At 46.2% G+C, this 72,089-nt stretch overlaps 1 protein-coding gene, 1 long non-coding RNA gene and 1 other non-coding gene across 5 annotated transcripts; 1 reads left to right on the plus strand and 2 right to left on the minus strand.

The window, feature by feature from the left end:
- Positions 1-9,384: 9,384 nt before the first annotated feature.
- Positions 9,385-34,722, minus strand: LOC144100812 (uncharacterized). Of its 3 annotated transcripts, none has more exons than XM_077633689.1 (6): positions 34,638-34,722; positions 32,933-33,143; positions 32,045-32,211; positions 23,937-24,248; positions 16,366-16,599; positions 9,385-9,471 (listed from the first exon to the last, which is right to left on the minus strand). In XM_077633689.1, exons 2-4 carry the CDS (start codon positions 33,019-33,021, stop codon positions 23,938-23,940), a joined length of 567 nt encoding a protein of 188 aa, XP_077489815.1. In that variant the 5' UTR covers positions 33,022-33,143; positions 34,638-34,722; the 3' UTR covers positions 9,385-9,471; positions 16,366-16,599; position 23,937. The 3 variants fall into 3 exon arrangements, 2 of the variants coding, with proteins under 2 accessions (XP_077489815.1, XP_077489807.1); XR_013307857.1 differs by lacking the exon at positions 9,385-9,471 and adding an exon at positions 15,507-15,576 and having other exon boundaries at positions 32,045-32,225; XM_077633681.1 differs by lacking the exon at positions 9,385-9,471 and adding an exon at positions 15,507-15,576.
- A 5,540-nt stretch (positions 34,723-40,262) lies between these two features.
- Positions 40,263-56,113, minus strand: LOC144100828 (uncharacterized). Its single transcript, XR_013307858.1, has 3 exons — positions 55,703-56,113; positions 49,531-49,780; positions 40,263-40,351 (listed from the first exon to the last, which is right to left on the minus strand). It is a non-coding gene; the product is annotated as an uncharacterized LOC144100828 (long non-coding RNA).
- Positions 40,866-40,939, plus strand: TRNAS-CGA (transfer RNA serine (anticodon CGA)). The gene has a single exon. It is a non-coding gene; the product is annotated as a tRNA-Ser (tRNA).
- Positions 56,114-72,089: the final 15,976 nt, after the last annotated feature.

Below are 72,089 nucleotides of genomic sequence, written 5' to 3' on the forward strand. Positions count from 1 at the left end.
GGCTCAGTGTTTAGGGCGCTCGACTACTGATCCGGAGTTCCCGGGTTCGAACCCGACCGCGGCGGCTGCGTTTTTATGGAGGAAAAACGCTAAGGCGCCCGTGTGCTGTGCGATGTCAGTGTACGTTAAAGATCCCCAGGTGGTCGAAATTATTCAGGAGTCCTCCACTACGGCACCTATCTGTTCCTTTCTTCCTTTCACTCCCTCCTTTATCCCTTCCCTTACGGCGCGGTTCAGGTGTCCAACGATATATGAGAACAGATACTGCGCCATTTCCTTTCCCCCTAAAACCAATTATTATTATTATTATATTCAAAGCATCCAAATACAAGAGGCAAAATAGCTCACGTTTCCTTGCAAGCTATCCGCTGATTACAAGCAAGTTCAGGAACTATTAATTCTACTATTAAATTTCAGCTGTAGCTCTGGTTAAACTACATTACTCATTTCAAGCTCTTATGGCACTCGAAAGGCTGTTTGCACTGCTACTTTGAAATTCAAGGTAGAGAATTGCAACAAAAAAACTCACACTCTTCAGCGAAACGCTGGGTGCGACTGTTGTAGAAATTCGTTCTCACCGATTGTCTGTTGCAGTTATTGTCAGCCTCATTAAATGGAACTACCCACAAGGGGGACTGGCCATGGCCAGGCGGTGGACTACGAGTTTTTGTAAATTGCAGACGGCAAGCATGAGAAGATATCAAGAATTTCAGCAACTCATTTTCTTTGTCAGAGGCTGTTCAGGATGATAAAGGGTCCTAATAAGCTCAAATTGGTGAGAGCTAGGTAACGAAAACACAAAAATCCCCATTCGTAAACTGTAAAAAAAAAACCATGGCCTACCGAGGCTGTTGTTGTTAGCCTATCAAAAGATGGCACATACTCACACGGGGGATCGGCCAAGAATCGGGTGACTATCTATCTGCTTTTCTTAATGCAATACTGCTTTTTTTCTCCTTTCTATTCTTACAAGCGGATGATGATAACATGGCTATCCTATACTCCAACCAATGGAAAAAACCCATTCTCTCACCATGAGTCTAAGCTCAGCTGATGCAATCGTACAGCCTCCCAATCTTTTTTTTTTAATCTCAAGCGAGCGTCGACTTCCCGGCACTACTACGCTGTAAGAAGAGGAGAGAGCATGATAAGACAAGGGCATGCCCATTATTATTATTATTACTTATTTATCTATTTTGAAATGAAATCTCTTATCCTTTTTCTGTTCATCAGGTTGAATCCACCGGTGCCGCGTTCCCGCGTGCTTTTCTTTTATTTAACTGAGTTCAGGTGAATAGCCATCCGAATATTGGCCGAATTCCCAGTGTGGGTATGTGCCATCTTTTGATAGGCTAACAACAACAACAATTCCTGCTGCTGGAGGGAGTGTCGTCCGCTAGGCTGTTCTGATCAGTGCGAAGCAACCCCTGCGCATCATCGGCTGTTATGCATAGGAGTTATGCATCACCATATAGCTGCATACAGCTATATGGTGATTCTGAAAAGAGCACACGATTGCGTTAAACGGCGTAGCCTGCCCAAGAAACCAGTTGCAATGCGGTCGTTCTTTTCGAACAACTATTGTAGAGAACCCTGGATATCGGCGCATTAACGCCCTCGAGACGCTACTCAAGGTATATGAAGTGGTAGCGAAAGTCCCTTAGGATACCAGAGAGATGACAGAGCAACGCACAAGTTTTGTGGCGTCACTTCAGAGTTGAGGCGAATCAACAAATAAAGGAGAAGCTGACATCATGGCGACAATCTGTCGCGCAGTTTGAACCTTTTTTTTCTGTATATAAAAGACACCAGACACGGCTAGGAGAAACGACGGTAGAACTGTGCTGGCGCAAGTCGGCACATATACGCCGCAGTTACTCCTAAGCCGACATAAGACAAATATTTACTGCAAAAGCTTCTTATAGTAATAGTAGCGAACTGGGGTTTCAGCCGACTGATTAGAGCACCGTTCTAACTTATCGTCGTTGATCTCATCTTTAGTCGCAAGTCATTTAACATGATGCGTTTTACTTTCTGGAGGAAACCTAATTAAATATGGCCTGAAACGGTACTTGAAAGCGTGCTTGATATTGGCTATAATGTGCTTGCTTTATGTAGAGTATACTTGAATGACATGTGTTACCGAGCTATTTGGTTTTGTATTTTTGAAAAGATACGGCGCTGCAAGTACAATCGCAAGAAGACGAGGAGACCAGACAGGCGCCGACAGGAAGGATGACAAAAAGCTAGAATTAATCAACATGAATATACTAATTTGGTCTTACATGATTGCACATGTGAGTGCGAGCCTTGACTGGAAAGAACGAAGATGCAAGGAGAAGCAACAGTATGCAGGCGAGGATTGATTTAGACCCCTTTCATATAAGGAAAAAAGCAGCACTGTGTGTGAGCAATGCCTAGACCAGATTGTACACGTGAGAGTTGGGCTTTCTATAGCGGCGCTTAAGGCCGTTGTGCGATTGCTTTTGAGTCGCATGCGGGCGCATCCTTGCGCCCATTGGCAAGGACGCGGGGCGGATGAGGTGGTGTACGATCAAGTTTGCTGCATGCGACTGAGCGGACGACTCCAGCGTTCTGATTGGCGCTCCCGTCACGGCCGCCCGTACGACGGCACAGACATGTGCCGCAGCAAAGCATGAACATATCTTGCGGTACGAACACCAGTACTGATTGGGGCGCACTCGATACATCGAGGCATGTTTAGCTGTGAGACTTTTCGTAGCAGGTAAAACCGCGATCGCTGTGATAGCAATGGATCTGAGCGCGGCTGACCCTGACGTCTGCGAAAGAAGTCACAACAGACTTTGGAACACCGCAGGTGAGCTTTACCTGAAACACCGTCGAAGGAAACGATGCGTCACACCGCAGTCGTGACACAACTCGTTCAATCGCTAGTCAGCTATGGTCTCGGCTAAAAACCACTCATGTAAACAACCGCTCTCACAACAGTCTGAGATTTTTGCTCCCTAATATTTAAGGAGTGCCCCCATTGAAATTTGCGCTATACCCATACCTGCAATAGCCAATTAAGAACAACGATGTGATTCATATCGCGAATTCTCGGAGCCAAGGACACGGGTCTAGAACAAGATAGGTTAGCAGTACATATTTAATCCTTTGTAATTGTAACCAGGAAATTCACATGAATGAGATCAGGTACATACGAAATCATCAATTATTCTAACTAGTACACTGTTGTCTTTTTACATGTATTTAATTGCCTTTATTTTGTAGCTTTTTCATTAGTTCATGCACACTATAGTTGTCATCTGTAAACGTTCGTTGTCACTGTCATGTAGACAAGCCTCCTTGCTGTTTTTCTGCTTAACTGCTATTGCAAAATACGCTTATTTATTCACTGATATAAAAATGTGTGCCTGAATTAAGCATGCGGTAAAAATTGCGTAGTTAAAGGCACTGATTTAGAATGCGAATACAAATATACAAGAAAATTATGGCATTCCCAGTAATTTGCAATATTTAAAACCAGTTCTGCAGCAGTTCTGCATTTCACAGAACAGTGGCCGTACAACAATGCTGATTTCTTTCTGTCATGTTGTTCAGTTCATTATAAAGCCAAAATTTAAATCGCATATTTTGGTGATAATAAAAGAGGCCAAGCCATGTACCACTGTACTGAAGTGGGCGGCTTTGTTTTTGGCATAGTTGCAGTGGGCCACCAGCTTCAGTTCAGCAGTGATTACTGCGCTCAAACTGCAAAGAGAATTGCGGAAGCCGGAATGCAGCAGTACAAACAAGCCAGGAGAGTTGTACTGAAAGCCAGTGTTGACACATGCAGAAATAATCTGACATGTCTGTACAACTCAAAAAAATTTCTAAATGTGCCCTTGTGAATGAAAACAAAGTGGTTGCTTAGTTCTTAGTAAAAGTCCATGCATGCCATATTCAGATCAAATGTGTGAGAGTGTATAAACATCATGTGAGAGTGTGTAAACTCGCTTGCCTCCACTGAACGTCTCTTGGCTGAGGTTGCGAAAGAATACTTGATCTATTCATGGAAACAGGACACCTTGGTCATGCGTGGTGGTTATCTCGAGCAGAATTTGCAGAAATATTTGTGCAGGGTGAAAGCAATATTGTCGCAAAATACAATGAAATAAAAAAGTAAGCATTCGAGCATGTGTGGGGCATACATGCCTATGTTCTCGCGTATAGCTTTACAATGATATTTAAGACTTCTTTCTGACCAAGGAAAAAATGAGAGATCCCAACAGTGATTCGGGTTCCCTAAACAGCAGATAAAAGTTAGCATTGGCTGCATCGCTTGTTACATACAAAATTTTGAAACGTGTTATTTTTTTTATTAGCAACATCTTCAGCAAAGTAAAGCTTCACTTTAAGCATACCTAGCGTTAAAATGCTTTTGTCGTTGCCTAAGCTGCTTGAAGACCTTTTTCTAGGCTATGCCTACTTTTCCGCTTCATACAGGAAGTCTAAGTGAATTTAAACCGTGCTAGAACGACTACATGTAGTTAGGCAGACAGATATATATATTGTTTTGTTGCCTTCGCTTACAAAATAATGCACCAAAATGATAATCCTTAATAGGGCCTTAGATAAAAACTCGTGTTACGGAGAACAGCAATTCTATGAATAAATTAGTACTGAGTACAGGTTTGTGCTTTTGTATGTGTTTCACAGCCGTCGATGTAAGAAAATCACTGCAGCTGCAATCTGACACTAATCAGGACTATAGAACTGTACCTGGAATTTGACTTTATTATAGAGGAGAATGAGGCACTCTTTTATAAACGCTGGAAACGCTGGCTCCATGCATGCCTGGCTGGTCATTTCAAATGAGGATAAGGATCAGATGACATACGCGCGAAAAATTCACATATATAAAAATGAGCACCTAGCATTTTAACCGCATCAGATAATTGCAGTCTCTGCGGAAGTCTCTGCAGGCTAGGATACAAGCACAGAGGAAGTACTGACACATATGGGCTCGTAATGGAGGCGGGTATGGCTGGCAGTATAAACTAGGAGTGTAGTCCTATTAACAATGGCAAATAGGCCATTCTTCAGCACGCAGACGGTTGTTCTTGAGGGTTGGAATGTTGGTATTGATAGTCGGATGCCAGACCACATTAGCCATCACTGAAGCTAAATGAAGCTAGCCAAATGAAACTCTGAAAGGAAGGTCATTAATGAAGGTAACAAAAAAAGGAAGGTCCAAGTAGAATACCTTTGGGGTTGCCTGATATTTCAAAAATGAAGGGCAGGATGAGTGAGAGTTAGCATAGGCCAACTGTCGACAGCCAGCTAGGATCACTTAAATAAGCTCAGAGCAGTAGGATTCAAGGCGTAACTCTATAAGGAATCTTGTCGCATGCCTTCTCATAGAGACCAAGGTGCAAGTGTATGTAACGAAGAATGAAAAGTTGGCTATCACAGAAATGCTTTTAAGAAAGCATGCCGATTTGGAACAAACAATATACATATTAGATCATATGGCTGTTGTACACTGGAATTGCCATCAAACCAGTTGTGGCATAGGGTGCACTTTTTGAAAACCTTGAACGTCACGCCGACTCTCTCCGCACCTACTTTCTGACTAACAAAACATTTTTCTTTCTAGTACCAAAACAATTAGCACTGAAAGGATCCGCGACTCATTTCCTGGCGCACTATGTCTACAGTACAAATTGAATAAAGCCGCTCGCTTGCAGTCCAAACTTTTCTTTTTCAAACATCATTTATTGCCTCAGGGCATTAATGGACGAAGGTGTGATAAAGGACGCATTGATGATTAAAGTAATGGAAAATGTTAGCTGATTTCATGAATTCCAGTAGTGAGCGATAGTATGGTCCCTGCGTCTCGGCACTATATGAAGAAGGGTTGCTCAGAGGAAGACGGGCTACCTTCTGGTGCCGGATCTTTGAAGGCTTGAGAGCAGGGCAGTCCCACAGTAAGTGGTGAATGCCGCGCTGAGTGTCTTCGCGTTAACAAAACGGATACCCAGGCCGAGGAACGAAATCTTGATACTGAGGCCACTTACGAATGACGGCAGGTGTGAGGGCAACCCCGTCTCGGATCCTCTGAAGCGCAACCTCCTCTGCACGGTTAACGCCGCAAGGGAGGGTTACCGTACACGGAGGGATTAGAGTATGTGTGCGACGCCGGAGGTGTTTCTTTCTTGATAAAAATGGCTGTGGTTTAGCTCTGGTTAAACCTGGAGTGACGCGATAGCTACAGCTGGCGGAGTGGAACTAGATCAGTCGAATTGCAGTTAGTCTTTCGCCGCTCCGTTTCGCTGGGCGTACCTTCATCTTCGTTACTGTACCTGGATTCACTCTCGCCCCCTCTCCAAATATCCACTCTTCGGCAGCTGCTCCGCACCATGTGACCAGCCACGGCGCCGCTACGATGAAGGCTCGAAATGCTAGCGTAATGTTGGCGCACGGCGCGCACACCAGCTGCGTGCTCTGACGTCACTCCGCAGCATGCACACAACTCACGAGGCGAGTGGCGTCTGCTCCGCCGTCGGCTCAATGGCGAGGCGCGCGGTGTACACACGATCTGCGGGCTAAGATACCACTCCGCGCATGCGCACAACTGGCGGAACGGTGGTACCACGGCTCAGCACGCTGCCACGCTGACCTCGCGAAGCGGCTGGCGTAGCGTAGCTCTCGATACAAAAGGAGAGTAAAGTTATCCAAATGAAGGAGCCAAGGCAGTGATGAGCCTGGAGTCAGGAGGCGGGTCGCTAAATCTGCCTGCACTTGAGAGGTGAGGAGATCCCGTGGGACCCACTCAATACGTATTGGCTGCGGGATGTGTGCCGCGAGCCGGCCGATGTCCGGACATATTACAGGACAGCGACTAAGTTGTCATAGCAACCGCACTGCATTAAGGGCCTCAGTGTTGATGACAACGCGGGCCGCACAGAGCATATCTGTGGCGGACATGGAGCAGACTGCCTATGGAACTGCAGCGAAATCAGCCCAGAACGACGTTGGGGGTCAAGTTTAAATCTAGAGTTTTGATTTAGTGCTGGTCTGTACGGGTAGTAGATTGCTGTTGTTGCTTCACGGGCTTAGATGTTTGTGTCTACGTAGACAACAATGGACCATTTCGACATGCAAGACCCTTGCTCTTTAAATGTCTGGCGAAGCAACGATGCCGAATTAGCATATCCCGGCCGGCGATTATTTGTTGGCTTGTTGTCGCTCAGCTGTACCAACTTCCATTGTGGGAAGAACTGGCGTTGGCGGCTGAAGAATGGAGTGTGACGTTGCTTAAGCCCTCAGTGCGTGCGTGGGGTGCGATAGACTGGCCTTAAAGGGGCTCTGAAACGCCTTGCGAGGAGAGCACATTAACTCACTTATTCACTGCACACTGTTGCAATTGAAAACCAGAACCAAATAATACTCTTCTACACGCTGCGGACGATCCACAATCGCGCGTCAAAGTCGGGGAGCCCTTCCCGGCGACTTTTTCATGCTCGCGCCCTCCTTCGTCCCCCGCATCTGCGTAGACAAGGTGAGAGGTGGCCACTGGCGAGATTCTTTCAGACGTCAGGCCGCTACCGTGGCCGCGGCCAATAAGCCGCTTAGCACCGGTGGGTCGGGATGCTCCGCTTCCAGATGGGGGTCGGCGAAGGAGCGCCTACCTTCCAGCGTACAAAAAGGGACGAGACGAGAGAGAAAGGCGCGAAGAAGTTGAAATTCAAATCTAAACTACAGATAACACAGCTTCTACAAAGAGCATTTAAAAAATCCTTGCTGAATACTATTCTTGAAGCGGCGTGCTTCAATATCCTAGGCATGCCGCAAATTTATTGAAGTCCTCTTCACAGCCCCTTTAAGGCTGCGAGCATCTCAGCGCTTGTGCACCAGCTCATCAATAGTGTTGAGCTGCGCATTCTCTTGCAAAGCTATGAGAGGTGTGATGCATGGAAGCCATGTAATGACTCTCAATGCCTCTCGATTCACAGCTTCAAGGAGATGTCATTGGGTTCTTGTCAGATGTTGAAACTGGGATTGATAAACAATACGTGGCTCCAGAACAGCCCTCATCAAGTTCAATGCAAGAACAAAGCCAGCACTACCCGTTTTAGGAAGTATTCTTCTATTGAAACCCAAAGTCTGGAAAGCTTGCCTTTTGCCTGAGAAAGCCAAGCAGTCGCTGATCCTTATTGGTGAATCGTTAAGCACAGCAATTTTACACTCGGACTTTCTTTTAGTGGAGTACCTGATCGACAACGACAGATTAGAGTAGCAGCAAGTTTACTTCGTCGCCAGCGGTTGGCGACCGACGTGTATGTAGTTTCATGCAGTATGTAGTTTTATGTAGTTTTAGGGCGGATAGATGATGCGTATTTAGAGGTAACATGAAAGGCTGTTCGAAGGAGAGCCTCACAGATGTCTCCTTGTAACACTAAGTTTAGGCTTTCTTAAACAGATCATGGGGCAAGAAAAAACTTCTCGAGGACAAAGCATGTCGGGCAGGAGGAGACCTCACACAGGTGGAAAGCAGGGATTCGGCAAATAAAATCCAAGCATTAGGAAAATGGTTTCAGCTGCCATGGAGTCTTCAAACATAGACCTTGGAAATACTAAAATGGTCTGACATGAATGTATTTAAATGAATGGTGGGCAGAATATGAAAGGGTCACACTCAAGAGGAATAAATGTATCGTCAACGTCAAAAGGAAAGCCAACAAGACAACGCCATCGCAAAAGCGGAGAAATATTAGCTCCTCGATCACAAATTCAGACCGGGTTTGTTACTACATTTTAAGAGCTGTTATCGTGTCTTAGAAGTGAAACACAACTGCGGTACTTTTCAGTTCCTTTGAACCAAGAACACGTCATGCTTTGTCGATTGAATTTTCTGCTCTCGTTTCATCTGAAGCTGACAGTAGTCTGTCTAAGCAAAAACGCTAAAGCTTTAGTGGGAAAGAGCAAAAAGCTCATTGCTTACAAAATATAGTGAGGTCTACCACGCCCTTATGCATATGCGTGCTGAAATTTATAGCAGCACTGACTGCAGCGTCGGTGACGGCGATCAGTGAAGCATTACATACAGACCGCTATATATAACTCTCTCTCTAATAGACCCATTAAAAACGAGTCCGTTATATACATAAGACCGACTTCAGGGTTTATTAGAACTGCGTAAAACTACCGTAAACTTGTGCACCAGCGAATAATAACTTCTTCAGCAAATTCACCCAACGCTGCTGCGTTATAATGCGACGCAAAAATTGGAAAGAGCCGGGAAGAGAATGGACAGAAATTTTAATTGCGGAATGCGACGCGCGACCAAAGAGCAATAAAGGCTCAGTTTCACGGTTCAACGCCTGAGCGACGCAGCGAGACGCCGGCCAGGCAGGTGTGCATCGACAGAACACGCCGCCGCTGGCCGCACCGTCCACGGGAGGAGCAGGATCCAGGGATCACCCTAGAAGGTGGAGTTTGAGCCTGCGCGCGCCGCGTTTGCCTTGTTGTCAATACGAGCTGAGACACTGGCAGTGCAACGAAATGCAAAACGGCTTAACACCGACAACACACGTTTTTCGCAGACTTGCAAAAAAGCCACACGAGGCGAAAGCGGCAAAGCTAAACCACTTACCCTGCCTCAATGCCTCATCGCCTGTAAAAAGGTTTCTGCATGGGCGGGGCAACAAGACGATGAGACGGAGCTAAAAACAAGCTGAAATATTAGTGCTAGAACTAAACGTCACACATACTTTTTTCAGCCAAGAAATAACAATCAAATTTATTTATATACACGATAATAATACTTTATTTTCGTTTTTTCACCTCTAAAGCAGTTTTCAGTTGCGCTTATTTCGCTTTAATTCAACTGAATTCCCAGGGGTCACTCAAGAAGTTGATGCCTCTGGCAGTAGGTTCTGGCACACGTTTGGTCCCTTATAACGGACATGTTTTATGAGGGCTCTTTGGTCATCGATACGATCGCTGGTGAGCTGGGGTGCCCTGAAATGAGGACCCCACAAACAACCCTCATGAAACATTCTTCTGATTTTATTAAAGTTTACCTATATACTTTCAAGCGCGACCAGTTGAGCGAACTTGGGATACTCGCAAAATTGACCAGGACCACGGAACGTTAAACGTTTGAACCAGCCCAGAGCTATAAACGCGCAGCAGAGAGAACACGAAACAAACGTTATCTGACCTCGCAATCAAACGATCCTTTCAAGGTTTGCTTCGCACAAAGCAGAACAGGAAAGCAGACGGCGCTAGTACCACCGGCATGATCGGTGTGGATTTCGTTCGCTCTCCCAATTTCCGCTCCACTTTGCCAAGGCGCAACTGTGCCTGGAAATCGACGCTCGCGCGATATTAATAATTTGACAAGGGGGCCCACCTGCAACCTAAATTGCCCCGTAGGGGGTCGGCGGGCAACATATATCACGTGACCTACTGACGTCATCACAACATGTCCCCCGGATTGTGAGCAAATTGCCCCTCCGTGGCTGGTGGTAGTTCAATTATTGATTGGTCGTGACCGATTGCTCGGGAAGAGCAACCTGGGTCTCACAAGTGCCATCAGTGGCAGCACCTGCCATCGACGGTGCCATGAGTGGTCTGATGGCTTCCTGTTATCCATAAATGTAGACTAGAGAATGAACAATTCCGCACATATGGACATTCACCTATTAACGCTCTCACGTCATACTCCTAAGGCAGAGTTTAAGTTTTTTTTCGCCGATTGTTGTCTGAAGGCTGCTTCATATGGAAAACGCAGCCTCCAAAGAAAAACCAAGTGCCAGTGCATAATAATAATTGGTTTTGGAGGGAAAGGAAATGGCGCAGTATCTGTCTCATATATCGTTGGACACCTGAACCGCGCCGTAAGGGAAGGGTAAAGGTGGGAGTGAAAGAAGAAAGGAAGAGAGAGGTGCCGTAGTGGAGGGCTCCGGAATAATTTCGACCACCTGGGGATCTTTAACGTGCACTGACATCGCACAGCACACGGGCGCCTTAGCGTTTTTCCTCCATAAAAACGCAGCCGCCGCGGTCGGGTTCGAACCCGGGAACTCCGGATCAGTAGTCGAGCGCCCTAACCACTGAGCCACCGCGGCGGGGAAGAGTGCCAGTGCACCTAATTCGATTTTAGCCTAACCACGCTAAATGGTCTGCCTTTTTTTTACCGGAGTAAAGTTGGACAAAGCAAACACGGAAGGGAGAAAGGGGGAGGGGGGTGCTTAGCCAACGTTTCGAGAAGGGGACTTGTTTCCGACAAGCGGATGACCACGCCCTCTACTATTACACCTCGGTATATATTGAGGTGTAACGTGCCAAGACTGCGTGACTTTGGGACCACTAGCTTTGGGGAATATGCTGCAAGAGGTCTGGCCTACCTTCCGCGTAACGAGGCGACGACCTCGTGGCCGACGCGGTGTTAAAAATAACGGAGAGCGTGCTTTCCTCGGACGCTTATGATCTTTATAAGAGTGGGGAAAACGCGGCTTTTGGGTTGATAGGCCTTGCTCTGGCCCCAATTGAGCTAGCTTCTTGAAACCAGACGCTGAGTCATACTTTTTGAGGCTTTCGGTAAAGTGGCGAGATATATGCCACCACATACGAAAAAAACTATCTTCAATGCCGAAACCCAACACCATCTAACGTTGTATTTCCGATACCGATGCAAGATATCCAACCTAAATTGTTTTCCAATACTGGTATGTTCCGTCGACACTTCGATACACCCCAGTAACCGCCAATATTAATAAAGGTGGTGATATGAGGCGATAGATTAAGAAGTTTTTCATTGGTTTCTTGGAATGTACGTATTTGATACAGCACATTGTATTTGAACAGTCTTAAACAAATCAGGCCGCATTTCTTTAAGTTCCAATTTTGTTCAGCTGCGCTGTCGATACAGCTACTTACATTAGAACTTTTGCATTTGAAGGAACCCATGGTCACTTGCATAAGCAGGCTTAGAAAACCTTTTTTTAATGCTAATGCTCTTAATGCGAACCGGTCTGTGAGCAGTCAACATCATACGAATAAACATTGAAACTGTTTCTGGTGCTAATCGTTTGTTATTGCTGTATTTACCGGTTGCCCCTACTCTTGCACTGTGGTAAAAGGTGAAAGCTCAGTGCGTTTAGGAAAGCTAGAAAGCAATTACTCAAGGCTTTGATTAACACAAAAGGTAAGTTGTTGGGCGACTTGGCAACGATATGATATGACTACAGCGCGCCGAACGGGACATAGAAAGAAGAAACAGCGCTGTTTTGTATTCCTGAGTGTTTCCTTCTTCTATGTCCCGTTCGTCGCGTTGTAGTCATGGAATTTTAAGAGACGGTTGAAGTTCAACATTCTTCATTAAAGGCTACAAGGAAAACAGCACAGAAAAAAGGGCCTCAGTTTTTATTAGGCAAAACTTTTCTTGCTAATGACTGTTATTTAGATGTTTTTCTCCTAACTGAAATTAGTAGCAGCATTTCCACAAACCAATTATCCCAAACAGCCCAGTGGTGAGGCAGTGCATTAAGTGAAGTAAATGAAGAAATCATTCCTAAAAGAGGTACACCTGCACAAGATGTCTCGTGTTTTGTGAAGGTGCCTTTCATCAATCGATAAAAATGAAGCATAGGCACACCGACTCAAGGATTATCGAGATATAGTTAAGAAACTTTAGTTTCACTATAGCCCCTTGAGAACTGCGGCTTGTAACAATGCTCCTTTGAACGTAAAGAATGCGTCAGAGGATGATTTGACGCCGGCGGCGCTGATGAACCCATAGACACGCATATGGAAGAGTGCGTGACGTTTATCTATACTTGGAAAGTAAGCAGCAAATGTTCTGTAGGCTCCTGAGCATGAACGCGGAAGTCTCTCATATCTGTTGGCAACCATCGCATCTTGAAATAGGGGTGAAGTGCAAACTGCCTCTACTATAAAGGTGACCGCGTCCCCTAGTCCCTCTGTTACCGAGTATGCAGACGCGCAGCATATATGTCGTCCATCTTCCAGACAAAGAACTCATGAAGAAAGACGACTCACCAGGATAGCGGCATCGGGATCGTCCGTTTCCGGTTCTTTCCATTTTACAGTGCGCTACCGCCTAAGCGACCGCTGCCTGCCCATAGTCTGAGTAATAGCAGTCTCAAAGTCTGCGGCCTATATTTTTGTTTCCATACCGAGTATCATTACAGTGCGCGATAAACAAAACATATATTTGGATCCCCATTCTGAGATACTTTTATTTTGGGCAAGCGATACATTACACCGATACACAAAATGAATCCAAAGATAGCTTCGAAAATACGTGTATCTTCGATAGTGCCAATTCGTGGTAGGCGAATAAAGCAGATGCAGCAGAAAACAGCCAGGACCATCCTAGGGTCCGGGGTAGACATTTTTTTTCGCTTTTCCCTGTATCGCATGCTCCAAATATCGACCAGTTTTTAATCTCCACGCCTCCTGACTCTAAAGCGCGTAACGCGAAACGCAGGTATAAACTCTGCTGTGCTGTTGCAAAAATTAAGATATGACGTGCAAGCGATATCAATCAATTAAATACTACTAAACCAAGAACTCTGTGACTCCATCTCTATTTTGTAACGCCACTTTTGTTTACGACCTAGGAAGCTACACTTGGTTTGGGCTTGACGCGAATATAGACCATCTTCGAACATAACGACGTACGTATTGAAATTTACGACTCAATTTACAAAGCACTCCACATATTTCAAGGGCGTAGTGGCGCCTTTTTGACCCAGTTATGGGAAGATGCACTTTTGTAGCATCAGGACTCTACACTTGACTGTTATTGTGGGAAATTTCAATCTGCCGAACGATTTTCACGCAGTTTTTGCAAGTTTCACAGATTGGATGGCAATAACTCATGCTCATGTATTGAAAGGGCATGTCAAATGTTTCTATGCCATAGGGCCTACATCTCAGTAGTATATCCTACCACTTGAGGCGCCTATGAAGATACGGGGATTCTCATATGCGAAAATGACATTCCTCGTTCTTCCTACAAAGATTTTGATCTTCGGGGTTCTCGTATGTGCCCCACTACGCGGCTCAATAGGGGACACTGTGGCCTTTGAACTTGTGACGCACCTTGTACATCGCCCTCCAGAAACATGGTGACGACTTCTTCGCGCAATGGCCGTCATCGTATATGGTTAGTACCTTGCGTTGTGAAAATATATTAACAAATTTAAAAATCTCTCAAGTCGACAAACGTATTGCCCATCAACTTTGAACAATACAGACCATTCATTGACGCTTTCAGATGGGCTCAGTTGGCTTTTACTGAACATTTCTCAATAAAAGGAATCAACCACAGCGCCGACTTATTCGGTGCCACTTTAATAACCCTTCTGAAGTGCGAAGGAAGGTCAGTGGTTACAAATCATACGCCATGGTTAGCAGAGAGAGAGAGGAGGCTGAAGCCGAAGATTAAACGCACATTCCCAGCAATCCTGTAGTCCGAAAAAAGGTTTTTTTTTGCGAACAAAATATCTTTGAAACAATGAATATAGCTTTAGTGGTAATTCTGCACAATATTTCGCCAAAAAAATTAATATCGCGCACAGCTCAAGATGTGGAAGGTACTGCGCCGACGGCGTGCTCGGTGAGCGGCATATGAAGCTGTGCTGCTGAAAAAGGTGCAATGGCCTTCAATTTTCCGACACAACAGACGAATTTCGACTGCGGTCCAATAGAGACACTCAAATTTCAAGTGCATGGTAAAAAAATGCACGAAAGGTAATTTTCGCTCGTCCACTACAAGAAACATGGTGAAATTATATTCAGCATGCCTCGCCCCCCCCCCCCCCCCCGTCTAGACCTGGGGCCAACTGTAGATCGAGGTGCCGGCAAAAGGTAAAGCGTAGGGAACAACACACGCCCTCTATTCAGCTAGGACAAACTGAAAACAACGCTGTGTTAAGCCGGACCGCAAGTGTTATGTGCAACTGCATTTCTCCACTCGTTCACTTTTATGTATTTTGCTTAGCGTTTGAGTTTTGTTCCCCACGACTTGCGCTTTTCCAGTTTCAATCAGTGGCTCAGTAGTGGGGCAGAAATTTGGCAGAATCGGAGAATGGCTCACAGGTCTCAGTGTTATGAGTTCCAGTGAGTGACATCTTTCAAGTGATTAATGAAATGATGTAAAAAAAGATTTTTCACGAAGTGAATGTTAGAGCTCCACTTTTGCATATCAGGGAGACAGCTTAATAGAAAGAAATTTTCGGGACGACAGATTGTTAGCAGCATGGGAACTGTTTCTGTTTAGTGTAACAGAGTTGCTAGGGAGGAAAACAAATTAAAATGCATGAAAGCTTTTGAATTCCACGACTGTTGGTTCTTACTCGCAAAATGCTGCTAAGGCGTTGTATAAAAGTCGCAAAAGACCGAGTTGCTCTTGAATTCAAATTTAATTGGTTTGGCAATCATTTGAATAGCGTATTGTTTCGTTGTGTATGAAAAGTTCGTAAAACAAAAAACCCAAACAACAGCCTTCACCCAAACGCTCATCCAAGTGCCGTAGTGAGGGTCCAGAGCAGTTAGGATGTTCGCTCCGTCACACTGCGTAGAAGAAAGGGAGTGCATATATCATGCAGGCGGTATGAAATTAGTTTGTTGAAAGCAATATTCCCTTATTACAGATTTAAGTATGAATCCCAGCATATTGGTGCTGATATCCACTGATGGTTGTGAGAAGCCAGGAAGTTCGAACTCAATTAAACTGATCATCGGTAACAAAACATGGAGAGTACTGGCTAAAGAAGCACCTCAATGGTGAACTGCGAAAGCATTCAAGAAAAATTAAGATGGAGAAAAAAAAGGCGCTTGAAAGAAATACAAATAAAAAACAACTTTTCTGGTCATGCCAAAATTTGGAAACAATGATATTATATAAAAACACGTCTCGGTTCAAGTTTCTGTTCATTTGCAATAAAATATAAATTAAATTATAAACAAACACTCCGTTTCGTGTTCGCCAACATTCCAAGTCGGCTCCAGACCTCCAATGAAGCCAGACGAAAGAACTTGGCACATATGGCATCGCATACTCAGTCGATGGAAATACGAAATGGAATATACACATTGAATTGCACTCCTTGCCTACGGCGCAGGCTACAGAACCATGGGCGCAGTATAGCAAGCGTGCTGCGGGGGCATTTTATTTTCCCAGTTTGCCAGCGATCCCCCTCACACCGTAGTCCCCTCGGCGCGCATAGCGCCGTCTTGGGTTCGCAAGCCTGTGCAGGCTTCAATAAGTTGTCTACAGCAATCCCTACCGTAATTCCTGCGACTGTAAGATCAAATTCCCTGTGCTGAGGAGTATGGTGGCGCCTGAGATATGCCACTCACGCTGCTCGACGGGGAAAAGCAGCCGAGATCCGTGTTCCGCGATGAGCCTGCTCAGTTCAACCCACGCACCTCGCGGGTGCACATCCGGCGAGTTTGCTGTGGCGGTGGTGACTGCGCTGGCTCTCGGTGCTGCAGACGTGTTCCGGGCTAAAACCTCTGCGCAGGTGAATATCCGTGGAAGAGAAGAACGACTCATGCTCCACGTACGCAGGGCAGTCGAGCCTGGGCTGATGGCTGCAGAAGAAAGGTGCGCAGATGATATCTACTGGAGGGCTTGCGAAAAAAAGCAATATCTGTAGATGCCAACCCTAGCTCGTCAAGAGCGACATCAGTTACATGTACTGAAAATAAAAATACTGGCGAGCTTAATTAGTATTATGCAGTGAAAAATGCAGCAGAATTAGGTGTCCTCCTTTGCTTGAGGAGCTAAGGTTGCTGGCTTAGCGGATTAATCAACGAAACATAATTGGCATGGGCTGATTGGCTTTCAGACTGCCACGGTAGCTACCCTCCGGGGTGACAACCACCCTCATGTTGTGTGCTGCTCCAACCATGTAAGAATATCCGTCCACAGGAGACACCGCAGCTACTGCCTTCAGGCGTCTCCCCTCCCTCCCTCACAGAAAGAGAGGGTGTGCCACCTGCCAGCCGTGCCTGGGGACAGGCGGAAGGCAGGTGGGAGATGGCAGGTGGCACACGACATGCCACGAAAAATGTTGTCGCGTTGTCAGCTCTGATAGGGACACTGTGTTCTGTACTTTCACCGATCATACCTTTTGTCCCCAATGGCTGCCAGTCTCAATGTAAATAAACTTTTTCTAACACGCTGCCTAGGGGCACTGTACACCCGGGGTCCAATCAGGGGCGGTCATTGCCTAGGCACGGTTAAGCAGGCATCGCTGGCCAGCGGCCGTGTCATCGGTTAACCGCTCCTCGTCGGGGTTAGGAAGAAAATGGGGGACATTGCAAGTGTGGCCTGGCACCATCCCGAGCACGCATAGCGCGTTGACGGCACACGGATCTTCTTATGCACACCATTCTTTAACGTTTTCAGCATGCAAAGACACGCCGTTAACGGGGCAAGGGATAAATGGTGAATGCTTTCTTCAAGAACATGTATTAATAGAGGGCTTCAAGTTATACAACGGAAAATACGCTTGAGAGATAGCACCGACGCAATGCTTGATGCAGCAACACGAGAGTTCCACGTTCACGCCGGTTTCCCTGCGAGCTGGGCTCGTTTAGTCAGCAAGGCGAGCTTGCTGTCAAGGTCCTTGCTATTTACAACAATATCTGTTCCATGCCGCTCGTTTTTTCTTTGCAATTATGCACCTTCAAGTATTTAAAAGCCGTGCAGTTGAAAGTGTTGACCACAGCGCTGTGCCCTCCGCCCGAGGAACCGCCGCAGCATAGTGCGCCATTTTCTTTCATCGCTACACGAAGCCAGTTTCTGACTGCGAGCAAAACATATCAGCATTGCTTAACATTTTTGCCCATTGAAGGGGTGTATCCAGTGATTTGAACAGCGGTGGTGAGGGAAATAAAAATAAGAGAGAGTGGGTTGCTGGCGGCCTTTTTCACACATCTTTGTACATAAAGAAAAATCGAAAATGAAAACTCCTTTTTGGGGAATGAAAATGGCGCAGTATCTGTCTCACATATCGGCACACACCTGAACCACGCCGTCAGAGAAGGGATAAAGGAGCGAGTGAAAGAAGAAAGGAAGAAAGAGGTCCCGTATTGGAGGACTCTGGAATAATTTCGATCACCGGGGGATCTTTAACGTGCCCTGATATTGCGCAGCATACGGGCGCCTTAGCGTTTCGCCTCCGTCGAGAGGCAGCCGCCGCGGTCGGAGAGGAGTGATTTTTGAAAGTCGTTGCTTCCTGGTTTTATCACACAGACCTAAAAGAAACGACTCCCAGGCTATACCAGTGCGCTCGTGGTTGTGTATTGGTCATGAGTAGCCTGGAGCTGGGTGACCAGCTGTGGACTGACTCGCTATGTGAGGGCATGGATTTCGCTTTTGAGGTGAAAAGCTTCACTACGCTAGTCAACACCGCGCTTCGCGTAAAGAAACGCAGCCGCCGTGGTCGGAGAGGAGTGATTTTAAAGTAACGGCTTCACTGGCCGCGAACTTGCAATTTTGTTGTGCCGGTACTCCTAGGAAGCACATGACGTCCGAACGCGCGCCCCGCCGCGGATATTTTTTCTCTTGTTCTCTAGTCACTACTGCGCATGCACCGCTAGCAGCACCGATCCACAGGTGTTCCGCCGCTGCGCAGCGCCACGCTTTTCCTCAAAATCCAACTTTCATTTTTCTCTTTCTACTTTCTCTCCCTCCTTTATACATTCCTTTACGGCGAAGTTGGGGTGTCCGCCCAGATATGTGAGAACGTTACTGTGTCATCTCCTTTCCTCAATCACCAAACAAAACAAGTGAGCCGACGGCGTTTATAGAGTTCATTGGCGTTCAAAACTTTGCAAAGGCTGTTCATTTTCATAAAAGGAAAGACGCACAGCCGTCTTCGTGGGTCAGTGGATACCCCAATCTCGCTTTCATTTACGTGGCGTTGTTGTCCATCTGCAAAAGCCTGCTTTTCGTTCCGCACACAGGATAGGCAGCGCGCCCTCCCTGCCATCCTGGGAGGTGGCATGCAGTTAATGGTTCATTCCGAGAGATTTATCTCCAAATGAACGCTGCGGCTTCGCTATTTTTGCAGTGCCGCATCTCAGCCACAACGCTGTCAGCTCTAATGCATTCAGGCCTCATTTATCTCCCACCACCGCGACATGTATCAAAGCACGAGTGAGTCGTCCCCATATCCAGGGAGCCACTAATGCGCCCTTCCATTCCTAAAAGCCATCGCCGTCTAGAGTAATGTCAACGCCAAAAAGTCCATTTTCCGTCACCAACTACTACTAATACCACTCGTGGTGAGACAGGGGAGTCCACTAGAAATCGGCGCCGTAGCTCGCGGTTAGACCACTGGGCTGCTGAGCCCAATGATCCGGATACGAATCCAGCTGCGGCGGCCGTGTTTAAATAAAGGAGAAAAGGAAGACGTGCCTGGGTGCTGTTCGATGTTGGAGAAATTATTCCTGGGCCCTCCACTACTGCACCTCTTTCCCTCTTTAAACCTGTTACTCCCACCTTCTTCCCTTCCCCACCGCGGGGTTGATGTGTCCACCAAGAATTGAGGAAGTTACTGCTTGTTTCGTTTATTCAAAAAAGAAAAAAAGGCACAAATGAAGTGTCCAGTGCTAGTGAGAGTGTGACTGTTTTTTCCATCTTTTACAGAAAAAATATATTTTTTATTGGTCACTACACTGCGCTATTGCACGTGCCGCCTTGAGGCGAGAAATAGTGAGTGCGTTTAAAGGGCATTGGAACGCCCAAGAGCTGTCGAACACTAGGTGGACACCACACCGATGGAGGGATTGAAGAAGATAGTAGTGAAAACAGGCAGAAATTAAGTTTATTCGTTAGGGAAATGTGATAAAAAATATTGGGGTAAAACAATTTTGAAATACAGCGCAATAATTGTAGGCTACATGTATGCGGTATGCGCAGAGATCTCACTGAAATTGTGCAGATTGTGAATCAAAAGCTTTAAAAGCCAGTGCTTGTGCGACCGCCCGGCAGTATAACATGAAAGTAAGGGATGAGTAGCTCCTTTGGCGTTAGTGAACAATGCGATTCCAACTTTTCCTGGTCGTAAAATATGGTGGCACTTCCGAGTTACATTGTTGCTGCAATCTTTGTCTCATATATCTTGGTTGACACCCGAAGCGCGCCTGTAAGGGAAAATTTGATTTAAAGGAAAGAAAATGGAGCAGTATCTGTATTGCATATCGGCGGACACCTGAATCACGCCTTAAGCGAATGAATAAAGGAATAATTACGAGAACAAAAGAAGAAAGACGTGCCGTAGTGGAGGGCTGCGGAATAATTTTGACCAACTGGGGATCTTTAACGAGCACTGAGATCACACAGCCCACGGGCGCCTTAGCGTTTCGCCTCCATAGAACCCGGCCGCCATGGTCAGGATCTAACCCGGGTAGCGCCTGGGATCAGTAGTCGAGAGGCCTAACCATTGAGCCACCGCGGTGGGTAAGGCAAAAAAAAATGACATGGAAATTTATGTTAAGGAAACAAAATTACGCCTGTGCCACATATATCGATGGACAGCATAATCGCGAGGTTAGGGAAAGAAAGTGAAATAAAGTTGGTTTTAAGGAAATGACGCCTGTGTCCCATATCTCGGTGGACACCTGAACAGCGCCTGGAGCGGAGGAAAACGAAATTTGATTTTAAGAAAGGAAATGACGCCTGTCTCTCATTGTGCCATTACCTTCCCCCAAAAAACCTATTTCTCTTTCAATTCGGCTTTCTGCAAATATCTGCAGTGCTTGCGCGTCGCTTGGAGCAGGATTTGGTTCCAGATCTCCGGATGCAACGAGCAATAACACAATTGAAAATTTTACCGATGCTGTATTGAAATATATGCTATCGTGTTTGAGCGCCTTTAATGTCGTTTCGAAGAACGTAAGATATTTAACACAAAAATTCGAGATCACTGTGGTAACCCGCATTAAATTAATACGAAATCATTGGTGCCTCACCGGCACTCGTAGTCTATATTTGCTCCTCTTTGCCTCAATTTGCTCGTTTGCCTGTGTTGCCCCTATTTGCCTGAAAATTTGTCCAATTCTTCTAATTCCCACCACGCTTCGTTGCACACATTCAAATTTTACGCAATGCGTTGGCTTCGCCGACGCTTCCGGTCACGTGGTACTACGCTTCCGGCTTTTCAAATTTGGCGTCAATTTGGCGTGGCCACGGACACTTTTTGCACATTTTTGGCTCTAAATAATTGACCATTTATCCGATCGTCACGAAATATTTTCCGCCACATCCTCACATCATCCTCCTTCGCTTCTTTTTCGCTCTCTCTGTTCTCTCCTTCTAGTTCCCCACAATGGCTGCGGACATGTTTTGATGACTCAAAACCCTATAGAAGAATGTGTACAGGTTTGAATAGCTCGACAAGTAGGATTATGGCACATTTCGTTTAACAGTAAAGGATGAAGATCCAAAGCGATTCAGCCTTTGAGACACTCCTTAGTGGAGGGCTCCGTGTAACTTCGATTAACCGTGGTTAATTACCGTGCACTTACATCCCACAGTGCAAGCAAGTCGTGGGTCCGTACCCGCTCGCAACGGTAGCACTTCGATGAAGGAAAAATATGAAAGGTCCGTGTACTGTGCGTTGCTAGGGCTCGTTAAGAACTACAGGTGGTGGAAATTTTTCGGAGCCCTCCACTGTGCGTGTGTTAGCATGGCTATCTAAGAAAAACGCCAGGGGGATGCAGCTTTTCGTTTTAGACGAGGATCAAATAGAGCTAAACCACCAGCAATGCTTTGTTGCGAGTTGCGTGGCTCTTCCCGACAACTTCTTGCGTCTGCAGATAGTACCTGGTGCATTTGTGATTTTGCGTAATCGCTCTGAGGCTATTGCGTGAGAACACCGTCGTCATACCCTGTTTTCTTCTCATATGGCGTCTTGACGGGCAGCTATTAAGCTTTCTTTCCGAAGGGCTGTTTTTTCTTGGGCAGCTATTGATCTTAAGCGAGTGGTCCTGCCCTTTCCTGTCCCCTTCGAATGGGCGCGTAAGGGTCGTCGTTTGACCCGCCTAGTTGGTGCAGTTAAATGACACTTCTTGTGCATTTTCTCTTATTACGATCACACAGTGCACGTTTCGTCGTTCAAGGCCCATTTCCCACAACATGTCTGCCACTTCCTTTAGTGTGTATAATTTTCCGACGTCTACAACACATGCATTCACATTTATTCACTGTATGTATATATGTATTCTCCTAAGCACATTGCATAAGCGTTTGGTGTCAATCACTCTTCATGTGACCACTGCCCTACTGAGGCTACTTTGTCTACTCACTGCTGACTACATCGTGTTGTTTACATGTGATTTTCACGAAAAGCGACTATCATGTAAAGCGCGGCACATTCTGAGCTGTACTTGCGCGATGTGTTCGCATTGTCAGTTGTGATAGGGACACTGTGTTTTGAAATCTCACCGCTCATACCTTTCGTCCCCAATGGCTGCCAGTGTCAATGTAAATAAACTTTTTCTAAAACGCTGCCTAGGGGCACTGTACACCCGGGGTCCAATAAGGGGCGGTCATTGCCTAGGCACGATTAGGCAGCCATCGCTGGCCAGTGGCCGTTTAGTCGGTTTTTCGCTCCTCGTCGGGGTTGTGGAGAAAATGGGTGACATTGCAGGAGTGGCCTGGCGCTATCCCGACCACGCATAACGCGTTAACGACACACGGATCTTCTTATGCACACCATGCGTTAGCGTTTTCTGCATGCAAATACATGCCTTAAAGGGGCAAAGTGTACGAGGTGAATGTTTTCTTCAAGAACAACCTTTTATAGTGGGCTTCCAGTTATATAACAGAAAATGCGCTTGATTTGTAGCACCAACTTGATGCCACAACGCGAGAGCTCCACGTGGACGCCAGTTCACCTGCGAGCTGGGCTGGTTTAGCCAGCAAGACGAGCTTGCTCTCAAGGTCCATGATATTTTCCTCTTGCAATTTTTCATGAAATTAGACACCGTTAAGTATTTGAAAGCTTTGCAGTTGAAAGTGTTCACCACTGCACTGTGCCGTCCGCGCGAGGAGGCGCCGCAGCATAGTGCGCGATTTTCTGCCATGTCTACTCGAAGCCTGCTTCTGACTGCGAGCAAAACATATAAGCAGTGCAAAAAGTTTGGCCCCATTGAAGGGGTGTCTCCAGTGTTTTAACAGCGGTGGTGAGAGAAAGAAAAGTAAGAGATAGCGGTGGTTGGCGGCCTTTTTCACACATCATTTTACACAAAGAAAAATTGGAAATGAAAATTGGTTTTTTGGGAAACAAATGGCGCAGTATCTGTCTCACATATCGGCCGACACCCGAAGCGCGCCGTAAGGGAGGGGATAAAGGAGGAAGTGAACGAAGAAAGGAAAGAAGAGGTGTCGCACTGGAGGGCTCCGGAATAATTTCAACCACCTGGAGATCTTTAACGTGCAGTGACATCTCACAGCCCACGGGCGCCTTAGCGTTTCGCCTCCGCCGAAACGCAGCCGCCGCGGTCGGGAGGAGTGATTTTTGAAAGTCGTTGCTTCCTGGTTTTATGACACAGACCTAAAAGAAACTATTATCAGGCTAGACCAGTGCGCTCGGGGTTGTGTATTGTTCATGACTAGCTTGGAGCTGAGTGAGCAGCTGTGGACTGACTCGCTATGTGAGGGCATGGATTTCGCTTTTGAGGTGAAAAGCTTCACTACGCTAGTCAACACCGCGCTTCGCGTGTGTGAATAGCCCGGTTTTTCTATTAAGTGCGCGTGCCCTCTGATTTTTACGCAGCTTCCGAATGTTTCCGGGGCGCGTTGACGACAACTACTACTTCTACTACGACGCAGACGGGTTTTCGTCCCAATGAGCTCTATTAGCGTTCGTGTAAAATAAAGAATTCCTCGATGCTGGTGTCATCACAAAACTCACCCTAGAAGCGGTCGATGTGAAGGGACGTGGGTGCTTGCGGCTGAAGGCTCCGCAATGCTGGGCATTCTTCAGTGCATGCAGCCTCGGTGGCCACTGATGTCGAGCGAGGTGGCAGCGGCCATAGCCCCATCCTCGTCATTCCTGTTTGCTGTCTCCTCGTTGGAGCAAGACGATGAGGCCCTGGTGGAGCTCCGAGATTGGTGGCCGGCAAGGTGAGCACATTGCAGAGCCCGCACTGTGGCCAGAGTTTCCGAGCCAGCAGGCGATTTCTTTCTCGATGGCACCACGCCAACAGGCTGCAGTTAGGAGCCCCTGCAATGGAGTCGACGACACGAGAGGAGGGCCAGGCGGAGTGACAAACAGACTCTGTGGCTAATGCTCATATAGGAAGGAGCTCTGGCCGTAGTGTCTACGTTCGAACAATCGAATGTTTGAGGATGGAGGCAGATCGCGTGCGCACGAGCGATGTTCTTTTTTTCTTATTCCTCTTAAACCATGGCACATACTCAAATGGGGGATTGGCCAAGGTGTAGTGGCATAAGCAAGCAAATTTCCAAAGGAGATATTGACAAAATTTTAGCACCATGCGTAGATTTTGAAAAATGTACCAATAAAAAACGACAGAAGTATAATAAAAGTAAAATAGCAGAAAGCATTTTGGTGAAGAAAGAGGAGCTCGAAGAATTTTAAAACAATTAGCAAAAAATCCTACCATATGCAATTATGTATTCATGGAGAATCGCTCAAGTTGAACCCAATGCAAATCCTTTGGCGCTCGCACCGAGCGATAATAACACTGGCAGATATAAGGGGAACCCGGACCTGGAGAGAGGGACCTCCCGGAAAATCTTTCTGTGAAGTGTGAACTTCGGACAGTAGAGGAGAAAATGGTGTACACATTCAACTTTCCCGCATGTGGAACATTGGTTTGTCGGTGTCGACCCGCACCTGCATTGATATTAATTCAAACTTGGAATCCTGCACCGCAACCGCGTCATTCATGCATCACACATGCTGGTTTTACACGAATGAACGTTCCACTTATATGCTAAGTACTGGTAATCAGCGGTATTTAGTATGAGATCACTCAACCTGGCTGATATGTGTTAGAACCGCCGAAACCTGGAAATCACCAGCAGGTTGAAGTTCGGGACGGGATGTGTCACTTACCTGTCCAGAGCTGACCTTGCTAAGTAATCAGCCACCTAATTTGAATGAATACCTGCATGGCCAGGGATCGACCCAGACAAAACGGACCTCCTTCAAAGTGCATAGGACAAAAATCACAGGAATCGGCTCAAAAAAATATTTTGTGAAGTTTCAAGGGAGACTAAAACTGACAAACAATCAGCGACTATAATAACATGAGACACATGATCTGAAACTTTGTGGAGGGCCATTCCAAGAGCCAGAAATTCCTAAAAGAATATAAGAATATAATTTGGGGTGCGGACAGAATAGCTCCATGCCAAATCCTGCGAAAAGATGCCAATTCAAGCTTTTTGACAGCTCAGGTAGGCATCGATTGAAAGCGCCGTATGATGGTGGTATTCCTCTAAGAGATCAGAGAAGACCGTTTAATATGTTTGCGGGCATGTGTTTCGCATGAAATGGGAACATGTGGTCAAAATGGAATTTTACTGCTGTTGGCGTGTCATGAACCCACTGGAAACAATTGAGATCAACACCAATCGGAGTTAAAATGATCTGCGTTAACATAATTTGTGGCATTTGATACAGTGGCCAATGATGAGAGAAGGATAAGGCCGGCTGAGACAGAAAAATGGGAGTATTGACAATAGTCACTGGGTCCATCGACTAAAGGAAGGTTCGGACCATGAGTATCTGAAAGCGGGAATTTAGTGCAGGGATATGGGCTTGCAGATAAAGCAGGGAGCTTGAAACTGATTTTGGGAGACCAAGGCAGAGACGTAGAAGACGCCTTTCCAGTGAGATTATGGGTTGCATCTTGTGGTTAGCGCTACCAGAGAACAGAATGCACCCAAATTCAAGTATAGGTCTTAGAAAGCCTTTGTATAATAACAATAATGTGTAGTGGTGCATCCCAAACTTTTTTTTGGCGATTTTGTCAGCCGATCTATAGCGTGTTCTCCTTTAAGCACATTGTTCTTTATATGAAGGCTCCAATCTAATGCTGGGAGATAAGTAACGCCTAGATATTTAACGGATTCCACTTGCGAAATCAAGTTAGAGCGATGGACTAATGAAATGTGCTAAGGCGAGTCAGGCGGAAATACTAAAACACCACATTTGCCAACATTCACAGATGAATTATTACCGTGCAACCATACTCCAAGAGCATACAAATTTACCTAAAGAATCTAGTAAAGGAAAAGGATATACCTGGCCGAGGGGAAAAAAGCTGTGTCACCTGCATGCACAAAAACTGTTATATCAGGACCAATGGGGATGCCAATTAATGACCAAAATATTAAAAAGCAGCGGGGATAACACCGATCTTTGCGGCACAACTCTTGATTGATATCATGTATCAGAACATAGGGTTCTCTCTGTGCAGTAAAAGTATCTGTCCTTCAGAAATTCAGATATCCACGCGTAAATGTAGCGTGGAGGATGTAACTGAGCAAGTCTGTTAAGCAAAATAGTATGTTCTACACTGTCATAGGCCTTTGCTACATGAAAAGTCATCAAAGTTGAAGCTTCCTTAAACACTTTTTTGAGGCGTTGGCGATTCTGTTTTGTACTCTGCCTCCTCTTCTACGGGTTGCACGACTTCGGTGCAGCGTTATTACTCGCGTGACACAATTGACGCGTCCACAGCATGGAGCATGCAGTGGAACGGGAGAGGTTTTAGAGGTAGTACTGGGAAATCCAAATCAACCTGCCTCCTTGGAGAATTTTTCAGCCAGTAGTTTTTACTTTTAGCCACGGTGTACGAGGTATAGGAGGGACTCAGTGGCCCACGCCAAATGAAAGTTGTCCAGTAGTTGCAATAGGCAACACGTTATGACTCTTCACTAAACGGCCCATTCTCGCCTGACTTTTCAATATGTTCCAACGATAAGAACAATCGCCTTGATGGAAAAGCAGTAACGCTCGCCCGGTGTTTTTTTGTTTTTTCACACGATCGTTGCCTGCTGGCTCTGTATGCAACGTTGCGTGGAACCGAAAAGGAAGGCGATCAGCCATTTCTATTTCCATTGTCAGTGCTGTTAAGAAATAATGGATATAACAAATGTTTCGACCACTTGGAACGGTATTATTGCACAGTTACAGTTATGCTGCCTAAACTAGGTAGCACGTACTGCATTTTAATAGCAACGTATACCTCTCGGATTATGACAAAGCGAAATTCCTCAGTTCTGCTGCGTTTACTGTTGGTTCTTGCATAGTATTAAGAAGCATGTAGCTTATAATTGAGCTAAAAACATCATTATTAGAATCGAAGCAAGTTTTCACCAAAAATCAGTAGCGATGAGCGGGAGCGAGCGAATATGTGGCTTAGCTCATCCCATCATTAAATGGATGCGTAACGACCTACAAGCGTAGAGAGCAGAGAGCCATCGCAAGGGTGCAATCGATCAGTATTTATACACTGCCTTCTGGGCTTTCATGAAAGGCAAGGAGGAAAGTGCATATATTTTTGATGACATATGCAGTGCTTGGAGATTCGAGAGAGTACATCGAATGAACAAAAAGCACCAAAGGCGTGTCCTGGTCAGACCTTTGTTAATGTCAGTTTTTACAGCATAGATGCCGAATTATGCCAGGCAGAGAAGGAATTAGGGTGCATATGTGCAAAGTGTTAAGCAGAAAGATATTTTAATATTAAAAGCCGGCGCGGTGGCTGAATGGTTATGGCGCTCGGCTGCTGGCCTGAAAAACTCGGGCTCGATCCCGGCCGCGGCGGTCGAATTTCGATGGAGGCGAAATTCTAGAGGCGGGTGTGCTGTGCTCTATCAGTGCACGTTAAAGAACACCAGCTGGTCGAAATTCCCTGAGCCCTTCACTACGGCGTCTCTCATAGCCTGAGTCGCTTTGGGACGTTAAACCCCTATAAACCATAAAAAATGTATTGTTAAAAAATTTGCAAAACAGCAAGTGTGAAATAGAGTAACTTGCCAGCGGACTGCACGGCGGTGTTCTTGCATTTGTCTACACACACTGCGATGCTGTGCAAATGCATTGCACGCGAGTTGCAAATATTGACTCCACATTATCAGAAGGAGCAGACATTAAGACGTGAAGTTTACACCCAATCACGGTCGTACGACATCGCTGCACAATTCGTTACCAAATGAAATGATGAAGGTTCTCACAAAGTGTACTGCACTCTTATGAAATTTCGGCACCGACGATATTCGATAATTCCGAATGGCTGCGAAGAACAGCCCTGGAAAGGGCGTGGTACAAAATAACGATTTCGTCTAATATAATCCTCCTCCGGGCGATAGTTCTTGAATACACGAAAAATAAACGGAGAGTTCAGCAGAGCGTATAGTGCAGAGCCACGCGTTATCCAGATTTGGCGCGTACATTCAGGTTCGGTTGTTTTCAGCATAGTTCGACATCGAATTTTCGGAATTCTAGCTCCGTCTGCAAAGGTCTTTTTTGCCTCTATGCGACCTATTGCGCGTGTGCAAGCCGTAGTAGTGCCTCAGGGGTTATGGCGCAAGACTTCTGACCCGAAAGACGCGGGCTCGATCCCGACCGCGGCTGTCGCAATTCGATGGAGACTAAATGCTAGTGCCCTGTATACTCTGCGATGTCACTGCACATTAATCAAACCCAGTTGGTCTGAATTTCCGGAGCCCTTCACTACGGTGTCCGACATAGCCTGAGTCGCTTCGGGACATTAAACCTCCTAAACCAAACCATTGTGTGCGTACACGAAAGAAACGAACTAGCAATTTTCTGTAATATTCAGTCGAGTCCACCTATAACCGCCGGATTTATAACGAACGTTCGCTTGTTACGAATGAGAACGGCGCTACCATCAACATATGTATTAGGGGAATGACATCACTAAAACCAGGTTAAAACTAAAAAGGAGGCGCTGTAAACTGAGCCTAGTAGTCGACTGCCAGCGCTTCCTTTCCGGAGGGGAAAGCGACGACTGTCTCAAAATCACCGCGTCAGTCCCTCCCCCGTTCCTACGAAAATAATGCGGTGACCTAAAAAACATAAGCAATAAAAAGAATTTACAAACAAGAAATGCGGAACGTGTGAAATGGCGCCAATCTTTTTTCCAGATGCGGCCGCGAAAGACCCATGCCTTCAAAGCCGATAGTTTAAACGCTGGCGGAAAGTGCACTAAACTTCGCGCAAGCGGCTTTCTGTGCAGGAGGTGGAACGGAGCCACAGCAACCGGCGGACGCCGTTTGTCATGAAAAATACACAAAAGACGCAGTGCTTTGGAAGCTATATAATATACGTTACATGCACGACACAAACGCCTCAATTATGCACGACCTTTTTTTATTCCATGTGTGCCAATATGAATTAGCTTAGAGGGGACACGCGGACGACTGGCGACTTGCTCGCAAAGAGCATTGTCGAGCTTGCCGATGACATTGCGAAATGCGTTCCCACTCGTGCTCGACAACTGTGCGGTACTCCAATTGCTGTATTCCCTCACTGCGGTGGCCACGCTCGTCTGCCAGCGAACAGGACTAGCAAGACTAATCAAACTACATGGGCGTAATTCACGTGTTCAAGGTGTCCTGCCGGCGGGGCGTTATCGGCAAATAATCATAGCAATTTACAGGTCCAAGTGCCACGACGTCCCAGGCAAAATATCTCTGCTCCCTGCCATGTAGTGATAAGGTCCCGTTGGTGGAACTGACTGCGCAGGGCATCAAGAATTTCTTCCGTAAGGCAGCGTTTGAGGATCCAAGAATGATAGAGGGCGCTGTCGAAAACCGCGTTGTCGGACACATTTGGTTTGTGGCCACGACATGTCGATGCGCAGCTGGCCCGACCACCATTGGTGTCTCAAGCTGATGCTTTATTGGTGCGCATCACAACGCCGTCGTTGAAAAGTTATACAATGAAGAAAATAGTACGTGAGCTACGACAAATCTCACACTTCCAGGAATCTGATTAGGACAATGACGAGGAGGCCGACAAATCTCCTGCTATACTGAGGTTCTTACGCGCTTATATAGTTATATCAAGTACTGGCTGTTGATTTTGTTGGTTCATAATAAATTTGAGAGGCGCAATGGAACGAACACCGTAATACAGAGATAGAAAGAGCGCGTATGCTACCAACTGAGCACGCTGCTCACACTGCTCTCTTGACGAAGCTGTTGCTGATGTTCTCAACGGTTTTAGAGACAATTCTCAAGGCCTCACTTTCACTTAGGAACTGCAGGAAGCGAGCAAGATCCAGTTTCTGGGCTTTCAGTTTTATTTCACCGGTGTAGATGTTTGCTGGGTGTATAACCCCTGGTCTAGGAAAAGTCTCAAGCTGTTCAGCAGTGCCCATTCCAAACTGGTGAAACGAAGCATCGCCATAAACTGCTTACAAGCCGCTCTCTTAAAATCACGCTATCAATGTGTGTAGGCTGTCTTTGGAAACCAGCTTCAAAAATTGAACAACGCTAGCTATTCGTGCCTTTTGGTAGCCGCTGTTTGCGAAACATTGCTGCAGAAGATCAAACTTGCTTCGAGCGGTGATCTACTAGGCAAGCAGCGGGATCCAATATATGTGTTGGTAATTCCGTATATAGAGAAAATGGCGCACCAAATCAAGCAGATAGGCGGTCGTCACTGAGTTAATGTGGTGTTTTCAGCACCATGCAACCTTGCAAAGATTTGCTTCATGATGGACAAACGACCCCCAAGGTGCGCTATCTAGCATAGGCTGGAATACACGAAATGCATGTCTGAAGTCTTATACGTGATATCGCTCAAGTGTGGACGTGTCTACATTGACCAGACCGGGCCTTCTTTCAACGAAAGTGCAAGCAAGCACAAACGAATAATGCAAAACAATGAAAGGCGAAACTCCCCGATCACTGCAGAGATTGTGAAGATTGCGAACCGGTGCTGGAAGGGGCAATGTTTATCGGCAATGGGAGAGAGGGAGTCGAAAGGAAAGTTATCGAGGCATTTTATGGACAGAAATGTGGGCGCACGTTCACAAACACTTCATCGGGTAAACTCTGCGGCCTTGAACGGAGTTTTAGCTGTGTAGATCGTATTATTCGGTTATGTTCTCAGGCTTCCGAATTATATCATAACTTGTTTTTGGAGCACTAATGCAATGGAGATTTTGTAGAAACATGATCTTGATTCTGTACATTTTTCTCCTTTGGATTGTTCTCGCTGTGATAATGGATTGATAATAACAATGTACTGACGTATAAAAGTGGTGTTTTCCTCAGTAAACTCAGTTGCTAGTGGGCGCTTTTTCTTTCTCACTGTCTTCCTGCGTCCGTTCCTTTGCCAAATTCAAATATCGTGATACCACGTTGATAAGCCACCTTGATGGTACCAAGGATATCGGCGAGGAGCAGGCGACTGTCCTTGGGGGCTTGGAAAGCGCCGTAATAGGGTCTAGGTTGGAATAGCAGACATGCGTAGAGAGCTTACACTGTGCGACTTTGTATTTTTGCCTGTCACATGAGAAGTATGCATACTAGGAGCCCTAGATATAAAAAAGCATTGCGCGTGACCGTCAGATTTCTTATAAGAAGCCTCGACCGTAATTAACTGTCCGTCGGTATAACCACACAGCTACTCTGATGGAATTAGCACTGGCTTATGACTTCGCAAGCCCGCGACTTTAGTGCTAATAATGGCTACCAGCCGATTGTTTTCCTGCGCCGAAAAGTTCGTACATGGCGGTTAGGTAAGTAGCTTCACAGAACCAGATGCACTCCTTGGTGCAGCTTATACAAGGTCAGCGCATGTTTCAAAATCTATTCAACGGGTTGAATGCGATGCATTCCGCTCCTTCGTGGCCATTTTGGCCTGCACACCTATGGTGTTGTACGTGTACTGTAAAGTAGTCACAAAGCCTTTTGCACCTATAGAAAAACCTTAACTCTCGGACCTTATCTGCTTCGTGGGCGACAATAGTGACAATGGTAAAGTCCCTTTTTAGGCTTTGCACTTACTTGTAGCAGTGAAGGGAAAGTGCCTCAGCGCGCCACGGGTACAAGCCATGGCACTGGAGACGGCTGGCGTCGCGGTAGCTGTTTCAGCTGCCGAATCTTTTGGAGGTCGGGATGCAGAGGTGGTTGCCCCCAGAAACAGTTGAAGTGGCTTTCCCTTGTGTTTGGCCCTGGAAGGAGTGCGCTGAAAGGGTGCAGTACACTGGATACTGGCCGTAAAGGCAGTCTCGCTCCTTCCCAAGCTTAAAGGAAGATGGGAAGGGGGCACGAAAAGGTTTGTTTCCGAAATTGATGCAATTATAACGTTATATATCAGAAAACTCGAAAATATAAAGCAATAAGCTTGAGAGCTTAACGCAAGTGTGGATATCGATGGCTACCGTTTTTTAGCCATCGCATTCGACAGCTTCGGTTTGAGTGAGAATTCCATTTTGTAATAGCTAGAGGGCATCCTGCCGAAGGAACCGTGCAAAAAGAACGTAATTGACAGAACGGCGGACGCCTGTTCTCGCAGCTCGTAAATTTTGCCTTACGTATGAAATGCCTGAAAATGGCCGAAAAGAAAATAGCTGACGCGCGAAAAATGCACGAAAAATTCACTAAAGGAGCTTTTTGGCGCTCCTGGATTTCTCCTAAACCTATCTTTCTTTGTTTTCCCCCCACTTTTGTCGTCCACGTTCGTTTGAAAGAATGGAACGAGTGAACAATAATGGTTTGTCAACTACTCTTTTTCTTATATATTCTCATCGAAAGAACAAGCTGTGGGCATGACGCGCTAGCCAATGGCACTTTCAAAGAGATGAGGAAATCTCGTACAAAGCACATTAAAGATTAAGTGCAAATTCGAGTGCTCTTCTCGCAGGCTGCCCCAAAGTTTCCTTACGGACTCACCTGGTGGCAGCTCCCGGAGTGATTTTCGCTGGCGTCAAGGAGTAGGCGGAGGAGTGAAGGAAACACAGCGGCAGCTCTCTTGTGCGCATCTCGTGGGCGGTGGTGGCCTTCCGCTCGCTGCTTGTGGTGCTGCCAGTCTTACTGTAGTACGTGGTTCGGTTCCAGCACCTGTCCCCTAGCCGATCCTCCAAACATTCAGAGGTGCAAGCTCCTGCGGATTGTGCGGAACAGGCTTGGAACGCCAAACCGCACCCATGTTGAGGTTGTTTTCCTCAACTGATTGAAGTTTGAGATGCACACGAATCAACAGCAAAAGTAACCACTAAAACACTAAACTAATCAATGATTGTGCTTAAAAAGAGCGCGTCAGCGTGAAAATGAAGCAGAAGCTAAAGACGGATGGTGTAATGCAAATTTGTAAATAGTGGGCGTTTATATCTCCAAGCGACGAGTAGGCTGCAAAAGACGCCGTAATGCAGGGCTCTAGATTAATTTAGTCCTTCTGCAGCACTTTAGTGCGCAGATGTTGCCCAGCACACGGGCACATTTTGTTTTTCTACATCGAAATGCGGCCTCCGCGTTCCGGATTTCAACCATAATATTAGTTTGAGCAGTCGAACACCGAAACCTCTGTGCCCCCGCGGAGGGTAGATGGTGCAATGCGTAAGGAAGATTTATTGATCAATGTGCAATCAATGCACTCGTCACTCGTTTGTTATTAGAAAATCATCGCTTTCTCGCTGGGTATATCGGTCAGTCGCGCACATAGGGTTTAATGTACAGCCATTGTCGAAACAAGCGAAAAGAGAAAAGGGGGGAAGTCATCTCTGGTTCTATTTTTAATATCAGAGCTTGACAAGAAGAACTTCAGAAGGCTTGATATTGCGATTTCGCAGTTGCGTTTTGAGGCTTGGAGTTGAGGTTTTAAAGGTATATAGTAGGTAAAATGTAGGATATGGAGCAAGAGAAAAAAAATGTAGTCAACTGGTGACGAAGCCCCCATTTTTTTCGTACTCCACAGAATAACCTTTGGTTCTTTACTTTCGTCACCAAAACATTGCCGTATGGCTTCATTTGTTCTTTGGTGGCGGTATAGCACAACAGCGCCCATATTGTAGAACGCATCATTGAACATGTTCCCCATTTTATAGCTGTCACCGGTGAACTTCATATGTGTACTGCGACGGGATAAACAGCGGCCTCAAAGTATATGGTAAATCTGACAGAAACTGAATGCGAAGAATAGGCGGAGGAAAGGGTAGGGTGGGCTTTTGCCTATCTTGGATCCAAGGCACGTTGTTCCTACAGTGGCGAGTGGTTGTTGAGTGCTACCCACGAAGCCATGCCATCATTTTGAGGTATTCCTTGTCGCGCCTTCTTAACTAAGGGAAGGAGAGCGAATCCGATAACAAAATATCGCTCGACGTCTAGCACCACCGAGAGCAGCGATACATGTTGGGCTGCTCGTCAGAGGCAGTTTCGTGTCATGGGAAAAGAAGCAAAAATAAATAAAATGGCGCTTCCTCCTATGCGCTCAGGCCAATTGGCTACAATTCATTCTGACACGTAGCTAAGGGTGACAGTCGATGTCAGTTCTGAGAACAGTGGTTATTATTCGATAATTCGCTCAGTAACACCGCCTGTGGAGTGCTGCGAAGCGAACAGCAACACTTCGAAGGTCGTTGAACTGGAAAATGAGGCTCACCTCAGAGCAGGCTCCTCGTAGTCGCAGTAAAAGGAACAGAGGCATCAGCGAAGGACTCGAAGAGCCGACAACGTGGAGGTGGTCACGGCGGTTCACGCGCTGAGTGTCGCGTGAAATTTTTCCTCTTCACAAAAATGTGGTTGTGTTTTGCGAATGAAACACCCGAATAGAATACAAATTGGGGATGAGGTCGATGAGCATGGGCGCAAACAAAATAAAAAGTAGTTGAATAAAGCTTCAAAAGCTCGGCCAGGAATAGAAACCCAAATTAACTCAAAAATAGCTAGCAGGTGTAGGATTGCCTCGGCGCTGCCGGAAGAGGATGACGGACGAAGAAAAGGACGGGGAAGCGTCAAAGCAGACTAATAATTAGAATAAACTGATTAGACGAATGCGCAATTTTAGAGTAAAAGGCAGCATATGGAGACTGATGCTGAGCCGTAAAAATCTGGAGGAAAAATATCACTGGGTATGTTCATAACAAAATTTCTTCTACGAAAATCCTTAAAAAAACTCTGGGCGTTATCAATCGCCAGCCATGAATGCTTATATTCTACCAGGCAGGACAGAAATATTTAAAAGTGCTGATTTTAGTTACCGGCTTACAGCTGTATCGCCTGTTTCGTGACCTCTGCCACCCCTAGCCATGCTGTCTGGCCAAAACTATATTTATGCCTATAAAAATATTATCTTAAAATATTAGTGAAAGTTTGCGATAAAGCACCATATATAATCAACTTAGCAATGGGGTCTTAGTAACAAAAATTTTGTCGATAAAACAAAAAATTTGTTCTTTGCGCCTCTCCCTCGAGTTGTATCAACGTGGGAAAACAATTTTCGTTGATGTCAGGTAATATTTTTTTATAGAATATATACCAAGTTCCGTTGGCACACAGATTTCTTTTTTTAACTGCGCACCTCGCCAACCCGAAATCGTGGCTTTGTCTAACGGCGTTTTTTGTTCGTAGCGCACTTTTTCTGTATTGGCAAAACTGCTGACGGAAATGGCACAGTGCCCCGTCGCGATGGCTCAGTGCTAAGGGCGTACCACTGCTGAGCCCGAGGTAGCTGGTTGGATACCGATCGCGGTGGTCGGGTTTCTATGAACGCGAAAGACAAGGTGCACGGATACTGTGCAATGTCCATGGCCATTAAAAAAACCCCAGGTAGTAGATATTAATCCTGGGCTCCCCACTACGATGTCACTCAAAGCTCTTATCGCTTTGGGACGTGAAGCCCCGTATGTCATACCGTAAATCGTACAGTGATGCAAATACCCGGCCAGTTGTTGCTCACGTTCCACGGACAGCGATCTTTTTTTTTCTCCGAAATATGCAGGCGTCATTAAGCGGTTTAATATAGAAGATACGGCCAATCAAAAGCTTGCAACTATCGTGGTTGGGCTGGCTAGCTGATAGTATCACATGTTTTGAAGATACTGAAATCAGTCATCTTCGAAGCTATTGCGCATTTAAGTTTAGTGGTTTTTTATCAGACAAAAGCATATGCACATCAGATTTCTCCCGTTCAGTGCTATCGCAAGCGTGGAATCTTTCGCGATTTCGGTGAATCATGCGATGGGAGTGGCTTAGCAGTTCAAGGAATGAAGCAGATTAGGGAACCAAATGATGAGATTCTCAAGCATTGAGCAAACGGTCTGGTTTCACGATTTAATGTCCAGAAGAATTTTTAAATGTGGCATCTGGATGACCGAGAAATATATAATTATAAAACTCTACGTCTCTAAAAGTTCTGTGTGCATAATCTGCCAAGAAGACCTCAAATTCGGAAGCTTCCCACCAGAAGAATTCAGCACTCGTCATGCAAACAAGGCTTCATTTCACCAATTTGCTCACCACATGAGGCATGAATTCCGTTTTTCACTCATCAGCCTATAAGGCAACCAGTTAAATAGAAGCTTAGGAACTCCCCGCCACCTTAAATATTCTGGGTTGCTGCGCCTGCTGCGAAAATTGTCGCCGTTTTAGGACGACAGTGGACGCCTTACATTCCCTCACTAGGTTTCCAGGGGAAAAAATATTCCTGGTTGAAGCCCGTAGAGACATTGTGCGAACTATGTTTTCTGAATCAGAAATATTCGACGAGAAATGATGGCATTTGAGCGCTTCCACCCAGACAATACTCTATGGGTGACCGGGGAGCCCCTTGAAACAAATGGTTCTTCTTTCTCCATACTTGTCTTGACTTCGCACCATTAGAGACGTGATCTTCGCTTCTCTAACTATTTATTTTAGTGGTTGAACACCCTAAAGCCGCAACATTCTTGCATCTTCAATTTCGTAGTGCCCTGAAAGTTTTGTATCTGCTTCTAACTAGGACATTAGGCTGTCATGACTTTATCAGCAGAGTGGCTATAACGCAAAAGGATGACAGTCGCATATTGCGCTTAGGTATCGCGTTTTGTTGTCTTAAAAAAAATAGCCGCCATTTCGCGTTGTTAGGCAAATATGTGCGCTAGCGCGGTGTGTTTCGCAGTATTTGCTTCATTAAACATTGCCGCGGTTCGCAAACCATAAGTTTTCACACGGTTACCGCTTATGGTTACAACCCCAAGTTGCCACCAGGTTGCCACTTGCTTACCACTCGGTTGCCATCTGAGATTACCTTATGCACATCTCGCAGCGAATATAGCTGAGGCTGAGGATGGGATGTGGATTAGGGAGAGGCTGGATTTTTTAAGTACTTTATTCATTTTAGTACTAGAGTACAGGATGAAGACACGCCAAAGCCACGAAAGGGCTTGTAGTGCGTCGTTAGGCAGCAGCAACAAATTCTCTTTTACAAAGCAGCATTTGTGCAAAAAACTAAAAGAACAGAACAATAAAAAGAAGAAAAGAAGTATCACACTTTTTTCAGTTTCACGATACGGTCAAGTAGTGCTCGGCAGGTGTTAGTCAAAAAGATCAGGCAATTCATTGAATACATGTGGGACATAGAATGATGTGACACATTCTCCAAAATGATTTAGCACTCCGGGAACAATGTACCTACGAATTTTTAGCAATGTAACTGTTTTAACGTTAGCCGCCTTAAAATTATTTTTCCAAAAATATCTAACTACAACAGTTTGTGTGAAAATGGTGTCGAAAGAATGCAATCCCGAGGAAAGAAATACACTTTGTGATTTTTGGGTGTGGAATATAAAACACTTTAACCATGTTCTTAAGAAGACGGTTTATTCTGCTTTTCCATGGGAGAGTTAGAGACAGCACATGTAATACCTAAGCACAGCGTATCCCAGACTCTGGACCATTAGAGAGAGGGAGAGAAAAAGACGAACGGAATGGCAGGGATGTTAACTAGGCGACGCCCGTTATGCTACCCTACTCGTGGGAAGGGGAACGAAGGGAGAGATAGAAAGGGGAGAGACCAAAAGGAGATCACTTTTCCATGTGTCCGTTGGCCATTACTTGCAGGGTACTCAAGGCACACACTGATAGTTCAAAACCTTGCACTCTGTTCTGAGTCCTTTAAGAACTTGAAAAGTGCCTTCAAAGCTATCCTCTTGGATGGAGGCTTACTCCAAGGACCCAGAATCTTGGCTTCAGTATGGGGCCGAGGAATATGTCTATTTGCAAAAGGGTGGTAAGTCGTTAGAGCATACAACATGCATGAAACCCCTCTAAGCTTCTTACTCAGTAAGCCATGTGAGTATTCCAGAATAAATAGCTGTCCAGGTATACACCAAGATATTTTCCCACCGGAGCATAGGTAATGGGATAGCAGGAAGACGAGGTGAATCTGGAACTGGGCAAAAAAATTGATCCACTTTCCTGGAGCAGTTTATGCAGGTTCCTAAAGCAGTCTAGCCGAGTTTTCTGAAAGCTGATCGGAATTAGGTTGCTTTGGAACCAATCATATAGCTTAGTAGCATCGTGTTGAAGTTGCCAAAGTGCGCAAGAAAAGTCGCTTTTAGTTGAAATGAGCAGGGTGTCATCAGCGCATTGATAAATATTCAAAATAGTCTCCTTGAGCCAGCCTCTTGTCGTCTCATATTTTATGGTTACTACCCAGTTGATCTCAATTAGGTTGCATTGGAACCAATCATATAGCTTAGTAGCATTGTGTGTAAGTTGCCAAATTGTGCAAGAAAAGACGCTTTTGGTTGAAATGAGCAGGGTGTCATCCAGCGTATTGATAAATTTTCAAAATAGTCTCCATGAGCCAGCCTCTTGTCGTCTCTTATATTATATGGTTACCACCCAGTTTACCGCTACCATCGCCTACCACCCCAGGTCATGACCTGGTTACCACATCGGTACCTAACCCGGATAGGTTACGACTTAGTTACTACACCATTGATCGAGCTTGGTTAGCTGTAGTTGCTCTTGATTGAGAGTCAGCAGCAGAACACCATAACCATAGAGTCACCATGACGGCTGAAAGGGCAGGATGAGCTTAACCCGAAAACGTCTGGGTCATAATGAAAACGCAGTGAAATGAAAACACGTTGTTAGCGCGTAAAAAAGAACGAGGGTTTGAAGAGAAAAAGATGAGTGCGATAATTGAAGGGGTTGGTTTAGCTAAGCCTCCACCGATGAATTGTGACGTCGTTCGAACGACACACCTGCAAAATGTCATAGCCGCACCAATATATTGGGACGGGAACCAGCGGAAAAATTGGGAAGAGTAAAAGTAGACAAGACATCGCCACTTCATTATCTCACCTTTGCGTTTGTTCGCTGGCTTCACCTATCAAACGTGAACAAACATGCCAAGGTTATCGTTCTTGCAAGATAAATGGGGAAACGCATTAGACATTTTGTTTCGGTGCACAAACGGGCTTGAGAAAAAGAAGCCTAACTAAAAGAACAACTTGATCCGGCATATTGCAGGAGGTTGTTTTAGCAAGGGCCAGCGAAGAGGGGAAGGCTGGGAGGGCCGCTCTCCCGAAAGCAGCACATTGAGCCCTGAGAACATTTATGCATTATGAGTCCAGGCACAGACTGCCTCTTCGGGACCCGCTTCCGGAAGTCAGGACCAGAGAAGTCCATATGCCCTGTGTTTCCAAACTACATGACGAAGAGAGGCATCTGAAGCGTTGCCTTCCTTCGGTGCTACGCCTCAATCAACGGTCTTCACATACGCACATTTTCCTTCTGCACCTGTCTTGTTTTTTTTTCTTCTTTTAAACGGCCATCTACGAACTAATTTCAAAGGTTCTGTACAAAAGTAACGATAAAGCACAGTCAAAAGCGCTGTGGAAATGGCGACGCTATAACGAAAGAACTTTAATAAACCACGAACTGATCCTTTCCAACCGAGCAAGTGAGTTATCTTGCATGGAGCGTATACACCACCTGTTTTTTTCCGTAGCAATTGCACAATACCTTGCGTAATTTCACTCGGAGAACTTTGTTCATTTTGCTCAGCTAGCAACACTCGTAACTATTTTCATTTGCTGTTGAAGCAGAAAATGTTGAAAGAAATCAAACAAATCAAACGCCTTGAAGCATCGTAATTCAAACATGTTTTCTGCTTGATCAAGAAATTCCTTAGAATCACTTTTTAATTGTCAGAACACAGCTAATAGCTTTATGAATCAATTTTATTCACATATGTTTCAACTGCAAACACGCAATTGTTCACTGGTGATAAAAACGTCCTGGTGCGAAATCCTCCAAAGTACCGCGTTCACCCACAAGGCAGGTACAAGCTGTGGCAGAACCTTGTGAAGGGCGTCATATTGCGACCTGCGTAGCAGAAAGGAGTGCACGAGGCGGAATACACGAAATGGTTTGCTTGAGAAAGAACAGCAACTGAAATCTTTCCTCCGGAAGCCGCATTTCGTAATTTCCGACATCTGACGATAGTACATTCCTGAGAACTAAGCTGGAAGAACTAACGTGATGACTGGTGGCAACAGATTTGCATCTATTTGCATCTAGCTATTAGCAGACAAGTTGGTTTCGGTGACTGTTGGCTCCCTTCATAAATTTGTCAAACGGGCCCCTCATTTCATTTAACTTGTCTGCTAATAGCTTAACGAGGGTCTCGGTTCTGGCAGTCTTGATGCCATAGGTAGCATAAGAGGGCTCTCGCACAGTTTCCGCCCTCGCCGTTAGATGACGTTCTACGTCACGCTCGCGGTATTACAGGACGTGCTACGTCCGCCGCTATGGTCGAGGGTGGCGCTGGTGAACACTCTCAAGGCTCGCTTACACACAGTAAACATAAATACCCACGAGAGCAGCAGATTGGACAGCCGTCGCCGTAGCTCAGTTGGTAAGAGCACCGGACGCGATATTCGGAGGTCGTGGGTTCGGATCCCACCGGCGACATGGTTGTTTTTTCTGCTGCTTTAAAGTAATTTTCTTTAAGCGATTTATTAATCTAAGTATTATTATCCCACTGATAAGCATAACACATAAAAAAAAATTAACGTTCCCCTATGCACCTTCGTTTCGGTGACTGTTGGCTCCCTTCATAAATTTGTCAAAAGGGCCCCTCATTTTATTTAACTTGTCTGCTAATAGCTTAACGAGGGTCTCGGTTCTGGCAGTCTTGATGCCATAGGTAGCATAAGAGGGCTCTCGCACAGTTTCCGCCCTCGCCGTTAGATGACGTTCTACGTCACGCTCGCGGTATTACAGGACGTGCTACGTCCGCCGCTATGGTCGAGGGTGGCGCTGGTGAACACTCTCAAGGCTCGCTTACACCAAGTAAACATAAATACACACGAGAGCAGCAGATTGGACAGCCGTCGCCGTAGCTCAGTTGGTAAGAGCACCGGACGCGATATTCGGAGGTCGTGGGTTCAGATCCCACCGGCGGCATGGTTGTTTTTTCTGCTGCTTTATAAGTAATTTTCTTTAAGCGTTTTATTATTCTAAGTATTATTATCCCACTGATAAGCATAACACATAAAAAAAATTAACGTTCCCCTATGCACCTTGGTTTCGGTGACTGTTGGCCCCCTTCATATATATATATATATATATATATATATATATATATATATATATATATATATATATATATATAAGGAGACAAGGTAAATGAAATGAGGGGCTCGTTTGACAAAACTTATTTAGGGAGCCAACAGTCACCACCGAAACCAAGGTCCATAGGGGAATATTTATTTTTTTATGTGTTGTAATTATCAGTGTGATACTAATACTTAGATTAATCTATTGCCTAAAGAAAATTACTTAAAAAGTCGCCGATAAAACAACCATGCCGCCGGTGGGATCCGAATCCACGACCTCCGAATATCGCGTCCGGTGCTCTACCAACTGAGCTACGGCGACGGCTGTCCAATCTGCTGCTGTCGTGGGTATTTATGTTTATTGGGTGTAAGGTGACCTTGAGAGTGTTCACCAGCGCCACCCTTGTCCATAGCGGTGAACGTAGCACGTCCTGTAATAACGCAAGTGTGACGTAGAACGTCATCAAACGGCGAGAGCGGAAACCGGACGAGAGCCCTCTTATGGTACCTATGGCATCAAGACTGCCAGAACCGAGACCCCCGTTAAGCTATTAGCAGACAAGGCAAATGAAGTGAGGGGCTCGTTTGACAAACATATTAAGGAAGCCAACAGTCACCGAATCCAAGCTGCATATCGGAATGTTTCTAATTTTTTTAATATCTAGTCCCAATCAATTAGTTTTAAAGAAAGTTACTTATAAAGCAGCAGAAAAAACAACCTCACTCTCAAAGTTCGCTTACGCGCAAAACATAAATACCCACGTAAGCAGCAGATTGGACAGCCGTCGCAGTAGCTCAGTTGATAATAGCACCGGACGCGATTTTCGGAGGTCGTGGGTTCAGATCCCACCGGCGGCATGGTTGTTTTTTCTGCTGCTTTATAAGTAACTTTCTTTAAAACTAATTGATTGGCACTAGTTATTAAAACAAAGAGAAACATTCCCCTGTGCACCTTGGTTTCGGTGACTGTTAGTTTCCTTGAATTATATATATATATATATATATATATATATATATATATATATATATATATATATATATATATATATATATATATATATTGCGGCATGATGAAGACTTGGTCTACGAGCGCGATGCAACAAGAAGAAGCTGAAGTGCGCAGGGACTTTTTCTGGTTAACCAGTAAACCGTTTTACCTTCAGCTCTCATCGGTGTTCTACCGAGTTGTGACACTGGTGGAGGTGCTGGGGATGCACAGGACTCCTTCCGGCCGTCCACAGCGAGTCCCGGACATCGACACGCCTTTCCATCGCGCTAGCCGCCGACGTCTAGGCCTTTCCCCGGAGTACAACCATCTACCGGGCGAATCTTCAAACGTCAAAGTTCGCCGGGTCTTCCAAGCCATGGCACCTCCCACCCCTACGTCAGTGACTCTTCACAACACCAAGGTACCGGAGTGCTTCCGCGGGAACGCGTTTGAAGATGTGGAAGACTGGCTCGACCAGTTTGAACGAGTGGCCAAGTTCAACCAGTGGAGCGTGGACCAGAAGCTTTGCAATGTTTATTTTGCACTTCTGGGTACTGCTAGAACTTGGTATGAAAACGACGAGGCCAGCTTGTCCACATAGAATGACTTCCGCCGATAGATGGTGGACACTTTTGCCACTGCTGATCGACGAGAGAATGCGCTGCGCCTGCTTGAAGTGCGCGTCCAGAAGCCAAATGAAAGCGTAGCTATGTTTGCGAAAGACATGGCTCGAGTTTTTCGCTGTGCCGACCCCGATATGACTAAGCAAAGGAAGCTACTACATCTCATGCATGGCGTCAAGGAGCAGGTGTTTGCCGGCTTGGTGCGCAACCCACCTCAAACCGTCAGTGATTTCCTCAAGGACGCTACAGCTATAGAGCGAGCCCTCCAAGAACGGTGCCGCCAGTACGACCGACCCTTCGCCGGTGTTCCACCGACTGCGGCGGCACTCACTGCAACCGACGGGAACACCCTTCGAGACCTCATTCGACAAATTGTCCTTGAGTAGCTGCAGCGAATTAGTGCTACGAGCGTTCAGTCACCAGAAGCCGTCGCGGCAGCCGTTAGGAAAGAGCTCCGGCATGCTCTGTCACCGTCTGCACCATACCACGAGTCTCTTCCAGTTGACAGCGCGGCAGCCTTTTGCGAACCATACCACGTGCCCCAACCCAACAGCAACACGGCGGTCAACACGGCGCCTTACTATGAGCCGGAGCCGCAACCCGCGAGCTATGCGGAAGTCCTTCGTCGTCCGCCGCCAGACCACGCCCCACCGAGCTCAGCGAGCCGTCAGCAGACGCGGTTCTTCCAGGAGCCTCAGTGGGCACGTCCCGGTTGCCCTCAGCAGCGCCGAACTGACCTGTGGCGCTCTTATGACAGCCGACCACTCTGCTTCTTCTGCAGACAACATGACCATATGTATCGGTACTGCCGCTACCGCCAAGAGGGGCAGGCCTTTCCGCCTGGTTCTGCTAGACGCCATTTCGACGCTGGCCGTGCCCAACTCGAGGGCCCGCCGCTCAGCGGGGAAGCCGACTCACCGGGCTTCCGCCGCCGCTCCCCATCTCCACGGCGTTATTCTTCACCGACGCGTCGTAGCGATGTTGACGTTAGCGGACGGCGGACCCCGAGCCCTCGCCGGGGAAACTAACCACCGCAACCTCACGAGGGGAGGTTGCAATCAGTCGAAAAGTTTCAAAGCCATCGTCCTTTCTTGTCCTCTGGCCTTGTGCCGTTGCGCTGTTTCACTAGAAATCATGTCCGACCAACGTTCCCATCAGTTATTGTTGTACAGCCGGTCTACTCCACCCTCTTCAAGTGCCAAAGACACCTTTTAAGCAAATTGACATGAATCTCCTGGGACCATTTCCGACGTCTACTGCCGGGAATAAATGGATAATTGTCGCCACCGATTATCTAACTCGCTACGCGGAGACAAAGGCTCTGCCCAGGGGTACCGCCGCCGAAGCAGCTCGGTTCTTCGTAGAGAACATTGTCCTCAGGCATGGCGCTCCGGCACTCATTATAACTGACCGAGGAACTGCCTTCACGGCCGAGTCATCGGAAAGCGACGGCCTATCACCCCCAAACCAGTGGATTGACGGAACGCCTCAATAAGACAATCGCCGACATGCTCTGTATGGACGTGGACGTGACCACAAGAATTGGGACGAAATTCTTCCCTACGTCACGTTCGCCTACAATACGGCACAACAAGACACCACTCGCATGACGCCTTTCAGCCTTCTTCATGGCCGACCAGTGAGAACTATGCTAGATGCCATGCTGCTCCCGAATGCCGACGGCGACGATGTCGATCAGGACGCCGAGGAATTCGCACAGCGCGCAGAGGAAGCTCGCCAACTAGCGCGTGTGCGCATCAGAACTCAGCAGGAGGCTGACGCACGACGCTACAATCTTCGTCACAGACATGTAATGTATGAACCTGGCGACAAAGTGGGGTCTGGACGCCTATTCGCCGTCGTGGACTCTCCGAAAAATTATTACGGCGGTACTTCGGGCCCTATGTTGTGCTGCGACGTTTACCCGACGTCACGTATGAGGTGGTGCCGGACGGGTTATATCGACATCCAAGCGACGCCAGCAACAAGTCGACGTCGTCCATGTTGTACGTATGAAGCCGTACTACTCGGACCGATCTTGACCTCCTACTTCCTTTTGTTACCATCGAGACGATGCTTCCTGAGGAGCGGGGCAAATGCCGCATGCAAGAAGACGCCAAAGATGAAGACTTGGTCTACGAGCGCGAGGCAAGAAGAAGAAGAAGCTGAAGTGCGCAGGGACTTTTTCTAGTTAACCAGTAAACCGTTTTACCTTCAGCTCTCCTCGGGTTCTACCGAGTTCTGACACTATATGTATATATATATATATATATATATATATATATATATATATATATATATATATATATATATAAATAATGTCTATGCCTGTTACAAGCGGGATTTAAATATACAAATCTCATCAAAATTAAGTTTCAGTTCGCTTCTGCAATGCATTAGGTACAGAAGGGAGAGCCGCGTCAAGGAATTGCTTAGGTCGGTTTCCTCGCATGTCAAGGATGTGATATGACAATTGAGTCCAAGAGGCCGAAGTTCACCCTCAAGCACACAACACGTTCCGTTCATCGGGCAATTTCACATAGCTAGCGCTACCAGCCGGTGCCCCAGGCCACGCACTTGTCCTGTTAGGAGCGTTAGCAGAAACGGTGTTACGGGAAGTGCCACTTGCAGGGCGCGGGCCGCATTCCATTGCATCGAATGACCGACGAAATTTTGAAATTTCGAAATTTCGAGAAAATTCGAAAAAAAATTTTGAAATTGACGAAAGTTTGATACGAACGAGTTTGATATACTGCGCGACTTGTACTTTTACACAGGGTCATCCAAAGGATAATCAGCTAATGACTCGATATATCCGGGTTAGATATATCCCTGGTTGGCTTTACATAACATTCTGGAGAGAACGCAGACGCAATTTTATATGACAAAACATAATGCGATGTGGAACCGACGACATAACAGGGCTGCTCGCGGTAAAGAGCATCTGCTGAGACACCTGTCACTGCGACTAAAATGCATTGCACATTTGTCTACGCATCACTGTCAGCAAGAACAAAACAATTGCTTGGTACTTTCAGTATGAGTTTCCCTGCCCCAGCCCCTACGTCAGCATAGTTTCTGAACGACAGGAAAAAAAATGTTACGGACAAGATGAATAAAAACTTTCTGTCGATTAGACATCTCAGTATTTCAATTTTAGAGAAGAGCTGCTGCTGTATTTGAACCATAGGCGACCATAGACGCAGACCACAGATAAATTTATCCTCCTGGTCACAGTCAAACGGACTGAAAATAAATCCATCTAAATCTAAAATTATTGTTTGAAGAGAAAAAAATGAAAAAATGAACCAGCGAAATCATGCCATATTCTACGAAGCACAATACATTGAAATGGTAGAATTCAATATACTATTTGGAGTAACAGTTAGGAACACGTTAAGCTGGGACCTAAATGCTCCTAATATATGCAAAATATCTCTCAGTAGGTGAGGCTGTCTCACGTTGTCCCGTTTTTCCATCCAACACGCATTAAGCACGAAATACATCTTGCATTATTTTTGTCGCACATTTACTACTGCATGCTAGTCTGGGGCAGCACAACCAATACTATTAAGAAAAACTCTTTAAATCCAAAAAAGAATTGTCCGGTACATTGCTAATTATAAACACCTAGTACATACCGGCCCTCCATTCGCGACCTATAATGTCACCCCCTTTTCATTATAGGTATTCAAGATATTAGACACGTATTGTTTGAACAATCCCTTACCGTTATCTAGAGTGCCACGAACGCCTTTACAAGAAACATGGAAAACGGGCATGTTCTTCGTTTTCGAACAAATTACATGCACCACTCATTGAAACACAACCTTACTGCAATTCTAAACACGGATAATTTATTTCCAAGTCGACATTAAACCATTTGAGTCAAAAATTCCTAATACATTGCAAAAAGAAGGAAAAAAACGGGCAGAGAAAACAGAACAAACAACACACGCCTAGGTATCAGTTTTTGGAAAGCCCTTGTGCTTTATTTTTGGTCTAAAAACTGAGCTTTATTGTATGCTTTTCTTAGTAAGGTTATCTACTTTACCTTTTACTTTCACTGTTACACGTGTGAGGTGTTTTGAAGCACTTGCTGCTTGACAAAGTTTATAAGCGGCTATTGAAACTTCTAAAAGCGATTTTTGCCATGTATTATTGGTATATACTGAACCTGCTGCCAAAAAATATTGGACTGGTATTACTTCCATAAAGAGCCACATGTTTGTATTGGATGTTCGAGTGTTAAAACATGTCACAATAGTTTTTTTCTCATGTTGTCTTCAATCAATGCATATGCACTGCGGGACATTGTATGGTCTCCTGCGCCTCGCCATTCTGCCTGGAGCTGCTTTTCGGCCGAGGCTTCCACCATATATGGTGAAATAAAATGAACTGTATTGAACACGCAGTGCTGAACGAATGCGGAACTTGGTTTTATGCTCCGGCAGCGCGCAGAGCAATTCACCGCCGCTAATAGCTGAGCCTCTGCTCGGGCGAATCCTGACTGGAAGCATTTGCCAATGCCATTACAGCCCTAGACACGTGACAACGACGCAAGCAAGGCTGTTAACTGAGTCTAATGCCATTCGCCGGAAATGGCATCAAATTCGCTGCGTGAAAGGGCAACATTGCAGTTGCCTGGAACCCAGTGAGTTCTGCAGCCCAATTCGGTGCCTTAATCATAGTCGCCCCTTATCCTCCGCTTTCCTCTCCTCCAGATTGCTCGTCACTGGTACGCGTAGCTGCTCACGGGACACACCACATTACAAACTGTTTGCTCTCATGGGACACTTACACAAAACGTTCCACAACACTGCTTGGGTACAAACGGTCGCAAACGGTAGAACCATTCTGCACATGGTAACTAAAACGTCCCTAGAAAATAGCACTGGCAACTGCCGGCACTTCAACTTGATAATGTCGGTAAAGTTCATTCAGACAGACGGTGGGGGAAGAGGGGAGAGACGATTGCCGCAGGCGCCGCTGAAAACCAAGCACGAAATTTCTGATAGCGGATGGAGGCGCTGAGAAAGGGAGTAGGCGCCGTAGGTTCCGCAACTAGCGTCAAGCTGCGTCTCCCTCCCACTTATTCAGAGGGCTCGAAGCATCTCGAACAGACTCCCGCGCGGCGCTTCGAAAAGGTCGCGGAGAGAGGAGGAACAGGGCTGTGAGATGAGACGCGCAAGCAGGAGCCCGTACTTTCCTGCGTGCTCCAGAGCGATCTTTTTCTTCTTTTTCTTCCCAGCCGCTGCGCGATCTTCCTTCACGCTACTGCTTTTCTCATCGCGCTGTCTTCGCTATCGCCCTCTTCAATTCTCCCCTGCGTTCCGCGCTTGCTCTCTTTCACCCTACCATGCTCTCATCCGCTCGGTTACGCCGAAGCCGACGCCGAGGCACGCCCCTCAACGCATGGAAAGAGCGCTTAAGAGCTTCGCTCTATAAAAGCCAAGCAAGCACTACTAAATATGCCATGGTTAAGGAAAACAACAGCGACAACCCTCAGGAATTGCAGATATGAGAAGCCAATGGAGGGATGTCAGCAAGGAAACCATACGCTAGGAAAACCCATTGATTAAATATAGTTTTTTTTGTTCTCAAGTGCCTTATTTCGGAACACGCAGCATGTAAAACGACATCTTAACGGGGTTGATACCAGTGCAAAATAAATTTTACTGCTCATAACGATAGGCTGTTGAATGCTTCATTACAGAGATGTTTGGCATATCGCTCAGCGTCCGCTACTGTTATCGCGTTCCGTTTAATGACTGCTTGCACGTGCTGATTGGTACCGACGTAGCAGAAGTGCGCTCAGTGGCCCGCCACCTGGTACCATCTAGCGGCTTTAAAGCTACTTGCGCAGGCACAGTAGCGGCGATACGCGCTTTGCAAAAATTCGCTAATGGCTGGCGTATGGCGTAACGCAGCAGGGACGAAGAGAGCTGTTGTCGTTCCGTTCTGCTTTCGTGCTTGATACGTTACGCTGAACACTAGACAGTTTCCTGCATCAATACATAGTTCTTTAGAGGCAGACAAATAACACACTCTGGTCCTTTTCCGTCCTGTACTCAGTCGACAGGAATATTAAGGGCAACGCTCAAGCGGCGCATGACAGCACCTCTGGTCCAGCCTGGGTGAAAATTGCGCGTTTCCAACTTTTACTTAGTTGGTCACAACCCACACATAATCGTGCACCATAACTGGCACCTGGGGTTCGCCAAGCTGCGCAGGCGGCGATAAGCTGTCAAGTTTTCCCGATAATGATCATTGTGACTCAGTTCACCATGGTTTGGAGGAGGACTATGCATGCGCATCTTAGATGACACTCACATAGTGCGCGGGTCAGTGCAGAAGCAGCAGCACAGGTGATACACCCGCGCTTCTAGTCTCGGCCGCTGCGTCCGAGCCGACCTCCTCTTTGGCGCTCTGCCAGCCTGTTGGGAGTTGTGGTTGTCCAGGGGGTGACAGGCGCAGAATATGGTGCTTTCCGCGGATTCACCACGGCGGATGTGGACCTCGGCGGAACAAGAGACAGAGATGCAGCTCCCCGTACACAGGTGAGCGGAGCCTGGGCCGTTGGCTGCGTCGGACATGTTAGCGAATGACGTGCAATTAAGCCGTTGCCAATAGAAAGCAGCTATAGCAATGTCCCAAACCTAACATCCGAGTCCTAAAATCGGATCATAGGCTTCTGGGTGTAAAAACAAAAATGTGCAGAAGGGTGCGAAGCAAACCACTAAGAGTTTTAGTGACCTTCCCATACCGATTTATTGCTGACTGCTTTCCCCAACATTTTTCAGTTCATCGCTGATAGTTCCTCTGTTATCACTGTTTGGTTATTGGTTGACCCCTGATCGTTCTCTTTCGCCGCCACAGATTATATTCAGGAACTTTTTCCCGCTCTTGCTATACCCTGCGTCGCTGCTGACTGCTGGAGTATGTCAAACATCCCATGCGCCAAATTTGGAATGTCCATGCGTCGTGCAAATCTTTGTCCTCAACCTTTGATTATGTTTTCTTCGCTCTTCTCTCCCACCTGCTCGTATGTTTCTTTGATAGCTTGCGCAGGGCTGCTTATGATTCACAGCTCTTAATGGGCCAGATACACGGTTCTCACTTTTCTCGGTTCCATACATGGCCTACTGCAGCCTTGCCACAAGACTGTTAAAAACAAAACTGACGGTTCCACGGGTTACTCGTCTGAAAGCAGGTCGGCGGCATCCAGAGTCACATTAGACACAACTAAGAAAGAGATGCGTTTGAAGAAGTGCGGCACAGGCTCTTCTTCAGCTTCGAGAGAGGCGACCAGAGGGCTCGTTGTCAGGTGCTGACAGCCGAGCGTGGCTAGTCGCCAGCCCACAAAAGTGTAGCAATTGCAGAACACGTAGCCAAAATTCACAGCTCAGTGTAGTTATCTGCAAACTGGTGCGCAAGTTGGGTTCATTCACTTGAATCTTCGGTGCCCCAGCAACTGATTTGACTCAGGCAACACTCTATAATTTGGTGGAGCTGGCTGCTCTGCATTCTTAAAAAAATCAGCTTCGCGATGTGCAAGCGCGTGCTTAAGGGCACAGGGTAAGGTAAAATTAGAAAAAAATCGTTTTTTTTCTCTTGGAATTCTAGAAGTTCAATTCTTTCTACACATGTTCTATGATCGCACTTTCCTCAGAAAGCCATATTTACGGCTGAAAAACGCTTTTTCAGAAACCAAGTAGTTAGCGGCCACGCCCCCTTTCAGGATTAACGTCAATTTGTTCAACCAAAAAGTCCACCACCTGATTTCGAAACTTGTCTAAAATCAGCTACATATAAAAAATTGTCTGCCAACTATTGTACAGCTCCTCTTTTTTAGCCAAGACAATCCTGAGACGCTTTGCACGGTTTTTCCACGTTTTTGCAACCTTCATGCAGCTGCGTCCGAGTGCTATCCCTTTCGATCAGTATTGTAAATTGTGCCGGTGTTGGTTGCTGCTGATAAGTTGAGATGCCCATGGCAAAGAAGGCCTTCGTCAGGCGTGAATTTCACGGCAACCGCTACGCTCATCGTGAAAAAGCAAAAGGATGTCCACGACCGAATGAGATCCCGAACGCCGAACGCGCCAGCTCCTCGACATCGAAGCTTACAAGATTTTCTCTGTGCTTCCAGGAAGAGGATGTGCTACAGAGCAGCAGCCAATATGCCTTAATGGACATGGACGGCATTTGTGCCGCAATTACACAGATTTGTGTGTGCAGAGAGTGCGGTGGAAGTGTTGAGCTCATCGAAATTGTGAAAAAACGGGTAGGTGTTGCAAGCGTTTACAGTTTGAACTGTGAAGTGTGTAGTGCCGCACAACGATTTGAGACGTCGAAGAAAACTACTTCTGGCCTCTATGAAGCCAACCTCAGGTTAGTGTATGCCTTGAGGTCCATTGGTAAGGGAATGGCTGCAGGAAATATACTCTGTGCTATGCTAAACCTTCCTAAGCCGCCGACAAAGTTTGCGAAATATAATCAAGAGATTCTAGGTCACATCGAAGCTGCTACTCAGGAGTCGATGAAAAGGGCAGCTGACGAAGCTGTGCAGCTGAATGAGGGGGATAAAGACATCGCAGTTGCTCTTGATGGAAGCTGGCAGAAGCGAGGCCATACTTCCAATAACGGCATAGTCTCTGCGACCAGTGTAGACTCTGGGAAAGTGCTGGATGTGGAGGTTTTGTCTAAACGTTGTCCAAAGTGCAGCATCAAGGGTACAAACAGTGACCCCCTTCATAGAGAGGTGTGCCAAAGCAACTACCAAGGCACCAGCGGTGGAATGGAAGTCGCAGGAGCACTGAAAATTTTCGGCAGGAGTGAGGAGCTTCACGGCGTTCGATACGTCAAATACCTTGGGGATGGTGACAGCAAGGCTTTTATGGCTGTGAAGTCACAAATGCCATATGGTGATTCCGTTGAAATATCCAAGGTTGAGTGCATAGGGCGCGTGCAAAAAAGGATGGGCACAAGGTTACGAAGGCTAAAAAAAGGAAACAAGGCAGGAAAACTCTCTGATGGAAAGAGCCTCTCGGGCCGAGGCCGACTGACTGATGCAGTAATAGACAAGCTCCAGACGTACTATGGTTTGGCCATCAGAAGAAATGTAGGAAACCTGGATGAAATGCGAAAGGCCGTTTGGGCAACCTTCTTCCACTTATCGGCCACAGACGATGACCCATGCCATGGACTTTGCCCAAAGGGACCTGATACGTGGTGTGCCTTCAACAGAAGTCAGTCAGAGGGCAAGCCATTTTTCCACAAGGAGAGTTTGCCTGCATCTGTCTCGGAGGCTATCAAACCCATTTATAGGGAGCTATCGAAGGCTGAGCTCCTAGAGAAGTGCCTGCATGGGCGAACTCAAAATGCAAATGAGTCGTTCAACCATGTTGTTTGGGAACGCGCGCCAAAGAATGTGTTTGTTAGGCTTCGGACCCTACGGATGGCAACACTGGATGCTGTTCTTTCATTTAATGATGGTAGCATCGCACGGGCCAACGTTTTGAAGGCGTGTGGATTGAACCCAGGGAGCAACACCTTCAAGTGGCTGAGGGAAGCTGACCATAAGCGCATGTACTTTGCGGACCGAGCAACACGACAGCTAACAAAAGAGGCCCGACAGTGAAAATGACAATCCGAAAAGCGAAAAAATGACGGCGACTGTGACTACGAAGCAGGAGGCTGTTACACGAATTACTATGGAGGCGTTTCTGCGAATAAAAAATGGTTTTTCACATCTTTTTTCTCTTTACGCTCTATTATCTCAAAACAGTGTTTTTTCTTACAAAGGTACCATTATTTCCAATGCCTTTCAAGACAGACGGCTGATTTTTTTTGCAATCATCTACATAAGTGTTGCCAACTACTGAACTAGAATTAAGCAATTTCACTGAGCAGTTATTTTGTTATGAATTTTGAAATGCGCAAAGAAAGGCCAGATTTGTGTACTACCGGAAACAATTTTATTAAAAATCGAATTTTCAACACATTTCAAATATTGTAGTTCAGTAAAAAGAGCACAAAATTTGGCAAACAATGATATATGTATTATTAGGCTACTGTTATTATTTAGTGAGAAACATGTACCTCAACATGGCCTAAAATGCATGGGAAGTATAGGGCTTACCCTGTGCCCTTAAGGCTCCGAGGAGTGACTGAGTTAGTATTCATACGCGCTGACTAGCAAAGTACGTGTCATCATTCAATCACGAGTAGGTTCGGAAACGTCGTGTTATTTCAAATATGGTTGGCGAAAAAAATACATGAAAAAAATGGTTCTGTCTCACGTACATCTCGGTAAGCAGCTGAACCGCGCCATAAACGAAAGGGATTAACGAAGAAGTGAAACAAGAAAGGAAGAAAGCTGTGTCGTAGTGGAGGGCTCCATGATTTCGACCTCCTGAATAACTTTAACGTGCACTATAATTGGACAGCACACGGGCGCCTTTTGCGTTTCGCCTTCATCGAAACGCGGTCGCCGCTGTGGGGTTCAAACCTGGGGACTCCAGCTCAGAATTCGCGTGCCCTATCAAATGAGCCACCGCGATGGGGAAAAAAATTCCACATCTCTACAAACACTTTTTTTAATCATCACTGAATGTATGGGACACTGCAGCGGCAGCTTCATGTTTAAGCCTGGACATTGGCAACACGTGTACGGAGAATCACAGTAGGCGGACACTTTCCCAAGTATATACGAGAGGTGTTTCAACGTGCCAACTCTCCTTAGTTTAGCTTGCGTTTTCTTTTATAATGCAAGCTCTACTAGCCCAATTCTTCTGATTTCGCTTCGTTGGGGTCGTCGTCCGTCCGGATGCCTCATGCCTCATTCATGATATATACAACTATATGAGTACTGTACAAAGCTACCGATTATGACACGGCCCCTAACGGCCTCTATACCGCTGTGAGAATGGCCAACTGGGGCAATCGAATTCGAATCAGATATGCTAGCCTAGACCGTCATGGAGAACACGGTAGACTTCAGCCATGAATCTGCAAAATCTTTTAGAGGCTAATTGCGGATATTTCCGCTTCAGTGATAGCGGCAGTTATTCGCGGTGTCTTCGCTGGCGCTAAATACGCCACGGATAAAAATACACTGCTTAGCGCTGATTACGAGCCGTACCCTTAGAGTGAGGTGTTGTATTATTGCAACGTGAGCTGTACAGTTCTCTTTCGGCGAAAAAGCAATTGCCGTGGGCGTGTCCGTACATGTGCGCGTGCGTGTGCGTGTGTTTTCATCCTCTATCTGGTGGGTGCACTCGTGGGCACCCACCGCTAAAAATGCCGCTCCCACTATCCACCCGGCGACCTATAAACTCCAGAAGGCCTCCACCCACCTCCACCGCACGGAAGTCTACACCCCATCGTCAATGCCGCATCGAAGCGGAACGCAGAAGCGAACGAAAAAGCGATGGCGAATTCAAATGCATAGACTCAAGGGGAAGGCGATGAATGTAAAAGTGTAATCACAATCAATACTGCTGAACGCAGACTTGCTGCATCACATCTTGTGAACGCCTATCATTTTTTTGTTATGAGCCTCTAGCGATCTACATCAGCAATAATAATGGCAGTGGACAAGCTCGAAACGCGGCAGAAGGACTTGATGTGCATAATTGCCTCACTGGCCTCGAATGAGTGGCCAGAAACTGCTGTTGAAGGCTGAGCTGCTCGCTCCTTAGTCGCGAAACTTTCGGCGTTACAAATTTTGAGTGCGTGTGATGGCGGCTGGTACTGACATTGATGAGAAAAAGAGTTCCTAAACTTAAACCGTGCAGTCAAGAATAGCTTTAGGTCAGAATACAAGCGAAAAAGGAGTTTTTCAATGTCTAATTGGGCATCCAGAAGATTTCTAAGAACTTGCAAAAATTTCTATGGGCGACGAGAGCCGTTTGGAGAAAAATGCATTCTATTTGCTATAGGTATTGCAAGTTCCTCGCAGGACAGATTCACATATATGACTGTATTATAAGTAGTCAACAGGGTTGAGAAATACTACGACGAAAATATCAGAACATTGCAATTTCAATTTACTGCCCTCATTCAACAAAATTGTAGTACGCTGCACTAAAGAAATGCGAAAGCATTTGCATTTGAACACCAGCAACGTTTTTGAATGAACTTTTCCTCATGTGACATCTCGTGACGTTTGAATGACGTCAGCAACTTTTTTCAAGATATTGTTGTCTTTCATCAGTACACATCCCCAACACCTTTCATCGTTATGCACACCAGAAAGCGTTCAATTTGTATCGCTCTCTCAAGTTTGTACCAACGACGCCTCGTAATATATTTGTTGCGGGCTCACCTGGCACGCAGAGGGCCTGGGATTGAACCCGAATGCCGGCGAGTTTCTTTTTTCAAATGCGGCCATGTGAGAGGCATCACTTCCCGCGGACATTTTGAGGACATATGTTTCGGACAACTTCCGGTGGAGTGCTTTCCTTCGAATGAGGCATATAATACCTTTGCATTACAAACTCACCAGGGAAGGTTTCGTCGTGAAAGCATCGTGGAGGCCGATGGGTGGACGGCTGACGGCTCTGCCAGGCTTGCCGCTCTCTGGAGCACGTAACGTCATTGACCACCGACTTGGGGTCTGGGGGCGGCGGCCGGCACAACCTCTTTGTTCTATGTGTTTGGTGCCGCAGCGTCGCAGAAAGACAAGGCCTTGACTGAGCTTCGAGACCGGTGGCCACCCAGTTGACCACATCGCGGATCCCGCGCTGTGGGCGGAGTTCCCTGAGGCAGCGGGCGAACCCTATCTCCACGGCACCACGCCAACACCGAGAGAGCACGGTCGGGAGGAATAGTCTTCTAAAAATCACTGTTCATGTCTGCTCGTCACTAAACAACGAATGCTCGGCGTAGTGCCTACGTTTGTATCACCGAATGCTGAACGAAGAGGATGAAATGCGTGCGCACGAGCGATTCTTCTTTCAATTCTGCCTCCTCTTCTTCGTGGCTCTTGCGCAAAAAACAGTACTTTGGTTCAGCCACAGATCTGTTTGTACCGCTGTGCAAGATTTCTTGAAAGAATCTCATCGACTGCATTGCTAAATGTTACAATATTTTCTTTTGTGTGCATTCTTATATTTTGATATATTTAGTTATTCCTTTTTTAATCCCTCGTCCTTCTTTTCTTTTAACATCCAAACTCTTATCCGTTTTCATTTCATGCTCTTCTTGAGGAAGAATCCACCGGTGCTGCATTGCTCGAGCTTTTTTTTGCCTTTATTGAGTACAGGTGAATGGCAACTTCTGCCTCCCGTTTCTTGGCCGATCCCTCAGTCTGGGTATGTGCTATTTTTTGAGAGGCTGACAACAACAACTGCTGGAAGGACTTCGCGGTGCCAGTATGAGCAGCCGAAAGAAAGAAGACACGAAAGAGAAGATTGCTTGGAAGAGAAAAGAAGATATCACTCCTGATCGGCATTCAGGAGGCGTTTGGCAAGATTACCTGGGGAGCGCTCCTCTAGAATGATGGTGGCGCCACTCACTTACGTCACACGCATGCGCAGTAGGCTGAAGCGCCGGTGCATTAGTTTGTTTCCGTGGAGGAATGCGAAAGCATGTGTTTTGAGGAAAGGAATGGTTTTTTTTAGAAAAGGAAAGCACGCAGTTTTTCTCGGAGCTTAACACCTCGGTGGAAAACTCAACCGCGCCTTAAAGCATGCAAATTAAGGTGCATATGTCATTGGTCCGAAGCACTCTCGCAAGCTAGCCTCCAACTTGACTAAAACATTTAAGCTTTATGCAGAGAGAAATGCTAAGACACCACTAAAAATGCACTACGATGAACAGCTGCCGAAGATATTGGTCAATGTATTCGGGAATACTGCCACAACATTATTTATGGTTTATTGGGATTTAACGTCTGAAAGCGACTCAGGCTGGCGAATGTCCGGACCCCGTAGAGTATCTGTTACGGGTGCAATTGGACTTATTTCTGGAAATTTGGCGGATAGTTTGAAGGATGCTTCACTCCCGCCATCGGTTGGCCCGGTATTGCACTACTTCCGGGATCGGCCTTGCCTTTAGCGCGTCTTTACTATCCTCTCCTTCTATCCCATCTTTCAACTCTCCTACTGTCTGCTCGTGGTAGCGATTGTGGCTCGGCTAGAGCCAGTGAGCAGGTCTGTGCACTTTCCTTTTCTTTCTTCCTGGCAACAACAGACAGACTCAGGCTAAGAGATACGCCGTCGTGAAGGGCACCGGTAATTTCGACCACCTGGGGTTCTTTAACGTGCACCGACATCGCACAGTACACGGGCCTCTAGAATTTCGCCTCCATCGAAAATCGACCGCCGCGGCCGGGATCGAACCCGCGTCTTTCGGGCCAGCAGCCGAGCGCTGTAACCACTCAGCCACCGCGGCGGCGTTCCACAACATTGAGGTCAACCACTTACGACATCACTTGGATTTCATGTGCATTTCTGATATCTGTTGCTCAAGTTTGCTTAAGCGCTTCGACGGACGTCGTATTGTCGCCGTGCCTCTGTTTCCATCATTCAACGTATTGTAACGTTTTTTTCCTTATCGAGTTAATTTAGTCATCGGTGTGCCATGCCTTCAGACCTCACATGGCCTGAGACCTGACAAGGTCATGGCCGCAAGTATGATGATGATAATAATAATAATAATAGTAATAATAATAATAATAATAATTGGTTTTTGGGGAAAGGAAATGGCGCAGTATTTGTCTCATATATCGTTGGACACCTGAACCGCGCCGTAAGGGAAGGGATAAAGGAGGGAGTGAAAGAAGAAAGGAAGAGAGAGGTGCCGTAGTGGAGGGCTCCGGAATAATTTCGACCACCTGGGGATCTTTAACGTGCGCTGACATCGCACAGCACACGGGCGCCTTAGCGTTTTTCCTCCATAAAAACTCAGCCAGCCGCCGCGGTCGGGTCCGAACCCGGGAACTCCGGATCAGTTGTCGAGCGCCCTAACCACTGAGCCATCGCGGCGGGTGCAAGTATGAGCCATTAAAGTCTTTCGCCTTAATTGATGCCCGGTGTTTGAAAACTGCCAGCGCGAAAGTGGAGCGGCAGCAGATCGATGCATGCGCTGGAGAGAATATAAAATCAGTGATATCAGCGATGAAGACTCCTGTACAACAGATGAATGACAACGCTTAGAACGCAATTTTATACATTTAGCACTACAGCTTAGCAAGACCCTGCGATTGTCCTGCCGCTTACGGAGTAAAAAAGCATGAAAAGTTTGCCAATCACCGACGCTTTTGTTTAAGTGGATAAAGTTGCGCTCTTCTTGCTCGTAAACGTTATAAACCACATCCGGTCTTGTATGAAGTGAGAAAAACAGGTCGCCTTCTCCGCGCAGCATTTTCTGGGGACAATTACGTGCGCATTCTGGTCTCAGTTTCTTTGTAAAATCTGTAGATGGAAGACATGTAATGAATGGTGAGAAGCTGTGTGCTGCAATTCTTTTCTTTTATTTTAGTCCCTTGTTGCCATCCGGTTGGCCCTCTGATTCCAGCGACAGCGGGAGTATGGGACAGTAACCCGGAGAAAGGAAAAAACCAGAACGAAATAGAATTTCAATGAAATCATGATATCACCCTACCCCCTTTACGTGGACGACCATATCACCATACACGCATGCCGTACTGCGGCGGCTCAGTGGTTCAGTGGTTAGGGCGCTCGACTACTGATCCTGTGTTCCCGGGTTGTAACCAGATCGCGGCGGCTGTGTTTTTATGGAGGAAGAACGCTAAGGCGCCCGTGTGCTGTGCGATGTCAGTGCACGTTAAAGATCCCAAGGTGGTCGAAATTATTCCGGAGCCCTCCACTACGGCATCTCTTTCTTCCTTTCTTCTTTGACTCCCTCCTTTAACCGTCCCCTTAAGGCCCGGTTCAGGTGTCCAGCAACATATGAGACAGACACTGCGCCATTTCCTTTCCCCAAAATGCAAATAATAATAATAATAATAATAATATTATTATTAATTATTATTATTATTATTATTATTATTATTATTATTATTATTATTATTATTATTATTATTATTATTATTATTATTATTATTATTATTATTATTATTATTATTATTATTATTAAAGTTAGTTTAAGTGCGGCCGCAAGACTACGATTTCTAAACAAGTACAGGTAGATCTTATGCGTGAATACTGACTCACGTCTGCATCAATGTAGCACTTGCATGTGCTATGAATAAATCAAGTTATTGGCCACCGGATAAAAAGAAATTATTTCCTCGTTACCAACGTGCTGCACGGATTCGAAAAAGCGTTCAGTTCAGTGGCACTGGCTGAAGTTGCGAACTGAGGATTGTTGAGCAGGCTTCTTAACACACTGCTGCCTACAAGTCGTCCTTTCTCGGGTCGCAACATTATGCCTGTTGAAGGGCATTTCTTGAGCCTGGGTTGTTTCGTGTGACACATTGAAAAAACAAATTCATTATATTTCCTTTTCTGCGCAAGCTATTCGGAAAAGGATCTTAAGAGGGTGTATTCGGTAGCCTTTATTTCTGATGGTTATGGTGGGTGCTCAAGGTTGGGTGTTCTAATTGTTTAAGTGCTGCCGCGGGACTAGGATTTCCATACGAAGACAGGTCGCTGTTATGCGTGAAGATTGACTCACGTCCGCATCTATACATCTCTTCCATGCGCTTAAAAAGAAGCTAACGGCCACCGGGTAAAAAAAAAAACCCTGTTTTCCTACACCTCCTGTTCGGGATCGAAAATGTGTTCAGTAGGCACTGGCTGGAGTGGCGAATTGAGAATTATTCAGCACGCTGCATGCACAGTACTGAAAATAAATGTTTCTTTCTCCGCTAGCAACGTTAGGTCTGCAGAAAGGCACCTCTTCCATATGGGTTGTTTCGTCTGCACCAACTCAAAGAGTGCGCCACCCTTTTCAGTACAGAAGAAAATGCCTTATGTTTTCTTGTGTCTGCAAGCTATTCACAAAAGGATCGAAAGAGGGTGCATTTTGTAGCCTTTATTTCTGGTGGCCAGGGTGGGGCAAGGGGGTCCTGGCAGGTAGTTTGCAGATATTGTTAATATGTGCTTAGATCAGTGGAGCGTTCAAGCTGCGTCGGAAATGGTTTACGGTGCCTTGTGGCTCAGTGGTTAGGGCGCTCGGCTACTGATCCAGAGTTCCCGGCGAACCCGACCGCGGCGGCTGCGTTTTTTGGAGTATAACGCTAAGGCTCCCGTGCGCTGTGCGATGTCAGTGCACGTTAAAGGTACCCAGGTGGTCGAAATTGTTTGGAGCCCTCCACTACGGCACCTCTTTCTTCCTTTATCCCATCCTTTACGGCGCGGTACAGATGTCATGCGATATATGAATCAGATACTGCGCCATTTCCTTTCATAAAATCCAATTATTAATATTGTTATTATTTTTATTATTGTGTGGGGTACCTTGATAATTTTTGTGGAGAGTATATCCTGGTTGGAGGTGGGTCGGTTTTGACCACGGGATCGCAGGTGCCTCTTTGGTTGTCACAGAACAGATGGTGAGATTTTTCCTGAGAACTCAGCAAATCCAAGGATCCACCCAGTTGTGACTATAGCAGAGCAAGGGAATTAAGGGTCTCGAAGATGTCTTCGTGGAGTTCTTAGGGAAGTCGGTGGTTTTGAAAGGAACGAGTAGCATTCATGGACTCTATGCCTACTATACACCTAGGCGCAGGGGGGACTTTAGTAAAAACTTAAATAAGAAAATAGATGCAGGAACTTCATATCCCGTCTCCGTGTTTTCGAATGTTCCATTCACCTAATCGGGCATGTAAAAACTGGATAAAGGTTCTTTCCTTGAGAATGCAAGACTGGCATAAATCAAACCTCGGCGTTGTGGCGCAACGACGTTACTATTTGGGAAGATAAAAAAAACGCGCTCGGAAAGAACACAACTGATGCAATCATCAGAAAATACCATACGCGAATCGAACTTGTGGGGACAATAAAAAGCATCACTTTTTATTTATATCTTTTCGTTCGTTTTGTTAACCATTTTCCCTAATTAGGCATAGAGACCACGGGTTTTGTAGAGAGTATAATTTCCCAAGATGATAAAAGCAACTGCACGGTGCCCCGCCGAGATCAAGGAAGCCTGCGAATTGTATGCGTCCCGATCGAGGGAACAACTGACTCGGAAAGGCGTATTAAATGCGTTTTTCATACTCAAAGCATCCAACTACAAGAGGCAAAATAGCTCACGTTTCCTTGCAAGCATCCGCTGATTACAAGCAAGTACAGGAACTATTAATTTTACTATTAAATTTCAGCTGTAGCTCTGGTTCACTACATTACTCATTTCAAGCTCTCATGGCATTCGAAAGGCTGTTTGCACTGCTACTTTGAAACTCAAGGTGGAGAATTACAACGAAAAAACTCATATTCTTCAGCGAAACGCTGTGTGCGACTGTTGCAGAAATTCGTTCTCACCGATTGTCTGTTGCAGTTATTGTTAGCCTCATTAAATGGCACTACCCACAAGGGGGACTGGCCATGGCCAGGCGGTGACTACGAGTTTTGTAAATTCCAGACGGCAAGCATGAGAAGATATCAAGAATTTCAGCAACTCATTTTCTTTGTCAGAGGCTGTTCAGGGTGATAAAGGGTCCTAATAAGCTCAAATTGGTGAGAGCTAGGTAACGAAAACAGAAAAAAAACAATTCGTAACCTGTAAAAAAAACCCATGGCCTACCGAGGCTGTTGTTGATGTAAGCCTATCAAAAGATGGCACATACTCACGCTGGGGGATCGGCCAAGAATTGGGTAACTATCTATCTTCTTTTCTTCGTGCAATACGTCTTCTTTTTCTCCTTTCTATTCTTGCAAACAGATGATGATAACATGGCTAGCCTATACTCCAACCAATGGGAAAAACCCATTCTCTCACTCTGAGTCTAAGTTCAGCTGATGAAGCCGTACAGCCTCCCAATCTTTTTTTTTTTTTAATCTCAAGCGAGCGTCGACTTCCCGGCACTACTGCGCTGTAAGAAGAGGAGAGAGCATGATAAGACAAGGGCATGCCCATTAATATTATTATTTATTTATCTATTTTGAAATCAAAACTCTTATCCTTTTTCTGTTCAGCAGGTTGAATCCACCAGTGCCGCGTTCCCGCGTGCTTTTCTTTTATTTAACTGAGTTCAGGTGAATAGCCATCCGAATCTTGGCCGATTTCCCAGTGTGGGTATGTGTCATCTTTTGATAGGCTAACAACAACAATAATTCCTGCTGCTGGAGGGAATGTCGTCTGCTAGGCTGTTCTGATCAGTGTGAAGCAACCTCTGCGCATCATCGGCTGTTATGCATAGGAGTTATGCATCACCATATAGCTGCATACAGCTATATGGTGATTCTGAAAAGAGCACACGATTGCGATAAGCGGCCTAGCGTGCCCAAGAAACCAGTTGCAATGCGGTCGTTCCTTTCGGACAACTATTGTAGAGCAAGCTCGATATTGGCGCATTAACGCTCTCGAGACGCTACTTAAGTTATATGGAGTGGTAGCGAAAGTCCCATGGGATACCAGAGAGATGACAGAGCAAGACACGAGTTTTGTGGCGCCACTTGAGAGTTGAGGCGAATCAACAAATAAAGAAAATGCTTACGTCATGGCGACGTTCTGTCGCGCAGTTTGAACCTTTTTTTTCTGTATATAAAAGACACCAGACACGGCTAGGGGTGACGACGGTAGAACGATGCTGGCGCAAGTCGGCACATAAACGCCACAGTTACTCCTAAGCCGACATAAGATAAATATTTACTGCGAAAGCTTCTTATAGTAATGGTAGCGAGCTGGGGTTTCAGCCGACTGATTAGAGCACCGTTCTAACCTATCATCGTTGATCTCATCTTTAGTCGCACGTCATTTGACATGATGTGTTTTACTTTCTGGAGGGAACTCAATTAAATAGAGCCTGAAACAGTACCTGAAAGCGTGCTTGATATTGGCTATAATATGCTTGCTTCATGTAGAGTATACTTGAATGACGTATGTTACCGAGCTATTTGGTCTTGTATTTTTTGAAAACATACGGCGCTGCAAGAACAACCGAAAGAAGACGAGGAAACCAAAAACAGGCGCCGACAGGAAGAATGAAAAAAAGCTAGAAATTAATCAAAATGAATATGCTAATTTGGTCTTACATGATTGCGCATGTGAGTGCGAGCCTCGACTAGAAAGGACGAAGATGCAAGGAGAAGCAAGAGTATGCAGGCGAGGATTGTGCTAGACCCCTTTCACATAAGGAAAAAAGCAGCACTGTGCGTGAGCGATGAGTAGACCAGAATGTACGCGTCAGAGTTAGGCTTTCTATAGCGGCGCTTAAGGCCGCTGTGCGATTGTTTTTGAGTCGAATGCGGGCGCATCCTTGCGGCCATTTGCAAAGGCGCGTGAGGGCGCGGGGCAGATGAGGCGGTGTACGATCAAGTTTGCTGCATGCGACTGAGCGGATGACTCCAGCGTTCTGATTGGCGCTCCCGTCCCTGCCGCCCGTACGACGGCACAGACATGTGCCGTAGCAAAACATGAACATATCTTGCGGTACGAACACCAGTACTGATTGTGGCACACTCGATACATCGAGGCATGTTTAGCTGTGAGACTTTTCGTAGCAGGTAAAACCGTGATCGCCGTGAAAGCAATGGATCTGAGCGCGGCCGACCCTGACGTCGGTGAAAGAAGTCACAACAAACTTTGGAACACCGCAGGTGAGCTTTACCTGAAACACCGTCGAAGGCAACGATGCATCACACCGCAGTCGTGACACAACTCGTTCGATCGCTAGTCAGCTATAGTCTCCGCTAAAAACCGCGCATGTAAAAAATCGCTCTCACTACCAGTCTGAGATTTTTTTTCCCTAATATTTGAAGAGTGCGCCCATTGATTGTTGCGCTATACCCAAACCTGCCATGAGCAATTCAGAACAACGATGCGATTCTTATCGCGTATTCTCGGAACCAAGGACACGGGTCTAGAACGAGATAGGTTAGCAGTACATATTCAATCCTTTGTAATTGCAACCAGGAAATTCACATAACAGATATAAGGTACAGACGAAATCATCAATTATTCCAACTAACACACTGTACTCTTTTTACATGAATTTAATTGCCTTTATTTTGTAGCTTTTTCATTAGTCCATATACACTATAGTTGTCATCTATAAACGTTCGTTGTCACTGTAATGTAAACAAGCCTCCTTGCTCTCAGCCTGCTTAACTGTTATTGCAAAATGCGCTTTATAATTTATTGATATGAAAAGTGTTTGCTTGAATTACGCAAGCATTAAAAATTCTGTAGTTTGACACAAATTGCAATGAGAATTGCGCAAGCCGGGAATGCAGCCGTGCAAACAAGCCAGAAGAGTTGTACTGAAAGAAAGTGTTGACACATGCAGAAAGAAGCTGACATGTCTGTACAACTAAAAAAAATTCTAAAAGTTGCCATGTGAATGAAAATAAAGTCGTTGCTTAGTCCTTAGTAAAAAGTCATGCATGCCATATTCAGATCAAATATAACATGATGTGGGAGAGTGTGAACTCGCTTGCGTCTCCTGGACGGCTATTGGCTGAGGTTGGGAAAGAATACTTGATCTATTCAGGGAAACAGGACACATTGGCGATGCGTGGTGGTTATCTCGAGCAGAATACGCAGAAATATTTGTGCAGGGTGAAAGCAATGTTGTCGCAAAATACAATGAAATAAAAGGTAAGCATTCGAGCATGTGTGGGTCATACATGCCTATGTCATCCCGTATAGCTTTACAATGATATTTAAGATTTTTTCTGACCAGGGAAAAAATGAGAGAACCCAACAGTGATTCGGGTTCCCTAAACAGCAGATAAAAGTTAGCATTGGCTGCATCGCTTGTTACATATAAAATTTTGGAACGTGTTATCTTTTTTTTATTAGCAACATCTTCAGCAAAGTAAAGCTTCACTTTAAGCATACCTAGCGTTAAAATGCCTTTGTTGTTACCCTAAGCTGCTTGAAGACCTTTTTCTAGGCTATGCCTACTTTTCCGCTTCATACAGGAAGTCTATGTGAATTTAAACCATGCTGAAACGACTACATGTAGTTAGGCAGACAAATATTTATATATTGTTTTGTTGCCTTCGCTTACAAAATAATGCACCAAAATGATAATCCTTAATAGGGCCTTAGATGAAAACTCGAGTTACGGAGAACAGCAATTCTATGAATAAATTAGTACTGAGTACAGGTTTGTGCTTTTGTATGTGTTTCACAGCCATCGATGTAAGAAAATCACTGCAGCTGCAATCTGACACCAATCAGGACTATAGAACTGTACCTGCAATTTGACTTTTTTATAGAGGAGAATGAGGCACTCTTTTATAAACGCTGGAAACGCTAGCTCCATGCATGCCTGGCTGGTCACTTCAAATGAGGATAAGGATCAGATGACATACGCACGAAAAATTCACATGTATAAAGATGAGCACATATCATTTTAACCGCATCAGATAATTGCAGTCTCTGCGGAAGTCTCTGCAGGCTAGGATACAAGCACAGAGGAAGTACTGACACATATGGGCTCGTAATGGAGGCGGGTATGGCTGGCAGTATAAACTAGGAGTGTAGTCCTATTAGCAATGGCAAATAGGCCATTCTTCAGCACGCAGACGGTTGTTCTTGAGGGTTGGAATGTTGGTATTGATAGTCGGATGCCAGACCACATTAGCCATCACTGAAGCTAAATGAAGCTAGCCAAATGAAACTCTGAAAGGAAGGTCATTAATGAAGGTAACAAAAAAAGGAAGGTCCAAGTAGAATACCTTTGGGGTTGCCTGATATTTCTAAAACGAAGGGCAGGATGAGTGAGAGTTAGCATGGGCCAACTGTCGACAGCCGGCTAGGATCACTTAAATAAGCTCAGAGCAGTAGGATTCAAGGCGTAACACTATAAGGAATTTTGTCGCATGCCTTCTCATAGAGACCAAGGTGCAAGTGTATGTAGCGAAGAATGACAAGTTGGCTATACAGAAATGCTTTTAAGAATGCGTGCCGATTTGGAACAAACAATATACATATTAGATCATATGGCTGTTGTACACTGGAATTGCCATCAAACCATTTGTAGCATAGGGTGCACTTTTTTTAAAACCTTGAACGTCACGCCGACTCTCTCCGCAACTACTTTCTGACTAACAAAACATTTTTCGTTCTAGTACCAAAACAATTAGCACTGAAAGGATCCGCGACTCATTTCCTGGCGCACTTTGTCTACAGTACAAATTGAATAAAGCCGCTCGCTTGCAGTCCAAACTTTTCTTTTTCAAACGTCATTTATTGCCTCAGGGCATTAATGAACGAAGGTGTGATAAAGGACGCAATGATGATTAAAGTAATGGAAAATGTTAGTTGATTTCATGATTTACAGTAGTGAGCGATAGTATGGTCCTTGCGTCTCGGCACTATATGAAGAAGGGTTGCTCAGAGGAAGACGGGCTACCTTCTGGTTCCGGATCTTTGAAGGCTTGAGAGCAGGGCAGTCCCACAGTAAGTGGTGAATGCCGCGCTGAGTGTCTTCGCGTTAACAAAACGGATACCCAGGCCGAGGAACGATATCTTGATACTGAGGCCACTTCCGAGTGACGGCAGGCGTGAGGGCAACCCCGTCTCGGATCCTCTGAAGCGCAACCTCCTCTGCACGGTTAAGACCGCGAGGGAGGGTTACCGTACACGGAGAGATTAGAGCACGTGTGTGAAGCCGGAGGTGTTTCTTTCTTGATAAATATGGCTGTGGTTTAGCTCTGGTTAAACCTGGGGTGACGCGATAGCTACAGCTGGCGGAGTGGAAATCGCTCAGTCGAATTGAAGTCAGTCTTTCGCCGCTACGTTTCGCTGGGTGTTCTTTCCTCATCTTCGTCCCTGGACCTGGATTCACTCTCTCCCTCTCGCCACTTTTCGGCAGCTGCTCCGCACCACGTGACCAACCACGTGACCATCCACGGCGCCGCCACACAATGAATGCTCGAAATGATAGCGTAATCTAGGCGCACGGCGCGCACACCAGCTGCGTGCTCTGACGTCACTCCGCAGCATGCGCACAACTGACGAGGCGAGCGGCGCGTGCTCCGCCGTCGGCGCAGTGGCGAGGCGCGCGGTGCACACAGCAGCTGCGGGCTAAGACAACACTCCGTGCATGCGTAGAACTGGTGGAGGCGTGGTGTCACGGCTCAGCGCGCGGCCACGCTGACCTCGCTTAGCGGCTGGTGTAGTGTAGCTCTCGATTCAAATGGAGGGTAAAGTTATCCAAATGAAGGAGCCAAGGCAGTGATGAACCTGGAGTCACGATGCGGGTCGCAAAATCTGCCTACATTTGAGAGGTCAGAAGATCCCGTGGGACCCACTCAATACGTATTGGCTGCGGGATGCGTGACGCGAGCCGGTCGATGTCCCGACATATTACAGGACAGCGGCTAAGTTGTCATAGCAACCGCACTGCTTTAAGCCCGTCAGTGTTGATGACAACGCGGGCCGCAGGGAGCATATCTGTAGCAGACATGGAGCAGACTGCCTCTGGAACTGCAACGAAATAAGCCCAGAGCGACTTTGGGGGTTCAGTAAGTGTAAATCTAGAGGTTTGGTTTAGTGCTGGTCTGCACGGGTAGTAGATTGCTGTTGTTGCTTCACAGGCTTAGATGCTTGCGTCTACGTAGACAACAATGGACCATTTCGACATGCAAGCTTCTTATTCTTTAAATTTCTGGCGAAGCAATGATGAAGAATTAGCATATCCTGGCCAGCGATTATTTGTTGGCTTGTCGCTGAGCTGTAGAAACTTCCATTGAGGAAGAACTGCCTTTGGCGGCTGAAGAATGGAGTGTGACGTTGCATAAGCCCTCAGTGCGTGCGTGGAGTGCGGTATACTGGCCTTGAAGGGGCTCTAAAACGCCTTCCGAGGAGAACACATCAACTCACTTAATCACTGCACTGTGTTGCCATGAAAACCAGAACCAAATAATACTCTTCTACACGCTGCGGGCGATCCACAATCGCGCGTCAAAGTTGGCGAGCCCTTCCCGGCGACTTTTTCATGCTCGCACCCTCCTCCGTCCCCCGCATCTGCGTAGACAAGGTGAAATGTGGCCATTGGCTAGATTCTTTCAGACGTCAGGCAGCTACCGTGGCCGCGGCCAATAAGCCGCTTAGCTCCGGCGGGTCGGGATGCTCCGCTCCCAGAGGGGGTCGGCGAAGGAGCGCCTACCTTCCAGTGTGCAAAAAGTGACGAGAGAGAGAAGGCGCGAAGACGCTGAAATTCAAATCTTAACTACCGATAACTCATCTTCTACAAAGCGCATTTCCACATTCCTTGCTGAATACTATTCGTGAATCGGCGTGCTTCAATATCCCAGGCATGCCGCAACTTTATTATGATATTCACAGCCCCTTTAAGGCTGCGAGCATCTCAGCGCTTCTGCACCAGCTCATAAATGGTGTTGAGCTGCGCATTCTCTTGCAGAGCTATGACCGGAGTGATGCCTGGAAGCCATGTAATGGCCCTCATGGTCTCTCGGTTCACGGCTTCAAGGAGATCACATTGGGTTCTTGTCAGATGTTGAAACTGGGATTGATAAACAATACGTGGCTCCAGAACTGCCCTAATCAATTACCGTGCAATGAACAAGCCAGCACCACCCGTTTTAGGAGGAATTCTTCTATTGAAACCCAAAGTCTGGAAACCTTGCCTTCTGCCTGAGAAAGCCAAGCAGTCGCTGATCCTTATTGGTGAATCGTTAAGCACAGCAATTTTACACTCGGACTTTCTTTTAGTGGAGTACCTGATCGACAACGACAGATTAGAGTAGCAGCAAGTTTTCGTCGTCGCCAGTGCTTGGCGACCGACGTATATGTAGTTTTATGCACGGGAAGTTTTAGGGCAGATAGATGACGCGTAATTGGAGGTAACATGAAAGGCCGTTCGAAGGAGAGCCTCACAGATGTCTCCCTGCAACACTAAGTTTAGGCTTTCTTAAACAGATCACGGGGCAAGAGAAAAAACTGCTCGAGTACAAAGCATGTCGGGCAGCAGAACTCACACAGGTGGAAAGCAGGGATTCCGCAAAGCGTCAAGCATTAAGAAAATGGTTCCAGCTGCCATGGAGTCTTCAGACATAGACTTTGGAGATACTAAAATGATCTCAGCTGAATGTATCTAAATGAATGGTGGGCAGAATATGAAAGGGTCACACTCAAGGGGAAGAAATGTATCGTCAACGTCAAAAGGAAAGCCAACAAGACAACGCCATCGCAAAAGCGGAGAAATATTAGCTCTTCGATCACAAATTCAGACCGGGTTGGTTACTACATTTTAAGAGCTGTTATCGTGTCTTAGAAGTGAAAATCAACTGCAGTGATTTTCAGTTTCTTTGAACCAAGAACACGTCATGCTTTGACGATTGAATTTTCTGCTGTTGTTTCATCTGCAGCTGACGGTAGTCTGTCTAAGCAAAAAACGCTAAAACTTCAAAGGGCACCCTTTAAAGGGCAAGAGCAAAAAGCTGATTGCTTACAAATTATAGTGAGGCCCACAACGCTCTTATGCATATGCGTGTTAAAATTTATAGCAGCACTGACTGCAGCGGCGGTGACGGCGAGCAGTGAAGCATGACGTACAGACCGCTATATATAACTCCCTCCCTAGTAGACCCTTTGAAAACGAGTCCGTTAAATACTAAGGACCTACTTCAGGGTTTATTAGAACAACGTAAAACTACCGTAAACTTGTGCATCCGCGAATAATAACTTCTTGAGCAAATTCACCCTACGCTGCTGCGTTATAATGCGACGCAAAAATTGGAACGAGCCGGGAAGAGAATGAACAGAAGTTTTAATTGCGGAATGCGACGCGCGACCAAAGAGCAATAAAAGCTCACTTTCAGGGTTAAACGCCTGAGCGACGCAGCGTGACACCGGCCAGGCAGGTGTGCATCCACAGAACACGCCGCCACTGGCCGCGACGTCCACGGGAGGAGCAGGATCCAGGGGCAACCCCAGAAGGCGGAGTTTGAGCGTGCGCTCGTCGCGTTTGCCTTGTTGTCAATACGAGCTGATACACTAGCAGTGCAACGAAATGCGCAAAGGGTTGATGACAAATCACGTTTTTCGCAGACTTGTAACGAAGCCACACGAGCCGAAAGCGACAACGCTAAACCGCTTCCCCTGCCTCGCTGCCTCCTTGCGTGTAAAAAGGTTTCCGCAAGGGCGGGGCAACAATACGATGAGATGGAGCTAAAAACAACCTGAATTATTAGTGCTAGAGCTAAACGTCACACATCCTTTTTTTAGCCAAGAAATAACAATCAAATTTATTTATGTACACGATAATAATACTTTATTTTTGTTTTTTTTTCACCTATAAAGCAGTGTTTAGTTGCGCTTAGTTCGCTTTAATTCACCTTCATTCCCAGGGGTCACTCAAGCAGTTGATGCCTCTGGCAGTAGGTTCTGGGACACGTTTGGTCCCTTCTAACGGACCTGTTTTATGAGGGCTCTTTGGTTGTCGATACGATCGCTGGTGAGCTGGGGTGCCCTGAAATGAGCACCCCACCAACAACCCTCATGAAACATTCTTCTGATTTTATTAAAGTTTACCTACATACTTTCAAGCGTGACCAGTTGAGCGAACTTGGGATACTCGCAAATGCGACCAGGACCACGGAACGTTAAACTTTTGTACCAGCCCAGAGCTATAAACGCGCAGCAGAGAGAACACTAAACAATCGTCATCTGACCTCGCAATCAAATGATCCTTTCAAGGTTTGCTTCGCGCAAAGCAGAACAGGAAAGCAGACGGCGCTAGTACCAGCGGCATGATCGCTGTGGATTTCGTTCCCTCTCCCAATTTCCGCTCCACTTTGCCAAGGCGCCGCTGTGCCTGGAAATCGACGCTCGCGCGATATTAATAATTTGACAAGGGGGCGCACCTGCCACCTAAGTCGCCCCGTAGGGGGTCGGCGGGCAACATATATCACGTGGCCTACTGACGTCATCACAACCTGTCCCCCGGATTGTGAGCAAATTGCCCACCATGGCTCGTGGTAGTTCAATTATTGATTGGTCGTGACCGATTGCTCGGGAAGTGGCAGCACCTGTCATCGCAGGGCAGTGGCGCATCTCTTAACGACTTCACCACGGCGCCATGAGTGGTCTGATGGCTTCCTGTTATCCATAAATGTACAGTTGAGAATGACCAATTCCGCACATATGGACATTCACCTATTAACGCTCTCGCGTCATACTCCTAAGGCGGATTTTAATTTTTTTTTCGCCGATTGTTGTCTGAAGGCTGCTTCATATGGAAAACGGAGCCTCGAACTGAAACCCAAGTGCCAGTGCACCTAATTCGCTTTTAGCCTAACCACGCTAAATAGACTGCCTTTTTTTTTATCGGGGTTAAGTAGGACAAAGCAAACACGGAAGGAAGAAAGGGGGGGGGGGGGGGGGGGGTGCTCAGCCAACGTTTAGACGAGGTGACTTGTTTCCAACAAGCGGATGGCCACGCCCTCTACTATTACACCTCGGTATATATTGAGGTGTAACGAGCCAAGACTGCGTGACTTTGGGACCACTAGCTTTGGGGGATATGCTGCAAGAGGTCTGGCCTACCTTCCGCGTAACGAAACGACGACCTCGTTGCCGACGCAGTGTTAAATTTAACGGAGAGCGTGCCTTTCCTCGGACGCTTATGATCTTTATAAGTGTCGGGAATAAGCGGCTTTTGGGTCGATAGGCCGTGCTTTGGCCCCAATTGAGCTAGCGTCTTGAAACAAGACGCTGAGTCACATACCTTTGAGACTTTTCGTAAAGTAGCACGATATATGGCACCACATATGAATTTGAAC

Source organism: Amblyomma americanum, chromosome 1 (genome assembly GCF_052857255.1).
Source record: "Amblyomma americanum isolate KBUSLIRL-KWMA chromosome 1, ASM5285725v1, whole genome shotgun sequence".
Lineage (NCBI taxonomy): Eukaryota > Metazoa > Arthropoda > Arachnida > Ixodida > Ixodidae > Amblyomma > Amblyomma americanum.

What these genes read in the sequence shown, in the direction of transcription:
- LOC144100812 (XM_077633689.1), bottom strand. Translation starts at nt 33,021, where the DNA reads ATGCGCACAAGAGAGCTGCCGCTGTGTTTCCTTCACTCCTCCGCCTAC. An exon ending in ACTCCGGGAGCTGCCACCAG is followed by an intron (nt 32,212 to 32,932) that starts GTGAGTCCGTAA and finishes CACTCCTTCCAG; the next exon opens with GGCCAAACACAAGGGAAAGC. An exon ending in CTTTCCCTTCACTGCTACAA is followed by an intron (nt 24,249 to 32,044) that starts GTAAGTGCAAAG and finishes ACTCCATTGCAG; the next exon opens with GGGCTCCTAACTGCAGCCTG.